Consider the following 72,089-nt stretch of genomic DNA (forward strand, 5'->3'; position numbering starts at 1 on the left):
CCTAACGCAATCGGCCTGTAGTTTTTCAACTCATTGATCTTGATCTTGATACTACAGGCGACTCGGGATCACTCCTGAGCCGGGCCTTTGGATCGGCAGCTCCTGTAGACGACAAAAAAAGGCACACAGAAAAAAAAAAAGGAGAGAAAAAGAAGAAGAAAAAGGAAACAGGGTCCTTTGCTCTAACCGTCTGTACATCTGGCATGCCACATTCTCTCCAGAAACTCCTTCACCGCCTCAATCATCCTTTCATTCGTTTCTCTACTCAGTCCCAGCAGCACCACCATCCACTGCCTCCCCGTCTTTTCTTACTCTATGTTGGTCTTGATCTTGATCTTGATTCTACATGTGTCCCAGGATTTCTCCTGAGGCAAGCCTTAGTATCGGCAGCTCCTGCAGGGGATGTTACGTTCACCGGTTAAACGGATAAGATTGGCATCGGGGAGCCGGTGAACAATAACAATAAAAAAAAAAAAAAACTGCAGGTTCAACTGGTGAGGAAATACAAAGGGGGCACTTTAAAAGCTATTTTAATAACCCATAATGAAACTGACACACATAGATATAACATGAAACATATGAAACTGACATACACATATACATATAACACAGAAATATATACAACAATAAAGAACCCAACTTAATACCTAACAATAATCCTAATCCTATATGGAGGCAATGTGGTAAACACGGGACGAGGAGAAGTGATACTTATGAGGTGTCGCAGTGGTGAAGTGCTGGATGATGGTTGATCCCACGGTAGTCCCAAGAGGCGTTGTGTTCACTGATTGAGGCCTGGACCTCGACTTCACTTTCCAGAAAGCCGAGCTTGCTTTAACACTTCCGCTGGAGTCGAATGGGGCCGCGTGAATCCAACTTCGGGACAGTAGCGGGCTTCATGAGACGGTGACATGGAGGGTTCATGAGACGGTGGCGTGGAAGGTTCACGAGACGGTGACGTGGAAGGGGAGGTGGAGAGGTGGCGAACGAGGTAACAAGCGGAGGAGGTGATGGTAGTGGAGTATGTTACGGGCGGGCCGTAACATTTCCTCCCCCCGTCGGCGATGATGTTGTCCACCCCTTGATATGGTGGACTTCCAAGTTGAAGGGTTGAGTTAACAAAGCCCACCTAAGAATGCGTTGGTTTCGGTTCTTCATGGCGTGAAGGAAGGCCAAAGGATTGCGATCGGTGAAGACCTTCGTAGTTTGAGGACCAAGATGAAGGTAGCACTCAAAACGTTGGAGCGCCAGGACGAGTGCCAGAGCCTCCTTCTCGATGGTGGAGTAGTTGAGTTGATGTTTCTTCAGCTTGGCGGAGTGATAGGCGATGGGATGGAGGATGCCGCTTGTGGGGTCCGTTTGTAGTAGGACAGCACCCACTCCAACTCCACTCACGTCCACTTGTATATGGAAGGGGCGGGAGTGATCTGGCGTCCAGACCACTGGCTCCGAGGAGAGGAACGCCTTGAGATGTTGGAAGGCTTGGTCACAGGTCGGGGTCCAGTGGAAGGGAACGGAAGTGCTGATAAGGTCCGTCAGGGAGGCGGCCAGGTTGGAGAAGTTCCTACAGAAGCGTCTGTAGAAACCAACCATCCCCAAGAACCTCATGAGAGCTTTCCTGGTGGTAGGGACAGGGAAGCCAAGGATGGCCTCCACGTTGGCTCTCTTGGGGCGAACCTTGCCGTTCTCCACCACATGTCCCAGGTAGACCACCGTAGACTTCCCGAAGGTGGACTTAGCCAGGTTAGCCTGGCTTCCTGCAACCGACCCATCAGCCTCCGAAGACGGGTCAGATGTGTCACCCAGTCGTCCGAAGTCACCACCAGGTCGTCCAGATAGGCAGATGTTCCTTCCAAGTCCTGGGTGATGTAATTTATAGCCCTCTGGAAGGTGGCGGGAGCATTAGACAAGCCGAAGGGCATCACTGTGTATTGGTATAGTCCGAAGGGGGTGATGAAGGCGGATATTATTCGGGCCTCGTCCGAGAGGGGAATCTGGTAGTAACCTTTAAGTAAGTCTATAGTGGTTACAAATTTGGCTACTCCTATACTATCTATAAGGTCCTCTATCAAGGGTAATGGGTAGGAGTCTGGCACCGTCACTTTATTTAATTTCCTGTAGTCGGTGCAAAATCGACTACTACCATCTGGCTTAGATGTTAACAGGCAGGGAGAAGCCCAGGGGAGATATACTAGGTTCTGCAAGGTGATGACAGAGCAGATAGTCTACCTCTTTTTTCATCAAGTCTCTTTTAATGGGTGAAATGCGATAGGTTGGTTGTCTTATAGGCTTGATGTCATTAGATATTAAAGTTATATCATGTTGGATAGTAGTACAAAGTCCTGGAAGGTCACCAGTGATTTCTGAAAAGTCTAGAAATAACTTTTTTAAGATCAGACTGTTGTGAAGGTGTTAAGGAAAGAAAAACCTCAAGGTTGGACATGATTTGGCTGTTTGAGGGGCGTCCTTTAGGTGGCGAGAAGAGGAATTCGATGTCGGACTCTTCCTCCAGGGGCATAGAACCAGACTCCTTCCCTACCAGACATACAGGTACAGTGCGAGACAAGTCGTCCTCTGGTTCTCTGGAGTGGTAAGGTTTCATTAGATTAATATGAACTAGTTGGGAATCCTTACGACGGTCAGGAGTGTGGACCACATAATTTAATGGACTTAGTTTTTGAGCCACAACATAAGATCCCATGAACTTACTGTGAAGAGCATTGCCTGGAGTGGGGAGAAAAAGTAAAACCTTGTCTCCTGGTTTGAAACTTCTCATGACAGATTTGGGTAGAGAATTCTGTTGCATTTTAGTTTGAGATTTGAGGAAGTTTGATTTAGCAAAGATCTGACTTCACTGATTTTATTCTTAAAGTTACTGATGTAGTCAGACACACTGGGGCTTGAAGGAGTATTTTGAGTAAACCATTGATCCTTTAATATTTTGAGAGGCCCCTGATCTGTCTACCATAGAGTAATTCAAAGGGAGTAACCTAAAGAATCTTGAGGAGATTCTCTTAAAGCGAAGAGAAGGAAAGAGGTACTTTCATCCCAGTCTCCTTGATGTTCCAAGCAATACTTCTTCATCATGGATTTTAATGTTTGGTGAAACCGCTCCAGACAGCCTTGGGATTGGGAGTGGTAAGCAGAGGAGGTTACATGGTCGATGTTTAGCTCATTCACTATCTGTTGGAAAAAATTGCTAGTGAAATTGCTTCCTTGTCAGACTGAATTTGTTTTGGAATTCCTACCGAGGTGAAAAAATGTATTAGATGTTTTACAATGGTCTTTGATGTGATGTTCTTAAGAGGGAATGCTTCAGGGTACCTGGTAGTGGGATCCATGAGGGTTAACAAATACTGATTCCCTCATTTGGTTTTGGGTAAGGGCCCTACGCAGTCTAGAACGATCTTTTCGAAGGGCTCCGTCTGAACTGGAATAGGCGTCAGAGGAGCTGGCACAAGGCGTTCGTTAGGCTTACCCACAATTTGACATATATGACATGTTTTTACATAGTGTGACACATCCTTTTTCATTCCTGGCCAAAAAAATGTTGAAGAGCCTTCTTGTAGGTTTTTTGGATGCCTAGATGACCTGACAATCCATCATGAGCTAGTTCTATAATGGCTGGTCTTACAGACAAGGGGATGACAACTTGATGTGTTTCTGACCAGGTGTCTAGTTGTTTCAGTTCAGGAGGTCTGTAGGCACGCATCAGGACTCCTTCCTGATAATAAAAACAAGGCAATTTAGACATATCCTTTGTCTCACTGGCAACATGTCTGATCTTAGCCAAAGTGAGATCCTGTTCCTGAGCATTAATCAAATTCTCCTTTGAAATGATGTTATTGTACAAGTTGTCAGTAGAGGCAATCATTGGTGGAGGAGGTGGTGAAAGGCAGGGGACTTGGACTGAGACCTGGTGACTGCACACACTGGGAAGAAGTGAGGGATGTTTCGTCCAGGGTCTTAGTGGGACTTTCTGTTAAGGGAGAATCAAGAACAATTAAGTTTGGAACAGCCAAGTTACCCGCAAGATCATTACCCAGTACAAGATGTACCCCGGTACTGGCAGTTCACCAGGTTTAATGGCTACCTCAACCTCTCCTGAAATGAAGGGCACTGTAAGCTAATTTTAGCCAAGGGATAGGAGAGCTGTGATTCGAGACCTGTAAGGATCACCTTCTCCCAGTGAAAGCCTGTTTGATGTTAGGGATGACATCCTCCCTTAAGATGGATTGGGCAGCACCTGTATCACGCAGAACTTTGACATTTATTGCCTTGTCTTTACCATCAGTCAGGGACACTTTACCTTGAGACATGTACGAGTCATAAAGTTCTAGAGGAGAGTTGACAGGGTTAGCTAGGGCCACTGGTTTCTTGTTCTCAAATGTTTTAGGTTTAGGGGCCACAAAAGAAAGTTGACGTTGAGAGGCCTTGCAATTTGGGCGTCTACATTTCTGGATCGTGTGTCCTGGTTTCTTACAGTATGTACACCAGGGGGAATTATATGCATTTGGCGAGAATCCGGTCGACTTACCACCTGCGCCCCAAAAATCTTCACCAAAGGAGGACCTAACATTAGATAGTGAACCACGACCTCTACTACCCAGGGATCCCATCAACAAAGCAAACGCATCAGCCACTTTAGCGGCAGACATAAGATCACTCTCTCCCCGTTCTTCCACATGCCTCAGAATATTAAAGGGTAACTTGTTCTTCCATTCTTCCAGGACCATTAGATTGAGCAACTCCGAAAAGGTGGTAATGTTAAGGGCGGCTAACCATTTCTTAAATTGTCTTAGTTTCTCACTCGCAAATTCAACATAGGTGTGAGAGTCTGGTTTCACATACTTTCGGAACTGTTGTCTGTATCCGTCAGAAGTGATAGAGCAAGCGTCTAGAATGTTACCTTTGATCTCTTCATATTTTACCTCATCACTAAGGCCGTTGTATACCCTATAAGCTTTTCCTACTAGCTTAGGGACAAGGAGAGACACCCACTGATCCTTGGGCTATTTATTCTTATTAGCAATGCTCTCAAAAGCGCGAAATGACCCGTCAACATCAGATTCATCAAAAGGGGGAACTAGCGGAGCAGCTGTAGCGGGATTAAAGCTTGTTAACTTTTTCTTTATATCTATTTCTTCCCCTCTAAACTTAGCGTCATTTCGTAAGGCTAACTCCTGAATTTCTAACTCTTTCTCCTGCCTTTGAAGTTGTAACTGAAATTCTCTCTCTTCCTTTTCTGCCTGTAGTTGCATTTTTCTTTCCTGTAATTCTCTCGCTTCTCTTTCTGCCTGTAGTTGCATTTCTTTCGCTTCTTTTTCTGCCTGTAATTGCATTTCTTTCGCTTCTTTTTCTGCCTGTAATTGCATTTGTTTTTCATGCATCCTGTATTCTAGTCTAAGCTTCTCAATTTCCCACTGACTTATCCTTCTCTTATCCTGTTCTTCCTGGGGACTGTGTATTATAGACCTCGTAGAGGCTGACATGGGAGTTAACTCTTCCATGGCATTTCCTAGCAACTGACCTTCTTGTACTAGATGTTCAACAACTACATTCTTATTGACCTTTTTAATCATCTGAGACGTGATGGGAACATCAAAATGTTTAGCGATGGCTTTCCATTGGACCTTCTTTATATTAGCATCTTTAAGTTGTTCCAGAGAAGGGTCAGCACAAAAATCTTCAACGTTAAACTGAGCGGAAGCCATATTAAATAGATGTTAAACAACAACAACAAAAATGATAAGCGAATTACTTAAGTGAGGAACTTGGCAGAGTGATAATAAAGGCAACCTTGGGAAATTACCTAGATTATACTTAAGTAAACACTTATGAGTACAATCACTAATGAGGGGGGGGTAAACTAGAGAATTACGACATTAAGAGGGATCCGGATTACTCTAGTTACGAGACTTGAGAGTGAGGAGCGAATTGTACTGAGACTTGTTATTGATAAGGAGGCGGATTAGTCTGAGAGACTAGTTAAAATGGCCGATTCTAACTAGCGAGAAAAATGATTCGCGAAGTGAAGGGATTGAGGGTTCGCATGAACATATGATGATCCCAACACTTGGATAACACTTATTACACACCTGCCTATGTGCAAAAAATAGAGATAAGTGCTATCGGTGAACACGCTTTTCTACCTGGTTTCCTGCTCTACCACTGCTATGCGGTACCAATGAAGGTCACGAAGCACTTTTAACCCAGAAGGAGCCACTTGATCGCACAAGGGTAAATTTAAACCACACGCAGAGTAAGTCACAGAAATAAAAACACATCAGTCACAACACCACAGAAACACATAAAAAAAATAATGTAATCACAGAAAAAAAGTCACTAGAAAAATGGAACACTGAACAAGGGTTATAATGGTCCTGTCACGGTCGACTTCACTTTCCAAAAAGCCGAGCTTGCTTTAACACTTCCGCTGGAGTCGAATGGGGCCACGTGAATCCAACTTCGGGACAGTAGCGGGCTTCATGAGACGGTGACGTGGAAGGTTCATGAGACGGTGGCGTGGAAGGTTCACGAGACGGTGACGTGGAAGGGGAGGTGGAGAGGTGGCGAACGAGGTAACAAGCGGAGGAGGTGATGGTAGTAGAGTATGTTACGGGCGGGCCGTAACAGGGATAAAAAGAAAAAAAGACGGCAAGAATCTAAACCAGACACCATCCTTAATACTACTAATCCCTGCATGTGGCACTCCACATTCTCTCCAGGAACTCCTTGACAGCTTCTATCATCCTTTCACTCGTGTCTCCACACAGTCCCAGCAGCAACACCATCCATTCCCCTCCAGTCTTCTTCACCTTGGCATACCCCAGTTCCCTCAGCACCACTTGCATCATCTCATTTCTGTCTCTGGCATACTTCACATACTCCAGCATCACATGCTCCACCGTCTGGTCCTCTCCCATGTCACACATCTGGCACACTTTGCTGCGGGACTATGACCATCTGTAACTACTTGCATTCACATTCATGCACTGTTCCCTAGCTCGGAAGAGGAGGTCATCCCCCAGGCTGCCACCATACCACTTTTCATACATTGGGGCCTCTTTTTCCCTATACAACTCCAGAGTACTCTTTTGTTCCATCCTAGTCCTCCATTCGCTCAGTCCAATACACTTTACCCATCTGTCTATCTCTCTCATCCACTTCCTTACATCCCAGTGTGGGCTCTCTCCATTTCCAACAATCATGCTCCAGTCACTTTCAACATGCTTCGCCTCAACTCGCTGGAACGCCCAACTAGACCACTCTTCACTACCATCCTGACACACTTCTTCACCCACCTGCTATTCCTAACATTCCATAGAAACGCCTTCCTAACTATTTTTGCATCATTCATTCGTTCTGGCCTAGCCTTGAATCTCAGTGTTGCCTTCACATGCCTCTTTCTGAAGGTACTCCATCCCATGTCTCCCCTTAATGCCTCTATTGCTGCATACCCTGGTGCATTTAGAGCCATTCTTGCTACTCTGTTCTGTCCTATTTCTAGCTTCTCTAATTCACTTTCATTCATTCATGGTGAGGGAGAAAGAACATTCGAAGGCTTTGACACGGCGTATACTTCACTATTTGATATAGTGTTGACTATCGAACGTAAATTAGATAAATTGATAAAGGAGAGTATGGGAATGAAAGAGAATGAAGAACAGGATAAAGAGCTCCAGAAATTGAAAGAAAGGATAAAAAGAGTGGAAGAAAACGAAACTAGGCTAAGAACCGAAAATGAAGAATTAAAAGTTGAAGTAGCTAACTACAAGAAATTGATGGAAGAAGGACTCGGTAAAGCCGAGAAAGAAAAAGAGAAGCTGAAAGATCTAGTTAACAAAGAAGAAGAAAGAGTACATACAAGACGTGATTAAAAAGAAGTACAGGCATGGAGAATCCAAGATAAGAAAGACAAAGAATCATTTCAGGAAGTATTTCAAGAAGTTAAAAGAAAGAGATGAAATATGACAAACAAAATTATAGGAGTCCTGAAGAAAAAAAAAATTTAGTAAGAGAAATTGCGGAAAAAAAAGAGTGTAATTATTTTTGGACTGAAAGAAAAAAATGTTAAATATAGACCAAGAAGGGAAAAGGACGAAATGAAATCAGTAAAAGACCTACTAAAACATCTAAATGACGAGGATAGACAGAACTTAGAAGAGGAAGTAGAAGAAATCCATAGAATGGGACCATATCAAGAAGGAACAGTGAGACCAATTAAGATATTACTAAAATCACAAGCAGCAACAGAAGAAGTACTATATAGAAAAACAAAACTCAGAGAAACAGAAGGTTGCAAAGATATATATATATATATATATATATATATATATATATATATATATATATATATATATATATATATATATATATATATATATATATAAAGAAAAATAGAAACGAAGAGGAAAGGAAGAGACACAACGAACTGGTGGCAGAAGCAGGAGAAAAAAATAATGAAAGGTCAGAGGAGGAGAAGGCATTTTTTTGGAGAATTATAGGATAAGGAAATGGTATATAAAAGAGAAGGAAGAGAAAAAAATGGAACAAGTTTAACTAAAAATTATAAGAACAAGAGATTAAAAATGATGTATACAAACATAGATGGCATTTTATCTAGTAAATTAGAATTAAGAGATTACATAAAGAAAGATATTGTATGCCTGGTGGAAACAAAGTTAAATGAGGCAATACAAATAGACATAGATAAAAGGTATAATATATAGAGGAGAGAGAGTGGGTAAAGGAGGAGGAGGAGTCATGATGATGTTAAGAATCGAGATAGTGGTAAATCAAGTGGAGTTTGGGGAAGAAAAATCAGAAATACTGTACAATAAGATACATATTAATAAAAAGGAGTTAACAATCAATGGAACATATGTGCCACCAAAAACAAATTCATGGACTAATCAAGAATATAAAGACATGATAAATGACACAATAAAGAGTCTTACAAGAATCATTAAAGAAAGGAGAAAAGTGATATTAGTAGGAGATTTCAACTGTAAGGAGGTAGACTGGGAAAATTATGAAAGTGGTATGGGGAAAGAAGCCTGGGGAGATAGATTTCTGAACCTAATGATAGATAATTTGATGGTCCAAAGAGTAAAGGAAAACACAAGATTCAGAGGAAACGATGAGCCGGCGAGATTTTTATAAGGGGTATACAAATGAACGATGATATAAGATATAAGTGCCCATTGGGAAAGAGTGACCATATAATATTAGAAATGGATATAGAAGAAGGAAAGGAAGATAGAGATGAATCATACAAAGGAGACCAACTAAATTACAGAAAGGCTGATACTGAGAACCTCAAGAGCTATTTAAAAACGTAAACTGGGAGGAGATGGAAAACTCAGAAACGGTTCAAGAGAAATATAACTTATTTTTGGAAATATACAAAACAAGAGTCAGGGAATATGTCCCGAAATATAGACCTAAGAAGAAGGAAAGAAAGATTGGTTTAATGCTAGATGTGCTAGGGCAAAGGAGAAACGAGATGGAGCATGGAAACAAAAAAAACAAAAAAAAAGAAAAACTGAAAATAAGGAAAACTTCAAAACAGCAAGAAAGGAATATGCTAAGGTGAAAAAGGAAGAAGAAAGGAACTATGAAAAGGACGTTGTCGAAAAATGTAAGGAACAACCAAAATTGTTCTATAGATTCATAAATGGAAAAATAAGACAAAAAGAAACAATAGAAAGGTTAAAAGGAGAGAACGGAATGGTAGAAGACACAAAAAGTATGGCAGAACTGTTAGATAGTAAATTTCATGAGGTCTTTACTAAGGAATCCAAATTTGAAAGACCACAGGGTAATAGAGAGACTGTCCATATGAAAGAGATTAAAGTAACCAAGCTTGAAATAAAAAAGTTGATGACAGAACTAGATGAGGAAAAGGCAATGGGATCGGATGAAGTCTCAGGCAGAGTACTGAAAGAATGTAGGGAAGAACTAGCAAGTCCTATATACAACATCATAAAATGCTCAATAGAAAATGGAACAGTACCAGTGGAGTGGAAAAGAGCTGAGGTGGTTCCCATATATAAGAGTGGAAAGAAGGAAGAACCTTTAAATTACAGACCGGTATCACTAACTAGTGTAATATGCAAAATGTGTGAAAGAGTAATAAAGAAGCAATGGATTGAGTTTCTTGAAGACAACAAAATATTATCAAATAGCCAATTTGGTTTTAAAAAAGATCGGTCATGTGTAACAAATTTATTGAGTTTCTACTTTAGAATAGTTGATAAAGTACAAGAGAGAGAGAGGGATGGATTGACTGTATTTATTTAGATTTAAAAAAGGCCTTTGATAAAGTGCGACATGAAAGATTACTATGGAAATTAGAGGAGAAGGGTGGCTTAAAAGGAAGCACACTGAGATGGATTAAAAATTACTTGAAGGGGAGAGAAATAAGGACGATAGTTAAAAATATGAAGTCCAAGTGGAGAACAGTAGAAAGCGGAGTGCCACAGGGGTCAGTATTGGCGCCAATACTTTTTCTTGTATATATAAACGACATGCCAGAGGGAGTGAACAGCTACATAAATCTGTTTGCGGACGATGCGAAACTGTGCAGAGTCATTAAACAAAAAGAGGATTGTGAAATACTACAGGAAAACTTAAACAAGATCTGGAAATGGAGTAAAAAATGGGAGATGGAATTCAATGTGGACAAAAGCCATGTCATGGAAATGGGAAAAAGTGAAAGACGACCAGTGGGAATCTATAAGATGGGAGATGGAGTAGAACTAGAAAAGTAAAGAAGGAAAAGGACTTGGGAGTGACGATGGAAGAAAACAATCAACCGGTAAGCCATATTGATAGAATTTTCAGAGAGACATATAATTTGCTAAGGAATATTGGATTAGCATTTCACTATATGGACAAAGAGATGATGAAGAAATTGATAAGTACTAAAATAAGACCTAGATTGGAATATGCAGGAGTTGTGTGGACCCCCCATAAAAAGAAACACATAAGGAAATTGGAGAGACTGCAAAAAATGGCTACAAGAATGGTTCCAGAATTTGAAGGGATGACGTATGAGGGGAGATTAAAAGCTATGGATCTACCAACCCTGGAACAGAGAAGAGAGAGAGGGGATCTGATACAAGTTTATAAATTGATTAACGGAATGGATCAAGTGGATAATGAGAAACTAATCCTGAGAAAAGAATATGACATTAGAAGCACAAGATCGCATAGTAAGAAACTGAGCAAGGGAAGATGTCTGAGAGATGTTAAAAAATATAGTTTCCCGCAAAGATGTGTTGAGACTTGGAACAGTTTGAGTGAGGAAATGGTGTCAGTAAAGAGTGTACATAGTTTTAAAGAAAAATTGGATAAGTGTAGATATGGAGACGGGGCCACACGAGCATAAAGCCCAGGCCCTGTAAAACTACAACTAGGTAAATACAACTAGGTAAATACACACACACACTCTTATCTCCCCGTGACCTCCGGGGTCACATCTCCATCATGGAGGCCTAGCTCAGCGTCCCTTCCATTAAGGTCTGACAGTTTCATAAACACGAGCAACCAACACCTCGCTCACGCTTTAGCTAAAGTCTGCACATATGTACTCATATGTACTACATCATCTATTTATATATTTTATATATTTTTGATGCTGATTGATTGATTGATTGATACATTTATTGTTGAATTAATAAATAATTACAACAAAGGAGGAGGATTTAACCTTAAGCCCAGGGGGAGGGTGACAAAGTCCATCCTCCTCCTATGTTGTATTTCAGTATTAATGCAACAATAAATGTATCAATCAATCACCTCCTTGGAAAAAAAAAACCCTAGTGGCAACACTGAAACACTCGTCTTTTCCCAGATAATGAAGAACACATCACTAAAAAAACATGTTTTTTTTTATCTTATCTAATATAGAAGAAAATAAAGAAATAATATGTAATTATTGGAAAATAAGAGAACATAAAGTAAAAAAAATAATAATAATTACAGTTACAGACCCACACAAAACCGAAACCAAAACACATCAGGAAGTGCCGATAATCAACTGAACTGAAACTGTTTAGTATTTTGAAAAAAAAACATTAATGAAATTTGAATAATAAAAATTTTTGCACCTGTATAAGAATCGTATTTAATTTGAATAAAATATATAAATCATATTTAAGTAGATACTTATTTACCAGCGCATGTTCCTCGGTATGAGGCTCCATGTTGCCTCTTCCCCGCGTGGCCGAGCTGTGGTGACTGGCCGGCTGTGCACGCCCCGATACCACCAAAATGGTAAGTCTCTAAGGGTAGCTTGCTCCTTGTGATGATCTTTAAGAGACAGTGAAGGTATGTGCGAGGTATTGAGACGTTAATGTAACCGTAAGGTGACCACACTCGCGGGTGAAACGAGTAAATATGAGTTACGGTCACCATGTGTTGATCTGATCGTTCAGGTATAGCCAACTGTATTCCAATTATTTCTTGAAGAAACCGGATTGGTATATTGGTATATTTTGATTAGTTTGATCATCGTTTTCCAATTTGTTGACATATAGGTTGATAGGTTCCGTAATTCACATAACAGGCATTGTGGAGATTGACTTTTTTTTTTTCGTTTACTAGGTACATATGGTGTTTTTTACTTTTTTTTTTTTTTTCTCTAACAATTTTTAGGTACTTATGGTGGTGGGTTTTCCCTTTCGAAATATTGGGTAGAAAATGCAGAAGGGCTTCCTTTCTTTCCGTACCACCTTTCGCCTAATTTTGTTTGGATGGGAAAAGCCAAAATAGACCAAATTTTGCAGTTCGAATCAAGCCCGAGGCCATAATTGGATAAATGGAAAAAAAAAAGAACACAATAAACATAAAAAAATGCTGATAACCCCTAATCTAACTTACTCTACCCTTACCTAACCTAGCGGGGTGAGGCGTGAGCTCTGCCCCTTGCCGAGCCGTTCGCCCTGTCAGTTTCGCATCCATACAGACCGATAAAATCTACTAGAATATTATTCCTGTATATTTACACTATCAGAGAGGGTATAAGGTGGAGTAGTGCAGTGCTACGGGTGGTTACTGTTACAGTGGTTACAGTGTGTGTGTGTGTGTAACACATAACATAACATATAACATAAATAATAGGATAACAAAGGGCCACCAGGGCCCATCTAGGTTATCCTGTATCAGTCCCACAGCGACCTCGTCATCAGTACTTAAAGATACACTTACAAGTACACAATACATTATATACTAATTCTAAATATTTGGCCCATTAACAGGGCTAAGACCTGCAGCGAAATCCTCTACAATTTGTGGTCACCATACATGGGGATCATGTCTTGTTTAACTATAGTTATAAAAACTATCATGCAGTGCTATACATAATTATAAATCTAATAAATTTAAGTGCTTATCTAATCTGTTTTTAAACATTGTCAAACTAGTGCTATTTACAACCGTCTCTGGCAATGCATTCCAGAAGTCTACCACCCTATGACTAAAGAAATATTTTCGTATATCTAACCTGCAGCCTTGCTTTCTAATCTTCCTGCCATGATTTCTAGTCCTACTTCCCTCCTCTAAGGTAAAGAAAGATCTCACATCTATGTAGTTTGTATCTGAGAACATTTTAAATAACTCTTATCATATCCCCTCTTATACATCTCAAATGAAAACATATTTAATTCCTTTAATCTATCTCTATACTCCAGGCACTTTAATGCTGGTATCATCCTAGTTGCTCTTCTCTGAACTGCTTCTAACATGTTGATATCCTGCCTATAGTGGGGTGACCAGGCCTGTATGCAATACTCTAAATGGGGTCTAACAGGAATTATATAAGCTACGCACCACTTCCTTACTTTTATAACTAACATTTCTATTTATAAAACCCAGGATCCTATTTGCCCTATTTCTTGGTTCTAAACATTGCTTTGAAAATTTCATAGTCCTTTCTATCACTACTCCTAAATCCTTTCCTTCCTCTACTGCCTCTAGCCAACATCCCTCCATCTCATAGTTAAAGTTTGTGTTGTCTTTACCTAAATGCATAACCTGACATTTTTTAGAATTAAACTCCATCTGCCACCTGTCTGCACATGCTATCAGCCTGTCCAGGTCTCGTTGTATTCTGTAATTGTCCTTTTCACCCTGTACTGCACATGCTATCTTGGTATCATCTGCAAACTTTGATACTTTGCTACTAATTCCTATATATAAATCGTTAATGTACACCAAGAAAAGAAGAGGTCCTAGCACTGATCCTTGGGGTACCCCACTAACCACTTCCTTCCACTCAGACATTGCCCCATTTAATGCTACTCTCTGTTTCCTATCAGAAAGCCATTCACTAATCCAATCAACTAACCTACCCCCTATCCCATGTAGTCTCAATTTGTACACTAGCCTCCTATGCGGTACCTTATCAAACGCCTTGCTAAAATCTAGATATATAACATCTATGCTATTTCCATCATCTAACTCCTTGGTAATATATTCTAAGATATCGAGCAAATTTGTAAGACAGGACCTCCCTGATCTAAAGCCATGTTGGGTATCTCTAATTAATCTATTCTCATTTAAATGCTCCCAAATACTACCCTTAATGATTTTCTCTAGTATCTTACATACTATATTAGTTAAACTAACACTAACAAGACGAGATTGTAATCAGAGCAGCGACCTTCCGTTATAGGTGCAGAGTAGAAACTAAGGCACATGCATGCAAATGAATGGACAAAGAAACTTTGTCTCAACACAAAGAAACTATTTAACTTTAGAGGAACCATAAATATTAGTCCAAGCAAGATGTAGGTATATATAATAGTGTCACATCGGAATGGATGAAGTGGATAATGAGAAACTGATCCTGAGAGAAGAATATGACTTTAGAAGCACAAGATCGCATAGTAAGAAACTAAGGAAGGGACGATGTCTGAGAGATGTTAAAAAATTTAGTTTTCCTCAAAGATGTGTTGAGACTTGGAACAGTTTGAGTGAGGAAGTGGTATCAGCAAAGAGTGTACATAGTTTTAAAGAAAAATTGGATAAGTGTAGATATGGAGACGGGACCACACGAGCATAAAGCCCAGGCCCTGTAAAACTACAACTAGGTAAATACAACTAGGTAAATACACACACACACACACTAATTTATTGAGCTTCTATTCTAGAATAGTTGATAGAGTACAAGAGAGAGAGGGATGGGTTGACTGCATCTACTTGGATTTAAAAAAGGCGTTTGACAAAGTGCCACACGCAAGATTACTGTGGAAGTTAGAGGAGAAGGGTGGCTTAAAAGGAAGCACATTGAGATGGATAGAAAATTATTTGAGGGGGAGAGAAATAAGGACGGTAGTTAAAGATATGAAGTGCCACAGGGGTCAGTATTGGCACCAATACTTTTCCTCATTTATATTAACGACATGCCAGAAGGAGTGAACAGCTACATAAATTTGTTTGCGGATGATACGAAACTGTGCAGAGTTATAAAGCAAAAGGAGGATTGTGAAATACTGCAAGAAGACCTAAATAAGATCTGGGAATGGAGAAAGAAGTGGGAAATGGAATTCAATGTGAACAAAAGCCATGTCATGGAAATGGGAAAGAGGGAAAGACGACCCGTGGGAATCTATAAGATGGGAGATGGAGTAGAACTGGAGAAAGTCAAAAAGGAAAAGGACTTAGGAGTGACGATGGAAGAAAACAATCAACCAGTAAGCCATATTGATAGAATTTTTAGAGAAACATAATTTGCTGAGGAATATTGGAGTAGCATTTCACTACATGGACAAAGAAATGATGAAGAAATTGATAAATACTCTAATAAGACCTAGATTGGAATATGCAGGAGTAGTGTGGACCCTCATAAAAGAAACACATAAGAAAATTGGAGAGGCTACAAAAAATGGCTATAAGAATGGTCCCAGAACTTGAAGGGATGACATATGAGGAGAGACTAAAGGCTATGGATGTACCAACCTTGGAACAAAGAAGGGAGAGAGGAGACCTGATACAAGTCTATAAATTGATCAACGGAATGGACCAAGTGGATAATGAGAAACTGATCTTGAGAGAAGAATATGACATCCGAAGCACAAGATCGCATAGTAAAAAGCTGAGAAAGGGAAGATGTTTGAGAGATATTAAAAAGTATAGTTTCCCGCAGAGATATATTGAGACGTGGAACAGTTTAGATGAAGAAGTAGTGTCTGCAACGGGTGTGCACACTTTTAAAGTAAGATTGGATAAGTGCAGATATGGAGACGGGGCCACACGAGCATAAAGCCCAGGCCCTGTAAAACTACAACTAGGTAAATACACACACACACACACACACATATATATATATATATATATATATAAATATATATATATATATATATATATATATATATATATATATATATATATATATATATATAAATATATTTACAGTAAAGTCCCGAGTTACGTCAAAGTCGTAGTTACGTCAGTCCACTATAAGGCAATTTAAGATTAAAGAAATAAAAAATTTATAAATCGTAATTTATTGTTATTGTTGGTGGTTGCCTGCCACACCGCCCGCCTCACGCTTGAATACAATAACACCCTGCCTCAGTTCCACCACACCATCGCCCCTGGCAAGAGTGTTATCCTACTTCTGCGTTTACTGACTCAAGTTCTTAGTATCTTGCTCAATGGCACCAAAGAGAAAACTTCTTAGTGACAGCATTGATGCTAAGAAAAGGAAAACCATTATGCTACAAGAAAAAGAGGACATATTAAAAGACATGAGAAGGGAGGCAGCAGCTGTGTGTGAGGGAGTGAAGAAGAAAATGGGAAGCCGGTTACCATAACAACGGGGAGGTTGACGACCTTGAGGGCTCGCACACCCATCACAACAATAACAACTCCGGAGCCTTCACCTGGGCCACACGACACTCGCAGCTGACTTGCACCGTCTGCGCCTGTCTGCTGATCCCTATTGCCTTTTCCTATTGCATTTCCTGCCCCGCTGCCCACGCTTCTACTCCCACTGCACTGCACTACGCTCCCAGCTGTCCGCGTCACAACGTTCGACCTGCCTGCCCTCCTGGCGGCCTCAGGCGTCCACCCCTCTAGGCAACCTGCAGTCCTTCGCGTTCGTGGCCCTAATCAACAACAAAAACAAGCTTGTGTTTCATATTCCTACATAGTTGTAAATAATATAACAATATAACCTGTAACTTACCTTAATGACCATAAACAATGATTGGTTGAAAACTCGATAATATGCTTTGAAATGTACGGAAACTCGAGTTACGTACAAAATCGACTTACATCATGTTTCAGGAACGTAACTGACGTAAACCGAGACCTTACTGTATGTATATATATATATAAACATTTAAATTTCTATTGAAATTGAACAGCCATTTGGCACTAATACATTCAAGTATTGAGTCTCCACTGTGTGTGTGTGTGTGTGTGTGTATTTACCTAGTTGTATTTACCTAGTTGTAGTTTACAGAGCCTGGGCTTTATGGTCGTTTGGCCCCGTCTCCATATCTACACTTATCCAATATTTCTTTAAAACTCTGCACACTCGTTGCTGACACCACTTCCTCACTCAAACTGTTCCAAGTCTCAACACATCTTTGCGGGAAACTATATTTTTTAACATCTCTCGGACATCTTCCCTTGCTCAGTTTCTTACTATGCGATCTTGTGCTTCTAATGTCATATTCTTCTCTCCGGATTAGTTTCTCATTATCCACTTGATCTATTCCATTAATCAATTTATAAACTTGTATCAAATCCTCTCTCTCTCTCCTCTGTTCCAGGGTTGGTAAATCCATAGCTTTTAGTCTCCCCTCATATGTCATCCCTTTAAATTCTGGAATAATTCTTGTAGCCATTTTTTGTAGTCTCCAATTTCCTTGTGTGTTTCTTTATATGGAGGGTCCACACAACTCCTGCATATTCCAATCTAGGTCTTATTTTAGTACTTATCAATTTCTTCATCATTTCTTTGTCCATATAGTGAAATGCTAGTCCAATATTCCTTAGCAAATTATATGACTGAAAATTCTATCAATATGGCTTACCGGTTGATTGTTTTCTTCCATCGTCACTCCCAAGTCCTTTTCCTTTTTTCCTTTTTCTAGTTGTACTCCATCTCCCATCTTATAGATTCCCACAGGTCATCTCTCACTCTTTCCCATTTCCGTGACATAGCTTTTGTCCACATTGAATTCCATTTCCCACTATTTACTCCATTCCCAGATCTTATTTAGGTCTTCTTGCAGTATGTATTTCACAATCCTCTTTTTGCCTTATAACCTTGCACAGTTTCTTATCATCTGCAAACAGATTTAAGTAGCTGTTCACTCCTTCTGGCATGTCGTTAATATAAATGAGGAAAAGTATTGGTGCCAATAGTGATCCCTGCGGCACTCCGCTTTCTATTGCTCTCCACTTGGATTTCATATCTTTAACTACCGTCCTTATTTCTCTCCCCCTCAAATAATTTTCTATCCATCTCAATTTGCTTCCTTTTAAGCCACCCTTCTCTAACTTCCATAGTAATCTTGCATGTGGCACTTTGTCAAATGCCTTTTTTAAATCCAAATAAATATAGTCAACCCATCCCTCTCTCTTGTGTACTCTATCAACTATTCTATAATAGAAACTCAATAAATTAATTACACACGACTGTCTTTTTCTAAAACCAAATTGGCTATTTGATATTGATTTGTTGTCTTCAATGAACTCGATCCATTGTTTCTTTATTCTTTCACACATCGTACATATTACACTAGTTAGTGATACCGGTCTGTAATTTAAAGGTTCTTCCTTCCATTTATCAATGGAATGGACCAAGTGGACAATGAGTATCTGGTCCTGAGAGAAGAATATGCCAGTCGAAGCACAAGATCGCATAGTAAGAAGCTGAGGAAGGGAAAATGTGTAAGAGATATTAAAAAGTATAGTTTCACGCAAAGATGTATTGAGACGTGGAACAGTTTGAATGAAGAAGTAGTGTCTGCAACGAGTCTGCATACTTTTAAAGTAAGATTGGATAAGTGTAGATATGGAGACATGGCCACACGAGCATAAAGCCCAGGCCCTGTAAAACTACAACTAGGTAAATACACACACACACACACACACACACACACACACACACACACACACACACACACACACACACACACACACACACTGGATCAAATTCTTTGGAAGACAACAAATTAATATCAAATAACCAATTTGGTTTTAGGAAAAGACGGTCTTGTGTAATTAATTTATTGAGTTTCTATTCTCTAATAGTTGATAGAGTACAAGAGAGAGGGATGGGTTGACTATTTATTTGGATTTAAAAAGGCGTTTGACAAAGTGCCACATGCAAGATTACTATGGAAGTTAGAGAAGGGTGGCTTAAAAGGAAGCACATTGAGATGGATAGAAAATTATTTGAGGGGGAGAGAAATAAGGACAGTAGTTAAAGATATGAAGTCCAAATGGAGAGCAGTAGAAAGCGGAGTGCCACAGGGGTCAGTATTGGCACCAATACTTTTCCTCATTTATATTAACGACATGCCAGAAAGAGTGAACAGCTACATAAATCTGTTTGCAGATGATACGAAACTGTGCAGTTATAAAGCAAAAAGAGGATTGTGAAATACTGCAAGAAGACCTAAATAAGATCTGGGAATGGAGTAAAAAGTGGGAAATGGAATTCAATGTGAACAAAAGTCATGGAAATGGGAAAGAGTGAAAGATGACCTGTGGGAATCTATAAGATGGGAGATGGAGTAGAACTGGAGAAAGTTAAAAAGGAAAAGGACTTGGGAGTGACGATGGAAAAAAACAATCAACCAGTAAGCCATATTGATAGAATTTTTAGAGAAACATAATTTGCTAAGGAATATTGGAGTAGCATTTCACTACATGAACAAAGAAATGGTGAAAAAATTGATAAGTACTATAATAAGACCCAGATTGGAATATGGAGGAGTAGTGTGGACCCCTCACAAAAAAGAAACACATAAGGAAATTGGAGAGGCTACAAAAAATGGCTACAAGAATGGTTCCAGAATTTGAAGGGATGACATATGAGGAGAGACTAAAGGCTATGGATCTACCAACCCTGGAACAAAGAAGGGAGAGAGGAGACCTGATACAAGTTTATAAATTGATCAACGGAATGGACCAAGTGGATAATGAGAAACTGATCCTGAGAGAAGAATATGACATCCGAAGCACAAGATCGCATAGTAAAAAGCTGAGAAAAGGAAGATGTCTGAGAGATATTAAAAAATATAGTTTCCCGTATTGAGACGTGGAACAGTTTAAATGAAGAAGTAGTGTCTGCAACGAGTGTGCAAACTTTTAAAGTAAGATTGGATAAGTGTAGATATGGAAACGGGGTCAGACGAGCATAAAGCCCAGGCCCTGTAAAACTATAACTAGGTAAACTACAACTAGGTTAATACACAGTAGAGACTGAATACTTGAAAGTATTAGTTCCAAATGGCTGTTCAATTTCAATAGAAATTTAAATGTTTATATATATATATATATATATATATATATATATATATATATATATATATATATATATATATATATATATATATATATATATATATATATATATATATATATATATATATATATATATATATATATATATATATATATATATATATATGTGTGTGTGTGTGTGTGTGTGTGTGTGTGTGTGTGTGTGTGTGTGTGTGTGTGTGTGTGTTTACCTAGTTGTATTTACCTAGTTGTAGTTTTACAGGGCCTGGGCTTTATGCTCGTGTGGCCCCATCTCCATATCTACACTTATCCAATCTTACTTTAAAAGTATGCACACTCGTTGCAGACACTACTTCTTCATTTAAACTGTTCCACGTCTCAATACATCTTTGGGAAACTATATTTTTAACATCTCTCAGACATCTTCCTTTTCTCAGCTTTTTACTATGCAATCTTGTGCTTCGAATGTCATATTCTTCTCTCAGGATCAGTTTCTCATTATCCACTTGGTCCATTCTGTTGATCAATTTAAAAACTTGTATCAGGTCTCCTGTGTGTGTGTGTGTGTGTGTGTGTGTGTGTGTGTGTGTGTGTGTGTGTGTGTGTGTGTGTGTGTTCACCTAGTTGTAATTTTACAGGGCCTGGGTATCATACTCGTGTGGCCCCGTCTCCATATCTACACACATCCAACTTTCCTTTAAAACTATGCACACTCCTCGCTGACACCACCTCCTCACTCAAACCATTCCACACCTCCACACATCTTTGTGGGAAACTATATTTCTTCACATCCTTCAAGCATATTCCCTTGGCTATCTTTTTACTATGCGATCTTGTAGTTCTATTTAAGTTTTCCTCTCTCAACATCATTTGCTCATTATCCACTTCATCCAGTCCGTTCAACAGTTTATAAACCTGTATTAAATCTCCTCTTTCTCTTCTTTGTTCCAAGGTAAGCAAATTCATTTCTTTTAATCTCTCCTCATAGGTCATTTCTGCCAATTCTGGAACCATTTTTGTTGCCATTCTCTGCAATCTCTCCAACTTCCTTATATGCTTCTTTTTATAAGGGGACCAAACCACTCCAGCATATTCCAATCTTGGTCTAATTACCGTACTAATTAATTTCTTCATCATATCTTTATCCATATAATGGAAGGCTAATCCAATATTTTTATCAAATTATACGTTTCTCCAAACATCTTATCAATATGAGCCTCAAACTGCCCATGGTCTTGTATTATCACTCCCAAATCCTTTTCCTTTTCCACCTTTTTCAACACTACTTCTTCACCCATCTTATATGACCCTCTTGGCCGTCTTCCACTCTTCCCCATCTCCATCACATGACTTTTGCTCAGATTAAATTCCATTTGCCACCTCTTGCTCCACTCCCAAATCTTATCCAGATCTGCCTGTAAAATTTCACAATCTTCACTCTTCACACACCTACACAACTTCGCATCATCCGCAAACAAATTAATATAACTGTTTACTCCCTCTGGCATGTCATTAATATATACAAGGAAAAGTATTGGTGCCAGCACTGAGCCTTGTGGGACTCCACTCTCCACCACCAACCAGTCCGACTTTGCATCCCTTATTACCGTTCTCATCTCCCTCCATCTCAAGTAGTTTTCCATCCACTTTAACACTTTTCCTTCAGTCCTCCATAAATCTCTAATTTCCATAACAGTCTCATGTGAGGTACCTTGTCAAAAGCTTTCTTTAAATCCAAATATACACAGTCCATCCATCCTCTCTCTCTTGTATTTTGTCAACCACTCTTGAATAAAAGCTCAGTAGATTTGTTACACATGACCTCCCTTTCCTAAAGCCAAATTGATGATCCGATAATAACTTATGATCCTCCAGGAACCGTATCCAATATTTCTTTATCACCCTCTCACAAATCTTACCGACCACACTTGTTAGAGACAGGTCTATAGTTAAGAGGCTCTTCCTTACTGCCTCCCTTATAAATGGGCACCACTTCAGCTCTCTTCCACTCTACTGGTACTTCCCCTGTTTCTAATGAACACCTTATAATATCATATAATGGATCAATCAATTCTTCTCTACACTCCTTCAATAATTTTCCTGAAACTTCATCTGGTCCCATCGCTTTATCATCTTTAAGTTCCTCCAACATTTTAGGTATCTTAATGTCATCCATGTGCACATTTCCTTGTACATTCTGAGGCTTTACAAACATTGTTTCTTCAGTAAATACTTGCTGAAACCTATTATTTAGCAATTCCGCTATATTCTTAAGGTCATCTACTATCCCTTGCTCTCCTTTTAATCTTTCAATGGACTCTCTCTTTTTAAGTTTACCATTTATGAACCTGTAAAACAATTTTGGATGTTCCTTACTCTTGTCTACAATATCTTTTTCAAATTTTTTTTTTCCTCTCTCCTTACCCTCACATACTCATTTCTCGCCACTCTATAAATCTCCTTATTTAGTATATTCCTGCTCTTTTCCATCTTTTCCAAGCCACATCTCTCTTTTCCTTAGCCTTAACACAAGTTCCATTAAACCAATCCTTTCTTCCTTCCTCTCTTGGTTTATACTTTGGTACAAATTTCATAACTCCTTCTTTATAATATTTCATAAAAATCTCATATTTCTTTTGCACTTCTCTGAAAACTTTCTGTGTCCATCTTTCTATAATTCAATCTACCACTTCTGTATGTCTCGTCCTTCCTTCGCTGTGTTGTTGCTATCTGCATTTCCATAACCACATGATCACTCTTTCCCAAAGGACACCTGTATTGTATATCTCCACATAGGTACACTTCTCTTGTTAACACCAAATCCAGTCTAGCTGGTTCATCATCTCCTCTATATCTAGTATTTTCCTTCACCCTCTGTTCCATCATATTTTCCATCATTAGATCAAGAAATCTCTCTCCCCATGCTTCCTCTCCAACACCACTTACTAGATTTTCCCAATCCACCTCCTTACAATTAAAATCTCCTACTAGTATCACCTTTCTTTTTCCAGATAATACACTTTCCAAACTCTGTAAAGTATCCTTGATCATATTGTCGTATTCCTTAATGTCCAAGAATTTGTTTTAGGAGGTACATAGGTCACCATGATTATTAATTCTTTTCCATCACTTTTTATCCTTATGCTTATCACTTCTGCATTGTTCTTCCCATACCAAACCTTATCCACATTTATTTATTTCTTCGTCATAATCATAACTCCTCCTCCACCTTTACTCTCTCTATCCTTTCTCCATATATTATATTTATTATCCAAATTTATCTTTGTTTTTTCATGCAATTTTGTCTCAGTCAAACACACTATATCAGGCTTCTCCACCATCATATAGTCTTGCAATTCCAATCTACTTGACAGTATCCCATCTATATTAGTATACATTACGGTCCACCCACTGCTCCCTCTAGGGGTTCCTCCGCATTCCTTCTTTCCACATACCACTTTCTGACTCTCCTATAACTCTCCAAAAAAACTTTTCTTTTTCCTCCTCAGACCGCTCATCATTTTTCCTTCTCGCCTCTTCCACCAATTCCTTATATCTTCTCTCTTTCTCATTTCTATTTTTTCTCACAAACACCTCTTTACAACCTTCTATCTCTCTTAACTTTGATGTTCTATATAGGATATCCTCCAGATTGTTGTGACTTCAGTACTACTTTAATCGGTCTGCTCACTCCTCCTTATACGGACCCAGTCTATGGATCTCTTCCACTTCTTCTTGTAGGTCTTTTTTCATCATCATTTAGATTTTTGAACAGATCTCTTACCGTTTTAATTCTTCCTTAATTCTCTTAGGTTTATATGTTATATTTTGTTCTTTCATCCTAAATATTAACACACACTTCTTCTTTTCTGCTATTTCCTTATCAATGTTTCCTTATTCTTCATTACATTAACCAGTTCCTTGGACCTTTCTTTTTGTCTTCCTTCAACTGATCTTTAATTATTTCTTGTAATCCAACCATCTCTGCTTCCTCGACTCAGTCCATTGTGTTTTCTTCAGTTCCCACTCCATTTCAAACCTTTCATTCTGCTCACTAATCATTTCCTTAAAGTCATCTTTCTCCTTTACTACTCTCCATTTTCTCCTCCAACCGTCTCTTGTATTTTTCAACCTCCACTCTCAAGTGTGCATTCTCATCCACCAATCGTTTTTCATTTTCCTCCAGTCTCTTAACTCTTTCCTTCAAAGCCTTGTGGAATTCTCTATCCTGCTCCTCCTCTCCTCTGAACTTTTAATTCCTTCACCAACTCCTCAAATCTCTTCTCCAACATTACCAATCTACCTTGCATTGTTGCCCCTGTTGAAGATGGACTCATGCTTTGACTGGCCACTTTCGGCTTTGCTCCCTGGGCCTCATCGACATATTTTGAATTTGGTAATTTATTTCTTACCGGTCTATCCATTTTTTTTTTTACTCTTCCTGGGAGCATGTGGGTGTGTGGTCACTGGGGGCCAGGCCTGGTAGCTATGTGTGTGTGGTGGGATGCGTTGGCGGCTGCTATGGCTGGCCTTTGTGTGGTTCCCGCTCTGTCGTTTGGTGTGTGTGTGTGTGTGTGTGTGTAATTTTGATTTGTACATCCCATAAGTGAAGGCTGGTGATAAATAATGTAGGAGGAGGAGAGAGGTCGAAAGATGAGTCACCATCCATGAATGCGTCTGGAGTGATTCCTTTGATCCTACTATTGGAGGAATGTGGCTCACAAACACTTGCACTTTCACTAGATTCCTTATTTTCACCACCTTTTTGGTGTAATTGTAAGTTGCTAAATAAAAGACTAGCAACTGAATGCAGAAGAATGTGGTTTTTCTCAAGACTGTGGCAGGACTAGTACTCATCCTGATACAAGTTAGTTATACACCTTTTGTAATAATGATGAAAGACAAGTATGCCATCGTATCATAATTACACGACCTACATTCTGAGAGATCTCATACAGTATCTGGGAAAGAAAACATACCATCTTAACAGAAAGCAGCCATGATGCAATGTGTGTGTTGCAAAATATGCATCATCATGTTGAAAGGGTTAAGCTCATTATGTTCTGGTATAAATGATAGACAAACATACAGATAACTGGTAATGAGCATGAATGAAAAACAATTTATCCATGTATGGACTTGAAAGCCTGAATTATTACAAGAATGGGGAGCCAACAACTCATGCTTCACACTATAGTGACCAAAGTGTGGGACTGATGTGATTGATGTTCTCCATTAGTGATTGTGACAGTTAGTATGTTTATTGTCAGCACTGTATTCACGTAGAAACACTTTAAAAGACAAATGAATGATCAGTTAGGAAATAGATTGCTGTTTTAATTTTTTTTATTGTGAACAGAAAATAATGGAAATTGAATTGCATAAGTATAAATTAATTTTTGATAGTCAAAATGGTACATATTGTGTTAAGATTTGATGGTGGTTTTGTCACCATTGCAAAATTGTATTACTAATTACGAACTAACTTGATATTTGTGCATTTACCTTTCTCGCCAGAGTGTGATAATTTCCAACCTTCTTTCTATGGCACCAACACTTGCACATAAATCTTGGTGATATGCTAATATGAACACATGGGTAGTTATATAATATTTTTTCAATGATAAGATTTACAAAGATATGATGTTCACAGTTACTAAGACCACTTTTTTGTCATCTGGAGAGGAGTTACTGTGATATTAATGATAGAGATTGTTTTCTCTCTCTCTCTCTCTCTCTCTCTCTCTCTCTCTCTCTCTCTCTCTCTCTCTCTCTCTCTCTCTCTCTCTCTCTCTCTCTCTCTTTAAGACAGCAGAAACCTGAGTTAAATTTAATTGAGGTTATTTCCTTGTTTGCCACAAACATTTAATAAATGGAGATTTGTGATTTATTTTTCTTAACAAGTCATTCTCCTCAGGGGTACGTCAAGGTAGTCAAGAATAAAGCTTACTTCAAGCGATTCCAAGTGAAGTTCAAGAGGCGCCGTGAAGGCAAGACTGATTACTATGCTCGTAAACGCCTAGTTGTTCAGGCCAAGAACAAGTACAACACCCCTAAACATCGGTAAGTACCTATTAACTCTTTCACATGTGTTGTGTGTAATGGATAGCTGGAATATAGGTTGGAAGTTGCTACCTTGTGGGTTTAAACATATCAAGAAATATCAGATACTGAACAAGTAATAATACACTTTGTTTGAACTTTCACTACTATTTCATGTGTTACTGGTCTCTTTCCGTCATGGCATTTTGCCAGGTACGAGCCATTAGCATGGCGTGACTGCCTCCCAACACACCAAAGTACTGTTTTAGTGTCTGCGTGGCTGTCATAGTGAGAGGGAGTGTTGCACTGATGTTCTGATTTGCACCATCTTTTGTCTGTATTTCTCTTGGTTTCTGGGCTATATCTTGGTGACTATTGGTAAAAGGAATTTATTAATTAATGCCTGTAACTATAGCTCAGCTCATAGGGCTTTATAAAGCTGAGCTTCAGACAAGAGAAATAGTGGGGAATGTTGGTGTTAGTAAGCGATCTGAGAAACTGGGTGAAGTGTTTCAATGGCGACAGTGGTGTTGAGTTACCGTTTGTTAAACCTCAGCATGGCCCCTCAAAGAAGACATCTGGATGTACTTTAACTGTGCTCATAAAGCAGCTATTGAATACATCTATTGTAACTGCCAGATAATTGAAAGGAAATAAACCAATATCTGTTTTCTGCTGCAAGCCAGTTTGAGGTTTAGCAGATGGTAACTTGACATTACCATTGTCCTTGAAACGTTTCACTCAGTTTCTCACGGATTGCTCATTCACATCAACATTCACCTCCATTTCTCTTGTGTCTGGAGTCCAGCTTTGTTAAGCCCTATGATCCAAGCTATAGTTACAGGCATTAATGACTTCATTTTACCCATAGTCAACAAAGTATAGCCCAAAAACTAGGGATGTACCAATACCAGAATTTTGACTGATACTGATACCAATACTACTATGGATACTGATAACTGCACTGGAAACCAGTGTATAGTATAAGATTGTTGCCCACAGTCATATGTGTTTTTTTAAGTTTGACATTATTATTATTATTGTTCAGTTAGGTTATAGAATAGTTGTGATGTTAGATTAGATTAGGTTATAATTGATCAGTTTACATCAGTTAGATCAGTAATGTTAGGAGAAATTAAAAGTTCTGAAAAGTAACAAGGGTGATCACTAAGAAATATTTACCCTGCAATCTAGATAGCATACTGTCCATCGGACAAATAGTTAATTCCTGCTGTAATGTCCATGAGGAGGAGAAAAGCTTCACATATTTATCTTTCTTCATTTTACACCTGTCCAGTGATATGCTTATTCTTTGCTCGATTATTTTGCCGCTTCTTTATCTTGATGAAAGCGATGCTCTCCAAGAAAATAACTATACCCATATATCACGATATTACTAAGTTAGGTCATGCTTTATAGTACAGTCAAAGTTTTTACCTTTTTCGTTGTCAAAATCAATAGATTTTAGACTTGTAGTATGCTGTATTTAAGGTATTGATGTCAGTATTACAAAATAATCACAAAAAAATACTTTTGACAAACTTCTCCCAAAATTATCCATACAGGATATTTAAAAGTAGATACAATGTCAACAGTATCATGGTAATCAATGTTGTATGCATCTGTGTGCATCTGGGATTTAATACAACAATAATTTAGCTCATGTCAGCAAGAGACACGTAGCAGCAGTGACATCTGGTGGACTAGTTCTGAAAACTCCCCTTTGGCAATTTTGTTCTTGACACAGGCAAGCTTCACTGCGTTCTTTATAGGGTGATGCCGTTACACCTTGAGGTAAGACACACTTTCATACAATTAAAATTGCACCTATCTTTCAACATTCTTATTTTGCATACATATAAAAAAAAATGATTAGCCCTGTAGTCTCTCAGTCACTGCCAACGTCATATGCCAGGTACATGATTATATCTCACAAGAGGATTGGTACATAGGCCACTAGCAAATATTGGAATCTAATAATGATCTAAAGGATGTGAGAGTCTTCAAATGTTTGTGAAATCCTTCACCTCATATTCAGAGCTTTACATCGCACTTTTTCAAATGTCTACAAAAACTGGATGCATCTTATGAGCCATCAAATACAGTATTTTATATTTTTTCTGTATTGTGTGCATAGCTTCAGATATTCCCACTTATTCTGCTTGATTTGCATTCTCACTTAAAATGTTTATTGATTCTGTCGACACATTCTTTGGTTTGGCTGATAAAGACTGTGTAGGGTGAAAAAGTGTCGGTGTTCTTCCATTGTGGTGACCTGACTCATCCCCTTTTCCCACAGAAAATCCCTCTGATGTGATATATATATATATATATATATATATATATATATATATATATATATATATATATATATATATATACAGTCCTCGACAAGGAAGTACGAACGGGGCCGCCACCGTTCGTACTTTCTTGTCCAAAATGAAAAGGCCCTAGCAGAGGGGTAAGTACGAAGTACGAACGGACAAGTGGAAGGAGCTAAGGGTAATGTTTATGATACGTGCTACCAATCATCTCTCAGTTGCCTCTTAGCCTTTGTGGGGAGAATTTTTTTTCGCAAGTTTTCCGACAACGCCACCAGGGCGGCCAGTGTTTTTTGCAGACAGAGGTGCTTTCTAGCCTTAATATGGGCAAGAATAAGTATTTATCACAAGAGACAATAGCCCAGATCATAGCTTTACATAAAGCCGGTCACCAGCTGTGACACACCGGGTTACAAACCAAGGAAAAAATACCCCAAAAGACATCCCATCGTGCTACTAATGTTATCAAGAGACAGTTGGAGCATAATCCACGCGTTACTGCCAGAAAAATAAAAGAAAGTAACCCGGGACTCTTTGGGGAGGTTAGTGTATGAACCCTTAGCTGCCACATACACGACCTTGGGTACACAAGCCACCACCCAGTGAAGAAGCCTCTTCTCACCCTTAACCAGAGGTGCCATAGGGTCAAGGTTTGCAAGAAATATCTTCAGTGGGATGCTGACAAGTGGCTAGATGTTTTCTGGACCGATGAGTCCACCTTTACTTTGACTGGCAATAGAGGTGGAAACATGTATCGGTGTGCGGATAGCAAACAGTGAAATACCCTGATTCTTTCATGGTATGGGGAAGTTTTAGGGGAAGGGGACTTGGGAGCCTTGTTGTACTACCGAAAAATGTAAAAATGAACCAATACTTTTATTATAAACTCTTAAATGACCACCTGGAGGATTCTTTTAATAGTTCAGGTGCTACCATCTTTCAGCAAGATCACGCCCCAGCCCACACTGCTCGTAGTGTTACTCAGTGGCTTAAAGATTGTCATATACCTTACATAGCAGACTGGCCAGGCAATGGTCCTGTTATTAATGCAATTGAAAACCTGTGGAACCACATTAAACGAGATCTGCAGGGTAAAGATACCAGCTCTGTGCCCAAGCTCGAGGCAGCCATTTGCCAATCCAAACCATCTTCGTGAGATCATTGCACATAAAGGCCACCCATCAAAATATTAGATGTAAGGAGTGAGCTTTTGTTCATTGATTTATGACTCATTCATTCTCCTCATCACTCATTCTCGCTAACCGTTTGTACTTCCTTGTCGAGCACTGTATATATATATATATATATATATATATATATATATATATATATATATATATATATATATATATATATATATGTTGGGTGTCACTGTGCCAGGTAATGGCACTGGAGGTGGAGCTGGCTCATAACGAGTTTTGGCTCTGAAGTCAAAGAAAATAATAGACAGTGACAGTTCATTCTCTCTCTCTCTCTCTCTCTCTCTCTCTCTCTCTCTCTCTCTCTCTCTCTCTCTCTCTCTCTCTCTCTCTCTCTCTCTCTCTCTCTCTCTCTCTGGAAATAATGATAAAAGTGATTTTTCATACTAAGTACATACATTATGAAATGAACCCATGCAAATTTTAGAAAAAAAAAATAGTGGTTTGCCTGCTCTTGGCCATTTTCTGAAGATGACAAAGGACAGAAAACATTCATTTTTAGAGTAAACTAATATATTAGTTTCACAAAAGAAGTAAGATTATTTCCAGGAGGGTGCACCAATACTTATCCCAGTATAAGTGAATCATGCACCTTTGTAATAATGACAAAAGTCAAGTAAGTCATATACGACCTACATTCTGAAAGATCTCATACAATGCCCAGGAAAAATATCATATCTAAGCGGAATGCAGCCATGATGCAGTATGCGTGTTCTTGGATATGTCATGAGCTCTGAGAATGCAAAATACATGTCCTCTTGTTGAAGGGGTTAAGGATGAAATTTCCTTTTTGGTCAAGTCCCTTCGTTAGGCCACAAAATACGAAGGCAACTGGGTGCGCACTGTAAATACCATTCATGTGAAAATCCTGGGTAATTTTGATATAAGGTGAAACGTTTTTCGTGCTGACTAGACATGCTAAATGCAATAACCAGAATAGTTATTACAATACATATACATTAAGTGAAAGATGTTCCAGGGATCACGGCATTGAAAATATTCCTCATCATAGTGGCTATGAGGTTTGAGCAGTGTAGAATGAGTGGTGTGAAAAGTATTTGAAAATTGAATAGGTTAACTATTAATTAATTCAACGTCTTTTAACTATTACTGATGATGTGCTGTATAGACAATAGACATCGGTTTACTAATGATCTGCTGTATAGACAATAGACAACGGTTTTGGTAAATCTATTGTTTCTTTTCAGGCTGATTGTACGCCTCACCAACACTGATGTCATTGCCCAGATTGCTTATGCAAGGATTGAGGGAGATATGATAATTGCATCTGCATACTCCCATGAGCTTCCCAACTATGGTATCAAGACAGGCCTTACCAACTATGCAGCTTGCTACTGCACTGGACTGCTGCTGGCCAGGAGGGTGGGTGTTGACAAATATCTAATATTAGTGATCTTTAGGAGTTTTGAGTTAGTAAACATTCTTCTCCATAGCCTGTCCTGAGGCTTTATTTTATTTTATTTTTTAAATTTAATTAATTAATTTAATTAATTGATTTATTTATTCATTTATTTGTTATATACTATTATTATTATTTTATTTTTTATTTATTTATTTATTATTTATTTATTTATTTATTTATTTATTTATTTATTTTTTTTGTGTGTGTTTCACTGTTTGATCTGCTGCAGTCTCTGATGAGACAGCCAGACGTTACCCTACAGAACGAGCTCACAGCTCATTATTTCCGATCTTCGGATAGGCCTGAGACCAGGCACACACCACACACTGGGACAACAAGGTCACAACTCCTCAATTTACATCCCGTACCTTCTCACTGCTAGGTGAACAGGGGCTACATGTGAAAAGAGACACACCCAAATATCTCCATCCGGCCGGGGAATTGAATCCCGGTCCTCTGGCTTGTGAAGTCAGCGCTCTAACCACTGAGCTACTGTGTGTGTGTGTGTGTGTGTGTGTGTGTGTGTGTGTGTGTGTGTGTGTGTGTGTGTGTGTGTGTGTGTGTGTGTGTGTATTTACCTATTTGTGTATTACAGGGCCCGAGCTAAGTTCTCTGTGTCCTGTCTCCTTGTCCAATCCTGTCATATCTCTCTTTCATCTGGTAGACACACACCGCATCAACGACATCACTGCTCAGTTTATTCCACTTATCAATGCTACGATGCGGGAAACTGTATTTTCTCACGTCATTTAGACAGATGTCCTTTATTAGCTTTTTTCCGTCCTCGGAGATGATTACTTGTGGTCACCTTTATCAACTCTATCCAGTATGTCAATCTTGTTCACCAATTAATACATAGTTATCATGTCTCCTTGTTCTTCTCTCTTCTAATGTGGTCAGCCCCAGCTTCCTCAGTCTTTCCTCATAGTCTAACTCCTGAGTCCTGGTACCATCCTTGTTGCCAGCCTCTGTACCCTTTCCACCTTCTTCACATTTTTCTTCATATGCGGTGACCAGACACATGCTGCATATTCTAACTGGGGTCTTATTAAGGTACATAATATCTTCTTCATCATTCCTTCATCTAGGTAGTGGAATGCAAGGCCAATATTTTGAAGCATGTTGTATGTTTTCCAAAAATCTTGTTAATGTGTTTCTCCGGTGACAAAGTGTTTTGCAGTTACTCCTAAGTCTTTCTCCTCATTGGTCTCTTTAATTTTCTCATCACCCAGCCTGTAATCCCTGTTTGGTCTGTATCTACTTCTTCCCATTTTCATAACATGGGTCTTGTCTATATTAAATTCCATCTGCCACTCCTTACTCCACTCATATATTTTATCAAGATCTTCCTGTAACTTGTTACAATCTTCCACATTCTTTACTCTCCTCATAATTTTAGTATCGTCCGCAAACATGTTCATGTAACTGTCAATTCCTACTGGCATATCATTAACATAAATCAAAAACATGATGGGACCCAGCACTGACCCTTGTGGAACTCCACTGGTTACCTTCTTCCACTCGGACTTCCTTCCTCTCACCACTGTTCTCATTTCTCTTCCCATTAAGTAATTTTCCATCCATTTTGCTAGTTTATCATTTACTCCTCCAATCATCTTTAGTTTCCACATCAGTCTATTGTGTGGTACTTTATCAAAGGCCTTTCTCAAGTCCAGGTAGATAGCATCCACCCATCCCTCTCTATGTTGTAGTATGTCAGTCACTCTTGAATAAAAACATAATAAATTGGATACACACGATCTTCCTTTTCTGAAACCAAACTGCCTTTCACTCAGAATGTTTTCACTTTCTAGATACTCACTCCACTTAGCTTTAATTACTTCTTCACATACCTTGCACAATATACTAGTCAACGATACTGGTCTATAATTTAGCGGTTCCATTCTACTACCATTCTTATATATAGGCACAATGTCAGCTCTTTTCCACTCTTTCGGGACTAATCCTGTTCGTATGGAGGTTTCCACAATATCAAATACGGGGTTCAACAATTGATCCTTACATTCATTTAGCAACCTCCCAGATATGCCATCAGGCCCCATTGATTTATTAATATCCAGATTGCTTATAATTTTCCTTACATCTTCCTTAGTAACCATGATGTCCTGCATTTGCTTTATTTCCGTAGGCCTTCCTCCCATAAAATGCTCCTCCTTTGTAAACACTTTGCAAGAGTTGTCGTTCAAAATTTCAGCTATATCTCCAGCATCTTCATATACTTCCTCCCTTTTTTACCTTTTCTATTGCCTCCCTTTTATTTAGTTTTCCATTTATGAATTTGTAAAACATTTTTGGGTCACTATCACAGTTTTCCACCACCCTCTGTTCATATTCCTTCTGTGCAGTTCTCCTTACTTCAACATATCTATTCCTTGCTGTTTTGTAGACTTCCCTTGATAATACATCACTGTTTTTCTTAAGTTTCTTCCATGCCTTTTCTTTGTTCTTTTTTGCTTCTTCACAATTTCTATTAAACCACTGTTTATTATTTAAAGTCCTCTTTCTGTGATATGGCACAAACTTTTCACAGCAGAGTTATACAAATCCATAAATTTATCGTATTTCAATTGCATATCCCTTTCCTGGTATACCACGGACCAGTCAATTTCATTAAAGAACTCCCTTATATGGTTATAATTTGCCCTAGTATAATTTAATTTTTCCTCCCTGTGTTCCACAATCTTATTCGTGCTTAATTCCATATCCAGCTCAAAGCTTAGGACATCATGATCGCTTTTCCCCAAGGGACTTTCATGTTCAATTTCCTCTTTTAGAGAGATTCCCCTGGTAAATACCAAATCCAACCTTGCTGCAACATCTTGTCCCCTGCACCTTGTTGGTGATCTCACCCACTGTGTCATCAAGTTATTTGTTGCTACCTTTAACAATTCTTCTGCCCACTCACCACCGTTCACCACTTCGTAGTCTTCCCACACTATTTCTTTGCAATTAAAGTCTCCAACTATCATCACTCTATCCTTTCTGATGAGTTCTTGCTTCATTCTGTCTAGAGTATTTCTCATCACCATTTGGTACTGTTCATATTCCCAAGCACTGGTTCTGGGTGGTATGTATACTGTTATAATATTAATGTCCCTCTTGCCATCTGTTATAAGCATACTTATCACTTCCTCATTTCTCTTACTATAGTTCACCTCCTTCACTATCAGATCTTCCTTAGTAAGAACCATTATACCACCACCTCCTTTATTTTTCTATCATTTCTCCATACTTTGTAGTGTTTTACAACAAACCAGTCTAGCTTTATTTCGGCCTTAGCTTTGTTTCCACTACACACATTATGTCCGGTTCGTTATTTCTTAGGTAATCCATACATTCTAGCCTCTTAGACAGAAATCCATCTATGTTCGTGTAAGTCACTTTTATTCCATTCCTAGTCTCATTCTTCCATGTAATGCCTATTCCATCTGTTTTATCCACCACTTCTTTAGCCTCCCATTTCTCATCCTCCAAAAACTTGGTCTTTTCCTCCTCTGTTCTTTCGTCATTCCTCTCTTTCACTTCAGTTACAAGCTCCTTCATTTTCATTCGCTCATCTTGTGACATATTTCTTCTTATGTAAATTGTTTTGGTTTCCTCAGAGTCCTTAAGTTTCCAAGCCCTCCTCAACAAGGCCTCCGCTGCCACCTGAGACTTTAATTTCAATTTTAATGGTCTATTCTTGCCTTCCTCAAAAGCTCCCAATCTCACACTTTCTTCTACCTCAGCATATAGGTCCTCTTCTTCCACAGAGATCTTGTTCAGTAAAGACTTAATCTTGTCATTTTCCTTATCCCTCCTGTCCTGCCAGTTCCTGTTAGTTTCCTCCCAATCCTATTATGATCACACATTTTTTCTTTTCAGCAATATCTCTCACCACATACTCATTTTCCTTTAGTGCCTTTACCATTTCCCTCTGTGTAATCCCTTTATTTTCCTCTTCCTGCTTTTTTACTATCTCCCTAAACGACCTTTGTACCTCCAGATGTTCATGGTTCACTTCTTTCATCCTGGTATCAATTAGATTAAGGCATTCCTCCTTCCTCAAGTCCCCTTCGGATATTTTTATCTCCATTTCCATGAGTTTAGCCTTCATCTCTTCACATTGTTTCCTTAGTTGTTGGTTTTCTTTCTCCATCTCTATTTTTTCCTTCAAAAGTTTTTTATTCGCTACCGTTAACAAATAGATCTCTTTTTTGAACGAATCATTCTCGGCTAGAACTCTATCCAGTTTTTCTTCTATTGACAAAATGTTTAGGAACTTACTTTCCAGTGCCTGGATTCTTGCATCCATATCAAGTTTCTCCAGTCCTTTTGGCGTAGTAATAAAACCTTCAAAGTCTCTTGTTTGTGTAGACGCCATTTTTGCTATCATCAGCTGATTACGGCCAAAACAATCACCGCCCACACTCTCCTCTCAGGGATCACTCTCCATATCCCTCACTTTCAACACTAAGCGACAGTAGGACATTAACAGGACACTAACTTAGAGTTATCCGGGCCCTGCAACACCATAGGTATTTTCCTTCTTCCCGTCCGCAGTCGGAGACGAGCCGTCCTCTCTCAGCGACGGTGACGCTGTGTGTGTGTGTGTTTGTGTGTGTATGTATATGTATGTATATGTATATATATATATATATATATATATATATATATATATATATATATATATATATATATATATATATATATATATATATATATATATATATATATATATATATATATATATATATATATATATATATATATATATATATATATATATATATATATATATATATATATATATATATATATATATATATATATATATATATATATATATATATATATATATATATATATATATATATATATATATATATATATATATATATATATATATATATATATATATATATATATATATATATATATATATATATATATATATATATATATATATATATATATATATATATATATATATATATATATATATATATATATATATATATATATATATATATATATATATATATATATATATTCTTCTTCTTCTTCTTCTTCTTCTTCTTCTTCTTCTTCTTCTTCTTCTTCTTCTTCTTCTTCTTCTTCTTCTTCTTCTTCTTCTTCTTCTTCTTCTTCACAGTGGTACCTTGCAGTACGAATGCTTGAGTATAAACAGTTTGGTTTCTGAATAGTTAATTTTTTTATTATTTTTTTATTTATTTGTTTATTTATTTATATATTTATTTATTTATATATTTATTTTATTTTATTTTATTTATTTATTTATTTATTTACTTTGGAGTGCGAACAAAAAACAAACGTGGTTAACAGATTGTGCGCAGCACTGCGCCGTCAGCTGACTGCATGCTTGGGCACCGCGCTGCTTCAGTGCCTCAGGAGTGTTGTTTGCAGTTGTTAGGTTGTTGTTTTGTTGTGCTGAGGATAATAATATTAAGTTTTTTTTTGTTTTTAGTTAAAAGCCTTAACCCTTATTGCCAGTCAGGCACGATCGTCACTCTTATGTTAAAGCCCGTCAGGCATGATCTGGGTACTTTTCAGAAGCTGCGCTCCTTTATACCACACAGTTTGTGTATGCTTGAGGCTACCTGTCATATATCGAGGCCTGTCATTGGCCCATTGTTTTCAATATGGTGGACACTTAGCCAGTCATGTATCAGCTTTTACAAGGATATGTTTGTGTAGGTGTGAGGGTGCCAAGTATGAGGATGGTGAGAGCACTTATGTCAGTATGCTGTATTTTATCATTTTTTATGTATTTCTGGGTGAGATATAAGATATACATGTATTTCCATGGACAAGTAAGCAGTTCAGAAACATATTATGATGCATGACAATATTGGAATCTTTATTTTTATTATTTTATTATTTTATTATTATTTTATTATTGGTTTAGATAAGAGTGCGTAATGTAATGCTGGCTTAATGGAGTCGGTTGAGGAGGATGTGTTGACACTTGTTTCTGCCCGCGAAGAAGTTGAATTTTCATATTACAATTTGCTTACTTTCCTGCTTTATTTTCCTATCTTTTATATTTATAGCATAATAGCAGTAGTAGTATATATAGTAATAGTATGGAAAAAGTAAGAAATTAGGTGAAAAATATAATTTTTTTGGTCTTGGGAGGTGGTTTGGAATGAATTATAATTTCTTCCATAAGAATACATGTATTTTGATGCTTTGCAGTAAGAACAAAATTTTGAATGGATTAAGTTCGTATTCTACGGCACCACTGTGCGTGTGTGTGTGTGTATATAAATATATATATATATATATATATATATATATATATATATATATATATATATATATATATATATATATATATATATATATATATATATATATATATATATATATATATATATATATATATATATATATATATATATATATATATATATATATATATATATATATATATATATATATATATATATATATATATATATATATATATATATATATATATATATATATATATATATATATATATATATATATATATATATATATATATATATATATATATATATATATATATATATATATATACACACACACACACACACACACACACACACACACACACACACACACACACACACACACACCCCAGCTTAACGAAGGGGTTACGTTCCTAAAAAACACTTCGTTAAGCGAACCGATTATAACAAGTTTAACCCGATTTGAACTTCCATTGAGAGTAAGCAAAGCGAGAGTGCATCATAGTACAGTGAAAGGTTTAATGAAAGTAAAAAATATGAAGTTAAACATTTAGGTAGTTTAATTTAAGTCATTATAATGTACACTAATGTATGTATGTACGTAACTTTATAATGATGATCTTAACTTTATGAAGGGAGGGAGAGTGAAACGGGAAAGACGCTAACCGGCAACCTGTGGAATGTAAACAAAGTGCGCATCATGGTACTGCATACAAAATTTATGTACCACATTTCCACAAGGCTTTACATTTTATCCATTGTAGAGTCACGAGTTCAGGTGGTTCTTTTAGCTTGCAAGGAAGATGTGGTCTCACCAGCCTTCTTAATAGACAGTAGATGGAGTCAAGATGGTGGCGAGTAATGTTATTAGTTTTCTGGCCTCGTGTCTGTGAATAATATCCAGCTTCACTTTGAGAGTAAGAGACTTCCTGGTCTTCTTAGGAATGCTAGGCAACATTGCAGGGCGTTTTGGTGGTAAGTTGAGCTAGGGAAGACGAGCTGCTGCTGACGCTGTTATGTTTTGACTGGGCACACTAGTGGTGTGCGTGTTGTCCACTAGAGGCTTGATCTTGATCTTGATCTTTATTCTACAGGTGTCAGGATTTCTCCTGAGGCAGGCCTTAGTACCAGCAGCTCCTGGTGTATTCAAAAGCCTGTCAGCTTGCGTGATACAGTGGAGCTTTCAAATTTGGAAAAAAAATACCTGGATAAAAATTCGTTAAAGCGAGTTTGGTGTTTGTTAAACGACCAGATGGTAGTAAAATGAAACCTTCGTTGTAGAGAAATTTCGTTGTTTGAACCTTCGTTAAATGGGGGTTGCCTGTATATATATATATATATATGTATGTTTGTATGTATGTATGTATGTATGTATGTATGTATGTATGTATGTAAGCGTGGGGTTTATTGTTATTGTTGGCCGCCAGGCGTCACTAGTGGTTATCCACCACACCGCCCACCTCATGCTTGAATGCAATAACACTCTACGTACCTCAGTTCCACCACACCGTCACCCCTGGCAAGAGTGTTCCTACATCTGCGTTTGCTGACTATCTTAGTATCTTGCTCAATGGCACCAAAAAAAAAAAAAAACTCCTGAGTGATAGCAGTGATGCTAAGAAGAGGAAAACCATTACGCTACAAGAAAAAGTGGACATAATTAAAAGACATGAGAAGGGAGGCAGCAGCTGTGTGTAAGGGAGTGAAGAAGAAAATGGGAAGCCCGTTACCATGACAACGGGGAGATTGACGACCTTGAGGGCTCACGCACCTATCACAACAATAACAACTCTGGAGCCTTCGCTTGGGCCACACAACACTCGCAGCTCACTTGCACCGTCTGTGCTTGTCTGCTGATCCCTATTGCCCTTTCCTATTGCATTTCCTGTCCCGCTACCCACGCTTCTACTCCCACCGCACTGCACTACGCTCCCAGCTGTCCACCCTGGACGTCACAACATTCGACCTGCCCACCCTCCTGGTGACCTCAGGCGTTCACCCCTCTGGCAACATGCAGTCCTTCGCGTTCGCGGCCCTAATCAACAACAAAAACAAGCTTGTGTTTCATATTCCTACATACTTGTAAATAATATAACAATATAACCTTTTACTTATATAACACTTCTACTCCTACTGCACTCCACAAAGCTCCCAGCTGTCCGCCCTGGGCGTCACAACATTTGACCTGCCCACCCTCCTGGCGGCCTCAGGCTGCCCCTCTTGGCAACCTGCAGTCCTTCGTGTTCGCGGCCCTAATCAATATATTCCTACATAGTTGTAAATAATATACCAATATAACAATATAACCTTTTACTTACCTGAATAACCGTAAAAAATTATTGGTTGAAAACTCAATAATATGCTTTGAAAGTTCAAAAACTTGAGCTACGTACAAAATCGACTTACGTCATGTTTCAGGAACGTAACTCTGACGTAACTCGGGACCTTACTGTGTGTATATATATATATATATATATATATATATATATATATATATATATATATATATATATATATATATATATATATATAAAATAAGGTTTAAATTAGGCTAGATTACAGGTCACTACATGTTTCAACCCAGATGAGAGGTGAAACTGAAAATTGATCATTGCTTTTAACATCTTACAAAATATTTCTTAACACAGTTCAAGCTTTTTGCACCACAAATATGCTTAACAAAGCTCTGACAAATAATTGAACACACTTCCCATGAATGATCATTGGCACCAATACATTCCACCACTAACAGTAAACAACAATGCGATCCCTCACACACATGCACTAATGATGAGTTTATCTATGTTCTCCAGGTTTTGAAGAAGTTCAATTTGGATGGCATTTATGAGGGCCAGAAGGAGGTGGATGGAGAGATGTACTCAGTGGAGGATGTGGACAGTGGACCAGGAGCTTTCCGGGCCAACCTTGATATTGGCCTGGCACGCACTACCACTGGGGCTCGCATCTTTGGTGTAATGAAAGGTGCTGTGGATGGAGGCATTGAGGTGCCTCACAGGTAAGCTAAAATTAGATAATTCTTTGTGTGCAGTTTCTCTATAGATCAATACACAACATATGATAAATCTACTAATCTTGATAAACACAATGTGGGTGCTAAACTTGTAAGACTGTAAAGAGCTGTATCTCAAAACATAATTTTTGAGATATATAAAAAGACTATTAAAATCAACTGTTATGCATGCTGCCTTGAAACTTGGTTTGGTGTACTTATTGACAGTGAGCGATTGTGGTAACATTTTGTCAGACCAGTTTCTCCCTAAAGTGATTAGAAAGTTTTTAACCCCTAAAACTCGGGGAGTTTTCGCTCGCACTAACTATTAGTAAAGTGTAATTAATATAGCAAAGAAAGCATGCATGCATAGGAAAGCATGCACACATAACGTAGCTTTATTATGTATTATCGAACATCGGGCACATCGACCACTACTGACAAGTACTAGACGCGTTAGGATGGGTAGTGGGAGGAAGAGAATGAGTAGGGAGGAGGATGCGTTGCATTATCTCGATCGTGATCCCCATAAATTATTTCGTGACCTCCCTGGGGGTCGGGACCCGGACTTTGAGAACCCCTGGTGTAGAGGACAAACAAAAGACAAGCAGAAAAAAAAAGCAGTATCCTATTCACTAATTATTCCTACTATAGCAAAAATGAGTTTTGATGGGTGGCGATGCATTTGTGGATGCTGTGCACTTAGTTTGTTTACATTCTGGTGATCGGTTAAAAATCTGATAAATGAGCCTGCACAATGGAAAATGAACGAGTAGACATTATTAATAATGATCAGAAAATCAAAATATCAAATAATGATTATGAGGACACGAAGAGGAAATGGTCTCAGTTGGCAATCAGAATGTATTTCACAAGGAAGCCTGCTGCTACCCCTATTGTCCCACCTGAACCTCAAACCAAGTACTAGACTCCTCATACCATGCATTTACACTCAATCATCTTGTCCAGTTATTCATCATCAGTAACTGCATGGCTAACTGTCATCATCATCACAAGTAATTGTGCGCTGAAACTTACTTGGGTGATGAGTGTTGTTTTTTCTACATGTATATATTATGTTATTAAACCATAGTATGTGCAATTTTTCATACTATTTTTAGGGTTTTATGGGTTAAAGTGGTACTTTGAGATACAAGCTGCCTGAGATATGAATTTTTAAAATTTTGAGATGCAAGTCATACTTGTGGATGTTGCCGTTATAGTCAGTGGTTCAGTGCATCAGTCCAGCCTCAGCTTTTATTTTCCCATCTGGCCTATAGCACCTGTATGTAACATGAAGAGTATTGGAAGTGTTGTTAAACTTCCAGTGATTAGTGGCGCAGGCAATTTTATTCATAGTGGTGCCCATATTAGGGTGTATATCACCACCCAAGTGCATCTATGGTGTAACTACCTAGAGCCTGGGTATCATGGTGACATTCAGGTAACTTCAAACCACTCAACAAATGGCAAAGTTTCAAGGTGGTATGTGGTGGGATTCGAACCTTTCTGTGGATGTCTGCCTGATCCCATGCTTGCCACCTCATCCACTATGCCGCTGCCTTGTAGATACTAGCTGAGCTTGTATCTATGTGTTTCCTGTGGATCTCATGGACTGTGATTGTTGGGATGGAATATCACTATTGTGATATCATACTTGTTCAGTAAACCTAGAGCTGAAGTCTATAACTGTGGGTTTACTGAACAAACTGTTATTATTCTTTCATCATTTTCACAACATTTACAGACTTCTCTAAAGAAAGGGCAGTTTTAATTTGTTTAATGTTTACATGTGAATGGTGCCTGTATCCCATCTTCCCCCCCTACCTCCCTCCACCACCATTTACTACCATTAGCTGAAAATGCATGTCACTAAGGGAAAAGCACTAAATAAACTTTTGCTGATATTTTATATTTTCATGCATTGATAAAGTATGCATATATACGTAACAGAAAAGGCAAAACAAATTCTTCTATCTCCACTTACTTCCTCCACTGACACTTATCATAGAGGCATAGAGGAAGGGGAACAGTGTAAACAAACCTCTACAGCTACAACATTGCAGTTTCTCTCTCTCTCTCTCTCTCTCTCTCTCTCTCTCTCTCTCTCTCTCTCTCTCTCTCTCTCTCTCTCTCTCTCTCTCTCTCTCTCTCTCTCTCTCTCTCTCTCTCTCTCTCTCTCTCTCTCTCTTAAAACTTCATTTATTCAATGAAAAATGTTTACATGATTGTCAACGAGCTCTTCTGTGATTATTAGAGCACTCAGTCTTCTGTGGGTGGCTATATTTGTACACTCCAGCTGATTGACTGTCCCAAGTGAGGGTTGGGAATGCAGTAGGGTAATGTCCCATAGAATGCACCCTCTTAGATAAATATACTTTATAAGAGTAGTTTATCTATTTATATGATCTTTTGTTGTGTTTTATTTTATTTCTGTGCATTAGTTATTATTTATAAATACCTTTTTCTTACCTGAAAACACATAGAAAAAAAAATAAATAAGGGTGCTCTTTTTGTGGAGGCTGGAACGGATTCATGGTATTTCAGTGGGAAAACTTGTTTTGAGATAGAGCTCCATCACAGAATGAATTAAACTCATATCTCAAGGTACCACTGTATTAGGGTATTTGATGAAGGATACATTATTGTTAGGTAAAGAAAACCCTGATAGTAAGTTAAAGGAAACCCTATTAAGTAAACATTATTGTTACATATGTTTACATGTAATCTGCACACCAAACAATTGCGAATTTTCAACTTTCACAAAGTTCACGATCCCTTAACCCTCGCAGATGTTGAGGGCCTACTGTAAGGACTTTGTTGTATTTGAAATAATAATGTTTTATATTTTAGGAATGATTGATTGGGGGGGTTACGGAAGGGTGGGTCCCCCATCCCAGTCTTATAACAGGATTTTATTATTTGATTAGTGCATTTTCGATATATGTGCACATTTTCTCAGACACTTTCCCATGCATTAAGGGAGGAAGTTTGTAGATGGAAGTCAATTTAGTTTGTTTAGATTTAAAACAGTTAATTACAAGTTTATTGGTATTCTGATAATTGTGTCTTCTGCATTCCATTGTAGGTATTTCTTGATAACTAATTGGTTTTTCTCCATTCATTGTAGCGAGAAGAGGTTCCCTGGCTATGATAAGGAGGCTAAGGAATTCAATGCCTCTGTCCTGCGTGACCACATCATGGGAAAGCATGTAGCCAATTACATGCGTGAACTCATGGAAGAAGATGAAGATGCATACAAGAGGCAGTTCTCTCGCTTCATTAAGTGTGGAATCACTCCTGATGAGGTGAAACAATTGTTGGCCAATTATTTATATAATTTTTTTTTATTTGATTGTTAATTTTTTTAATTAAAGATTAAATCTATTGTGAATTTTTGTAATTTAATGAATTTCAAGGAAATTGATTTCCTTTTAAATACTGAATTTCTTTTATCTACTCAGCTTGAGGACATATACAAGAAGGCGCATGCCATCATCCGGGCAGACCCGATCCCCAAGCCCCGCCCGGAGAAGAAGGTAAGAGATATTTATTTGTTTATTGCTTTGCTTTTAAAAATGTTATAAATGCAGTGCTAGACAAAAGTATGCAACTAAATAGGTACATGAACGTGAATTTATGGCAAAAAAAGAATCGTGTTTATTAGTGTCAAGTAAAATTAGACAAAAATTTGTGACCATTTTATGACGTGGAATTCTTCCCTCTCAAGACCTAACACAAAGTCAACTTTCAATTGGCCTCTGGTACTATAAAAGTAAGGCTTTTTGTGCTGTCCTATTCTGTGACAGGCCCCTGGATTTACATGACTTGGTTGGTTAGTGCTTTATTTGCCACATTGTCAAAATCTAAGATTTTAATGAGTGAGACAATTGCTGATATGATAGATTTGAAGAAAAGAGGCCATACAATTACCAAAATTTGGTGCAAACGAGTGTGAAGTACATGTGCAAATTTTGTTAAGAAGGAAGTGATCAAATACCACAGAAGAAACCTTTGCTTTGGCAGACCACACTAGATCTCAAATCATGCTACAGTATTTGTAGCTGCTGACTCTACTGTTCATTTCAGTATGTTTGTAGCACAATTTGAGATCTTATGTGGTCTGCCAGAGTGAGGTTTCTTCTGTGGTATTTGATTGCTTTTTCCTTCACGAAATTTGCATATCTGTTTCTTCACATTCATTTGTGCCATGCCAATCAAATTGCAAATTTTTGTAATTATATGGCCTTCTTTCTTGAAACCAGTCATCTGAGTAATTGTCTCACTCATTAAATCTTTAGACTTCAACATAGTGTGGCAAATAAAGCACTATTATAACCATGTAAATGTCATGTAAATACAGAGGCCTGTCATGGAAGAGGACAGTGCAGAAAACCTCACTCTACTAATGCCAGAGTCAGACTGAGAGTTGACTTTGTGTTTGGCCTTGAGCGGGAAGGATTCCATGTTACAGAATGGTCACAAATTTTTGTCTAATTTTTTACTTCACACAAATAAACTTTTTTTTTTTTTTTGCCATAAATACGCAACCACATACCCATGTGACTGCATATTTTTGTCTAGTACTGTATACACACTGTAGGTAAAATTAATGTTATATTTTTATAATTACTTAATTTAGCTTATATTTATACATGGTATATTAAGGCTAAATGAAGAATTTGTATGGTCAGTATTTACATGGAGTAGTATTCACTCTTTCACCACACTACACTTAGTGTCATGTCATGAGGAGTGTCAGCAAGGTTGGTAGTGTCTGTCTCCACTTATGTGTTATCATTTTGACACTGGGAGTGTTCATCTTCTGGACGTGAGGCACACAGCCATGAGCAAGTTCCACATCCTGGAGATGTGTCCTATAAAGGTGCATTGGAGCTGACAGCCAGTGGAATGTGGCACCTCTACAGCATCACTACCATTGAGCACTGTTCTCTTTCTTTGTGTGGAGACTCTTTGAGGACATTGTAGCCCTGCCAGATATGGCTCTTTTTGCACCTGTGCCTTTTGTAACACTACGATTGCTGCTACGTCTGCGGTAAGAGGGACAGCCAGTTCCTGGGACCATCACTTCAGCAGGTGCGGGCTGACATCATCATGGCCAGTGGCTTTCTTAGTGTCCAGCCCTTGCAATAATTGCATCACCTGCTGATGTGTTACCTCCACCCTGGTGACAGTTTTCTCACATTGCTGGACCAGCTGAGGCAGTGGTTGCTGCGGGTCCCCCAACTTAATTTTTCCAGCAAACAAGGAATCCAGCAGCTGGGCCCTCTCATTACTGCTGGTGGTTCCAGCACTGTCCTGCTTGCTGAGGGGAAGGATGGATTCTTGGTGGCCGGTTCCCTGTTTTTCCTTAACCTTTAGGTTGCAGACAAGGATGCAGGGTCGTTAGAAGAAAAAAAAAAAAAATACTTAAAACTGTGAGCAACATACGTTATGCATCAGCAAATTAAAATATTCATAGAATATTCCTAATGTGTTACTGTGTGCTCAAATTTTGACAGTCATCCGGGAAGGCTCCCCGTGCTTCATGTAAGTGTCTTGCCTTATGACCTGCACCTTACACATGGGTGGTGGGCATAGAAAAGGCTTGGCTTAGGCACGTGTGGGCTGATAGTGCAAAACTTTACATATACAACAGGTACTTAAAACCCATTTTTTTTCTTTGGTTTTGGGCCACAAGGATTCCATTTCCACAATGAAAAGAATGAGCTCAAACCCAGCTGTAGTGGCGATACATGTAATTAAAAATGGGGCTGCAGGTGACAGGTTAACAAAGGACCTCCAAGTTTTGTTCCCTACACTGAAGGCCACAATTTCCGGTGAAGGTTTTACTTCCCACTTTCTTATGGCCTTTTAGCAGCTTACCACCATCCTCTTGCATGCCATCCTGTGAAGTCCTTATTGCGCCGAGTCAGATTCCTCTTATAGTGGAGCCAGGCAGCGTACTTTGCCTCAGCAGCAACACGGAAATGTTAGCCAAACTGGGTGATCCATCGGTTTGGTGGTGTACTTCCTGTGGGAGACATGGCATATCTGGAAGACGAGGAGGCAAGAAGTGAGTGCAAGTGCTTCAATCTCTGCCCTGCCCTGTAGCAGAGTGGCCCACTGGGTGTTGCTCTGGTCTCAGTGCTGTCTGCTTTATTCCACAGCCAGATGTTGCGGGTGGTGGCCTCGTCTTGAGCCACGCCCATGTCTGGTTTTGTTAGTACAATGAGCTGGTCAGATCTGCCCATGTTCCCAGCTGATGAGAGTCTCTCTCTCTCTCTCTCTCTCTCTCTCTCTCTCTCTCTCTCTCTCTCTCTCTCTCTCTCTCTCTCTCTCTCTCTCTCTCTCTCTCTCTCTCTCTCTCTCTCTCTCTCTCTCTCTCTCTCTCTCTCTCTCTCTCTCTCTCTCTCTCTCTCTCTCTCTCTCTCTCTCTCTCTCTCATGTGATAAACAGTTGGGAAGGGGGTTGGGGCAGGGATTACAGGCCAGAGTTTGTGTAACAATGTCTAGAGTACAAGCTTATCACCATGCTCTTGGTTGGAAGTTGGACAAAAGATGTGTAAATATATGATACTATTGCCTAAACATGTGAAACAGTGATGTAGATAATATGACATGAATACAGTATAAATTAAGAACATTGAATGTAAACACCTGTTGGCTTATTGTTGACTGATTTTCTGTAATGAATGTAACCTGTGAATAAATCCTCGCAGGTGACAAAGAAGAGATGGAATGCTAAGAGGCTCACCCGTGAAGAACGCATGGCTGGAGTCCAGGTCCGAAAGGATGCCTGGTTGGCCAAGATTGAGAAGGGAGAAGCCACCCTCCAAGAAATTCATAGAAAGCATTAATAAACTTGTCACTTGAAGAGAACATTTCTTTCAGTTACCTGGTAATGGAGAAGGGAAAAATTTTGTGGTTGTAGATCTTCAACTTCACTTTATAAGTTCACTTTGATTTGTGTGTGTGTGTGTGTGTGTGTGTGTGTGTGTGTGTGTGTGTGTGTGTGTGTGTGTGTTTACCTAGTTTTATGTTACAGGGTTTAAGCATGGCGGATAGTGACCTGTCTCTGTCTACATTTATCTATCTTTTCCTTAAATTTGTGTACACTTTCTGCCTTTACAATCTCATCACAATCCATTCCAAATGTCCACCATCCTATGTGAAAAACTGAACTTCTTAATGTTCCTCAGACACTAACTTTTCATGATTGTCTAAGAATGTCCTCCTGTTTGTCTATCCCCATTCTCTGTCAGTGTTACAAGGTCTTGTCTATCTATCTTTTCCATATGGTTTACTAACTTATACATCGTTATTAGGTCCCCAATTCTGGTCTATCCTTCAAGGTTGGTCATTCAATTTCCTTCAATCTTTCTTCATAGGGAAAATCCCTTATTTCAGGGATCATCTTTATAGCAGCCCATTTGATTCTTTCAAGCTTCTTGATGTTTTTCTACCTGTATGGTGACCATACTACTGCTGCATGTTCCAGAGTAGTTCTTATCATAATGGTTAGTATCTTTTTCATCATACTCTTAATATCCATGTAATTGAACACCACCCTGATGTTAGTTAGTGTCTTGTATGTTGATGCAAATTGCCCATTGATGTGTATTTCTGGAGTAAGGATGTCTTGTATAATAACTCTCAGGTCTTTCTCTTCACTCCTTTTCATTATAATCTCTTCTCTTATTTTATATTCCATTGTAGATCTATTACCTCTACCCATTTCCATTACATGGCATTTCCTGGTATTAAATTCTTATTTCCACTTTTGGCCCCAATTCCAAGTCTTGTCAATGTCTTTCTTTAATTCCACACAGTCATAGATGTTCCTTAGTACTCTCAAAAGCTTTGCATCATCTGCAAACAAATTTATTGAGCTACTCAAACCCTCACAATTGGTGCCAGCTCTGAACCCTCTCGTAGTCCACTGGTAACTGTTCCAGCCTGGTGGGATATCTCATCGTTGTCCACATTTCCCTATCTTATGTATAGTCCGACTCAAATATGAAGGCCGCTGAGGGGGGAGACCTAACGGGGATTCCCCGGCTGCGGCGTCGCCAAGCATCGTAGCACTTGTTTCGATCTCATTATTAACCTACATCTTAATGAACCGTCATAAAAGTGTATTCCTCTAAATTTCTACTAAGGATGTATAGAGAGCTTTGAATATTGTTTGTGTAATGAAGACATTGATTTTGTATAGATACCACAAAATGTAGCACCACTGCTCTCCAGCGTTGCTACTTTTCAAGGTTGGACATGGGTGAGGTCAACCTCCCTGACCGCTGATAATCCCCAGGTCAAATCAAGTCACTCCTTCCCTCCCTGTCGCTCAGGATGGAAGGTGAATATCTCGTCCGCGCTACTCGCCATCGCAATCTTCATAGTCAAGAGAAATGAATTATTTACAGCGTCAACAAGTTCTGCTTAGAGGATTCTTTTATTATCAATATGGAGGACACTTCTGATGAAGAACTGTCTGATTAATTAACTGAGAGAGGATTATGCCTACAGGGTAAAACCTCCATAAAAAAAAACACCTTAACTCTTTCCTCATGGGTGGTGTGGAAAAAGAGTAAAGTAAAACAACAAAAAAGATGCATGCCTACTTGTCTATTTTAGAGAGAGAGAGAGAGTGTGTGTGTGTGTGTGTGTGTGTGTGTGCCGCGTCACAGGAGAACCAATACGTTAACTGTTGAAAGACTCGCGCAAGCAGAATTATACACACACACACACACACACAAACACACGTGCATGAGAGAACTATATAGTAATAAGAAACAGGAGGAAGTGGTAACAAACGAGAGAGAGAGAGCGGGAGAGATGGGCGTTTCTCCACACTTCAGTGTTAATCCTGTAATTGGGGCTGCGACGTTTGGCGACGCCGCAGCCGGGGAATCCCCAATAGGTCTCCCCCCTCAGCGGCCTTCATATTTGAGTCGGACTATAGTCTGTCATCCATCTTAAGATATTTTCCTGTATTTCACCCATGCCTTCTATTTTCATCAGAGTCGTTTATGTGGTACTCTGCTGACAGCCTGCATAATATCTAGATACACTGTGTCAACCCATCCATCTCTCGTACTTCGCCTATTACTCTTGTATAAAAGCTTCGTAAATTTGTTATGCATTATCTTCCTTTCCTGAAACCAAATTAAGAGTTACTTATTTCCTTTCCCTCCAGATATTCTAACCATTTTTCTCTGATAGCAATTTCACAGATATTTCCCTCAACACTAGTTAGTGACACTGGTCTATAATTTAGAAGCTCAGTCTTTTCCTCCTTTGTATATTGGGACTATATTTGATCTTTCCCACTCCTTTGGTACCCTCCCTTCCAATACAGAGTTATTGATTACATCCCAAATTAGTTTCACCAGTTGTTCTCAACATTCAGTGTCCATTCTGACACTTCATCTGGCCCCATTGCCTTTCTTACATCCATTTTTCTAGTAATTCTAATTTTCTGTTTTTCTACCACAACATCTCTGATTCCTTCCCATTTCCAAGTTTCTAAATGAAAGACTACCAACAGGATGCAGAAGAATGTTGTTTTTTTCAAGACTGTGGCAGGACTAAGGATGTGCACTGGCATTGATATTATTGGTATTACCAGTAATATGGTATCCAAACATTACAGTGGTGGCTACAAGAAGGGAGATGACAGAGCTTTGTATATGACCAAATGCACAGCCGTTTGATTATCAGGTATTTTCACAACTAATAAGCCTTTGGTGTTAATGTAAGTTTATAAATAAAAAACTACAGATAGAATGCAGGAGAATGTTGTTTTGATGACCGCGGCAGCACAAGTCACAACTGGTGGATGGGAAACGGGGACGCCAGGGAGCCTTTGTTTACAACCAGGGGTAAGGACATTTGAGTATAAGGTATTTTTTCGAGTATTAAATCAAAATTTTGCGTTCGAGTATTGAAATGTTCAAGTACTTAGACGTTGTGAGCATTGAGTCTCCATTGTATATATATAATGTACACACATGCGTGTGGCTGCTTGATGAATTTCAAGGTACAGTTGCCCTTAATGTTCATAATGACCATAATGAGTTTGTTATTGGAAGATGTATTTCATATTCCTTGATAATGACTGCTACTTTAATCTCCATATTGCTAACCCAGAATAATGAAATTCTTGCATTATTATTATTATTTATTGGAAAAAAGATGTTAAGGAAAGATGAAGCTATTCATGAGATAGTTGATTGAGTACTCTCCTTTTTTCTTAATATTATTATTATTTATTTTTATGTAGAGGGGAAATCTGGCCAAAAGTATCAAAACCACTTAAAAAGATCCACTTACATGCCAATCCCCGAGCAGTTTGTATGTGGCAGTCAGGTCTATAGTAAGAAATTACAGAAAGTTACAGCAGCTTATGAAAGAAAAGCACAACCTAAGTTTATCTTCAACATTAAACCATTTGCTAATCTTCTTGTTCTACACACTGGAGAAGAGTACAGTAATACCTTGAGATACGAGCAGCTTGACATGCAAATTTTTGAGAATGAGCCACGATTTAGTTCATTTATAAGCCATGCTTCAGGATGCTGCTGCTAGTCAACGCATCAGTGCAGCCTCAGCTTAGCCAGTATCCACATGTTTTCCATGGATCTTATATTATACACTGTGATCATTGATTCATCATTTTCATACTATTTACTTACCTTTTATTTTTTTGTTGAAAGAAAGTGCTGTTTTTAGTTTGTTTAATGTTTGTGTGAATGATGCCAGCATCCCTTCCTCCCTCCCTCCTCTGTCAACCATCTCTGCTAGCTGCAAATATCTGCCTCCAAGATATGAACACTAAGTATTTTTTTTTTTCTTTTATATAATTTTTGTATGCATTGGTAAATTTACATATGTATGTAACTGAAAAGGTGAAACAAACTTCTCACATCTCTGCCTACCACCTCCACCCATGCTTAAACTTCCCAGGGGGTAACAATGTGAATCTCTCTCTCTCTCTTTGCCTACATAAAACCTAATTTATTCTATGAATGAGATTTACAGGGTCATCAATGAGGTCTTCTGCAGTTAATAGAAATTATGCCTGTTCTTCGACTTACTGAAAAGTCAATAGGAAAATTAGGAAAATTAGTTGATTTTCATGGTCTTAAAAGTTTCAAAACCTATTAAACCTAGTTATTGTATTTCATCATCAATATGACTGATACTAAGTGATCCACTGTGAGGTTGAGCTACTTGGCTAAAAGCATATATATGTATGTGTTCAGTACCAAAGTACTTTGCTATTAAAAACAAGTCCAAATTAAATATTAGAAATTTTCAAGTTTTAGGAAACTCCTAATACCATTATTGGTGTAAATCAACTGACTCTTAAAAGTGCCCACAACTTGCAAGAAAGTAACCAGCTTACTTATACTTGAGATCTTTGTGAGCATTTTACTTTATTTCCTAGTGAATGCAACTAACTTTGAATTTTAGCACAACATTCCTGAGCAAGTAGCTCATGTGACTACCTTTTATAATTTGATAGAAGTTTGATAAAACCTCTTTTCCTATAGATTATTGTTACAGCTATGCTTTGTTAACAGTTATGTTCTTTCACCTGGTACAAGTCATGCCACCAAGGGGAAAAATAGATGGCAACCAGTGAGATGACTCCGTATCAACAGTCAAAAGGAATACATGCAAGTCTCATTTTCAAGTGGCTGAACTTAGAGAGTAAGTGTGAAATTTTGTCAACATTGAGAGCAGATTTTCTTTAAAAAATATTCAATAGATAAGTCTACTCTGTTATGATAACGTTAGAGCAATATGCATATCCTGAAGTTTTTATTTGTTGTATGCATCTATGATATGAGATTAACAGCCATATGCTTAAAAATAAAAACTGTCACACCACAGTATTGTTACTGTGAAGAATCACTTGTGACACGCTTAATTTTTTTGTATGCTTAAAGCTGAAAATTCTGTTGTGTGATGCTTCCATAATTGTGTGAGCACAGTTGTGAAACCAAAAACATCTCTACTTCTTCATTTTTCTCTCCTGTATTTCATCCTCATGACACCACTGCCATCTCATATTTATATAAAGATGAACTCTTCTCTCAAACCTTTACTAATATCTTGGATGATCCTGGGCTTGTTCCTCCCTCTTCTTCCTCTGACTATTTTATGCCTTCAATTAGAACTCTTGAAAATGTTTTCTATGCCCTTGCTGGCCTAATTCCTCTGAAGGCTTATGGATCTGATGGGATCCCTCTTACTGTTCTCAAAAATTGTGCCTCTGAGCTTGCACTCTCCTGGCCAAACTCTTCCAATTCCATCTATCGACTTGACTATCTTTCCTTCATGCAGGAAGTCTACCTACATCCAGCCTGTTCTTAAAAAGGGTAACTTCTAATCCTTCAATCTATCCCCTCCATAGCTTTAATTTCTTACTTATCTAGAGTTTTTAAAACTATCCTCAAAAGGAATAGTCTTAAATGGCTGTCACTTTTTATCATTTATTTGATTGCCAATATAGCATCCATCAAGGCTGTCCTACAGGTGATTTGGTTTTTCGTTACCGAGTCTTTGTCATCCTCCTAGAGATTTTGATAGAACTTTTGATAATGCTTTAGACATATCAAAAGCTTTTGATACAGTCTAGCATAGCTTTGATCTCCAAACTACCATCCTATAGTTTCTTCTATCCTCTCTGGAACTTCATCTTAAGTTTCCTCTCTGAGTATTATATTGCTACTGTTCTCTAAAATCATTAACAGTGTTGTTCTTCAATGCTCTGTCCTGTCACCCACATTTTTTTCATACATCAATGATCTAAACTAAACTTGTCGTCTTCACATCTATGCTAATGATATCACCCTACAATTTGCCATGTCTTTTCAGAGATGACCAACCTTTCAGGAAGTAAACAAATTGTGCAGAAATGACACAGAATGCTTGACTTCTGATCTCACTAAAATTTCTGATTGGGCCTCAAAAAATCAATTCTTCCACTTATCAACTTGGCACAACCTTCCAGACAACTATCACTTCTTCAGTGACACTCTACTGTCCCTGTATTCTACAATGAATATAATCAGCCTGTCCTTTACTTATAATCTTAATTAACTTGAAACAGCTTCTATGAAGTTAGGTGTTCTGAGGCGTATCTGCCGGTTTTTCTCATCCCCCCTCCCCATCTGCTGCAACTGATAACTGTACAGGGCCCTTATCTACACTTGTATGGAGTATTCCTTAAATGTATGGGTGGGGGAGAAGTTTTTCATCTATCAATTCCTGTCTTCTGACTGTGTTCAGCCTTTTTCTCCCTGCTGTAATGTTGTTTGTCTTGCTATCTTTTACTGCTATTTTCATGCCAACTCCTTTTTTGATCTTGCTAACTGGATGCCTCCCCTCCTTTGCAGCTTTGCTGCACAAGACTCTTCTTCTCACTCCTATTGTGTCCATTTCTCAAATGCAAGAGTCAACCACTACTCTGTCATTTATCTCTTTTTCTAGTAAAATGTAGAACTCCCTACTTGCTTCTGTATTTCCATCTTCATTTGATTTGGACTCATTTAAGGGGACCGTTGGGTTTTCAAAATATCGAAAATAGAGGTATGTGGGTAATGTTTTTTTCACTGATAGATGACTATTACATGATGTTACATTGGTAGTTACAAGCGAATCGAAGCATAAATAACTGCATGAAAAAAAAACAAATCTTTTTTTAAAAGAACATTTTCCCTATAAACTTTGTCACTGGAGGGCAGATTTCAATTTTGTTGGTATACATATGAAGTATGTGGTATAACAAAACTTTCCATCTCGTAGAATTTAGAATTTTTTATTTTGATAGCCATTATGAATTTTTTTTTATTGAAGCCATTATGAATTTTTTTTTATTGAATTTTTAAAATTTTATTTATCTAATTTTTTTTTTTTTTTTTTATAAAATTACATTGGCACAGAAAATAAATTTTTCCAAAGTCCATGAGATGGAAATGTAGCAGCTTCATTGAGCTTTAAAATAATACCTCAAAATTGAAAATCCGTTGAGAAATGTGAGAGAAGATACGATTTGAATGATAAAAGGTGAAAACTGAGAAAAGGCAAAAAACCCCAGAGATGTCATTTTCATCCTCAATGACCCTGTACATTTATTTTGGTTGGATATTTCATGCTCATACACCACTATGTGCATCATATATGTTTTTTAGGCATGTTTAGAATATTCTGTAAGACTCATATGGCACCTCCCTCCCCCCCCCCTCAATGACTGTAGGTAAAAGTCGCTCGAAGTTGAGGGTGTCTCCCATCTGTGCATGGTCAGCACAACTTGTAATTTCCCCTTGTACCGTCTGTTTAGAAATTGTTAGGGCAAAACAAGCAGGTAAAATAGGCTGGATTGTGGCTTGCAAGGTGTGAAACAACGGGCGAGATATTCAATACATCTTCCTCTCATCGCAGTCACATGGACACTGAAATGGAAGGGAGAGTGTGTGTTCCTGTGTACGCCATAGTACTAAGTTGCCAGCGCCCGCCTTTCCTTACCAAAGAAACCTCTTTTCATGGCTTTTTCCGTGCTTATCATCATTTATGGTACAGCGAGTGGGGGGTGGGGAAGCCCCAGGCTGTGGTGGGTGTGGTAGGGGCCCTTTAAAGTTTAAATACCTCATGTATTTTAGTGTATTTTTCCAAAATACTCCATCACTATTTGGAGATGCTCTGGTGGTGTTTTGGGGATTTTCAATATTTTTCAGATTTTTCGGTACCGTGGCCACCGGACGGTTCCGTAAAGAGGAAGGTTTCGAGACATCCTCTTTTTTTTTTTTGGCTGACTCTCTCGGACCAGCATGGAGACTGGCAAAAAAGTGGAGCTTTTTTTTTTTTTTTTTTTTTTTTTCAACTTGGTCCATTTTCTTCGTCTTACATAAAAAGAGAGGATCCTAGCAGGTAGGTAATGACTTTCATAATGATGAACAACAACCAAGCCAAGCCATTGAGAAATCATGAAATTATTTGTTTACAATCTGAGTACAGGCAACCCCCGTTTAACGAAGGTTCACACAACGAAATTTCGCTACAACGAAGGTTTCATTTTACTACCATCTGCTCGTTTAACAAACACCAAACTCGCTTTAACAAAGTTTTATCCAGGTAATTTTTTTCCAAATTTGAAAGCCCCACCGTATCATGCAAACTGACAGGCTTTTGAATACATCAGGAGCTGCTGGTACTAAGGCCTGCCTTAGGAGAAATCCTGAGACACCTATAGAATAAAGATCAAGATCAAGCCTCTCGTGGACAACACAGGCACTGCCGATATAAAGGCCTGACTCAGAAGAAGTTCTGCGTCACTTGTAGCATCAAGATAAAGATCAAGATCATGCACACCACTCACTCCCCAGTCAAAACATAACAGCGTCACCAGCAGCTCATCTTCCCTTGTTCAACTTACCACCAAAACGCCCTGCAATGTGGCCTAGCGTTCCTAAGAAGACCAGGAAGTGTCTTACTCTCGAAGTGAAGCTGGGTATTATTCACAGACAGAAAACTAATAACATTGCTGGCCACCATCTTGACTCCATCTACTGTCTACTATTTTCAAGTCAGCAGACTCTATTAAAAAGGCTGGTGAGATCGTAGCTTCCTTGAAAGCTAAAAGAACCACCTGAACTCGTGACTCTACAATGGATAAAATGGAAAGCCTTGTGGAAATGTGGTACATAAGTTACTGTACTATGATGAACTTTCGCTTTGCTTACTCTCAATGGAAGTTCAAATCAGGGGTTAAACTTGTTATAATTGGTTCGCTTAACGAAGTTTCGCTTAATGAAGTGTTTTTAGGAACGTAACCCCTTCGTTAAACGGGGGTTGCCTGTATTTATTAACTTTGAATTACTCCTTGAGATTAGTATTTTCTGAAATCAGACTGCTGTTTCAGATTGGAAATGAATGACAAGAGATATAGACACCATCAAGTAAGAAAGGAAATGATTCTTGGATTCTTATAGGCATTAATGTACATTCCTATCTGTGGGAGTTGTACTCTTGGGATGGTAAGTGAGGACAGTCTATACTGAACAGTTATGCTTAATGATCTCCACCATTTTATTTATCATTGTGAGTATCCTAGCATGTAGATAATAAGCTTCATCATGATGAACAACAGAGCCAATCCATTGAGAAATCATGAAATATTCTGTTTACAATCCGAGTATTTATTAACTGTAAATTACTTCTTGAGATTAGTATTTTTTTTAAATAAGACTGCTGTTTCAGATTAGAAATGAGTGGCAAGAGAAATAGGCACCGTTGAGGAAGAAAGGATTCTCATGTATATTTCTATCCTGTTGGGATTTGCACCCATGAGTAGGTAAGTGAGGACAGTTTGTATTGAACAATTGTGCTAAATGATAATTTATTTTTACATAGTGAGGATCCTAGCAAGTAGATGATAAGTTTTATCATGATGAACAACAACAGAGCCAATCCATTGAGAAATCGTGAAATTATGTGTTTACACTGAGTGTTTATTAACTTTATGAATTGCTACTTGAGATTAGTATTTTCTGAAATGTGGACTACTATTTCAGATTGGAAATGAGTGACAAGAGATATAGGCATCTTCCAAGAAAAAAAGAAAACCTTAAAAGATTTTTGGATTCTCATGAGTGTTGATGCACATTTCTATCCTGTTGGGAGTTGTATCCATGTGATGGTAAGTGAGAACTATAATCTTATTACATTTAGATGCAGTGTCATAAAGTAAGGACAGTCTTTTGAAGTTATGCTAAACGATCACCACTGTCCTCATTTTATATAGTGAGGTGGACAATTACTAAGGATCCTAGCGAGCATATAATAAGTTTCTTCATGATGAGCAACAACAGAGCCAATCCATTGAGAAATCATGAAATTATCTGTTTACAATCTGAGTATTTATTAACTTTGTGAATTACTACTTGAGATTAGTTTGTTCTTCTGAAACCAGTCTGCTGTTTCAGACTGGAAATGAATGACAAGAGAAATAGGCACCCTCAAAGAAAGGAAAAGCTTCCTGGATTCTCATGGCTGTTGATGTATATTTCTATCTTGTTGGGATGGAATGGTAAGTAAGGAACAGTTATTCTAAATGATCTCTACCATTCTGTTTTACATAAAGAGGATCCTAGTCAGTTGGCAATAAGCTTCATCATGACGAACAACAACAGAGCCAATCCATTGAAAAATCATGAAATAATTGGTTTATAATCTGAATATTTTCTAACACTGAATTGTCACTTAAAATTAGTATATTCTGAAATAAGACTGCTGTTTCAGATTAGAAATGAGTGGCAAGAGAAATAGGCACCGTTGAGGAAGAAAGGATTCTCATGTATATTTCTATCCTGTTGGGATTTGCACCCATGAGTAGGTAAGTGAGGACAGTTTGTATTGAACAATTGTGCTAAATGATAATTTATTTTTACAAAGTGAGGATCCTAGCAAGTAGATGATAAGTTTTATCATGATGAACAACAACAGAGCCAATCCATTGAGAAATCGTGAAATTATGTGTTTACACTGAGTGTTTATTAACTTTATGAATTGCTACTTGAGATTAGTATTTTCTGAAATGTGGACTACTATTTCAGATTGGAAATGAGTGACAAGAGATATAGGCATCTTCCAAGAAAAAAAGAAAACCTTAAAAGATTTTTGGATTCTCATGAGTGTTGATGCACATTTCTATCCTGTTGGGAGTTGTATCCATGTGATGGTAAGTGAGAACTATAATCTTATTACATTTAGATGCGGTGTCATAAAGTAAGGACAGTCTTTTGAAGTTATGCTAAACGATCACCACTGTCCTCATTTTATATAGTGAGGTGGACAATTACTAAGGATCCTAGCAAGCATATAATAAGTTTTTTCATGATGAGCAACAACAGAGCCAATCCATTGAGAAATCATGAAATTATCTGTTTACAATCTGAGTATTTATTAACTTTGTGAATTACTACTTGAGATTAGTTTGTTCTTCTGAAACCAGTCTGCTGTTTCAGACTGGAAATGAATGACAAGAGAAATAGGCACCATCAAAGAAAGGAAAAGCTTCCTGGATTCTCATGGCTGTTGATGTATATTATTCTAAATGATCTCCACCATTCTGTTTTACATAAAGAGGATCCTAGTCAGTTGGCAATAAGCTTCATCATGACGAACAACAACAGAGCCAATCCATTGAAAAATCATGAAATAATTGGTTTATAATCTGAATATTTTCTAACACTGAATTGTCACTTAAAATTAGTATATTCTGAAATAAGACTGCTGTTTCAGATTAGAAATGAGTGGCAAGAGAAATAGGCACCATTGAGGAAGAAAGGATTCTCATGTATATTTCTATCCTGTTGGGATTTGCACCCATGAGTAGGTAAGTGAGGACAGTTTGTATTGAACAATTGTGCTAAATGATAATTTATTTTTACATAGTGAGGATCGAGGATCCTAGCAAGTAGATGATAAGTTTTATCATGATGAACAACAACAGAGCCAATCCATTGAGAAATCGTGAAATTATGTGTTTACACTGAGTGTTTATTAACTTTATGAATTGCTACTTGAGATTAGTATTTTCTGAAATGTGGACTACTATTTCAGATTGGAAATGAGTGACAAGAGATATAGGCATCTTCCAAGAAAAAAAGAAAACCTTAAAAGATTTTTGGATTCTCATGAGTGTTGATGCACATTTCTATCCTGTTGGGAGTTGTATCCATGTGATGGTAAGTGAGAACTATAATCTTATTACATTTAGATGCAGTGTCATAAAGTAAGGACAGTCTTTTGAAGTTATGCTAAACGATCACCACTGTCCTCATTTTATATAGTGAGGTGGACAATTACTAAGGATCCTAGCAAGCATATAATAAGTTTTTCATGATGAGCAACAACAGAGCCAATCCATTGAGAAATCATGAAATTATCTGTTTACAATCTGAGTATTTATTAACTTTGTGAATTACTACTTGAGATTAGTTTGTTCTTCTGAAACCAGTCTGCTGTTTCAGACTGGAAATGAATGACAAGAGAAATAGGCACCATCAAAGAAAGGAAAAGCTTCCTGGATTCTCATGGCTGTTGATGTATATTATTCTAAATGATCTCCACCATTCTGTTTTACATAAAGAGGATCCTAGTCAGTTGGCAATAAGCTTCATCATGACGAACAACAACAGAGCCAATCCATTGAAAAATCATGAAATAATTGGTTTATAATCTGAATATTTTCTAACACTGAATTGTCACTTAAAATTAGTATATTCTGAAATAAGACTGCTGTTTCAGATTAGAAATGAGTGGCAAGAGAAATAGGCACCGTTGAGGAAGAAAGGATTCTCATGTATATTTCTATCCTGTTGGGATTTGCACCCATGAGTAGGTAAGTGAGGACAGTTTGTATTGAACAATTGTGCTAAATGATAATTTATTTTTACATAGTGAGGATCGAGGATCCTAGCAAGTAGATGATAAGTTTTATCATGATGAACAACAACAGAGCCAATCCATTGAGAAATCGTGAAATTATGTGTTTACACTGAGTGTTTATTAACTTTATGAATTGCTACTTGAGATTAGTATTTTCTGAAATGTGGACTACTATTTCAGATTGGAAATGAGTGACAAGAGATATAGGCATCTTCCAAGAAAAAAAGAAAACCTTAAAAGATTTTTGGATTCTCATGAGTGTTGATGCACATTTCTATCCTGTTGGGAGTTGTATCCATGTGATGGTAAGTGAGAACTATAATCTTATTACATTTAGATGCAGTGTCATAAAGTAAGGACAGTCTTTTGAAGTTATGCTAAACGATCACCACTGTCCTCATTTTATATAGTGAGGTGGACAATTACTAAGGATCCTAGCAAGCATATAATAAGTTTCTTCATGATGAGCAACAACAGAGCCAATCCATTGAGAAATCATGAAATTATCTGTTTACAATCTGAGTATTTATTAACTTTGTGAATTACTACTTGAGATTAGTTTGTTCTTCTGAAACCAGTCTGCTGTTTCAGACTGGAAATGAATGACAAGAGAAATAGGCACCATCAAAGAAAGGAAAAGCTTCCTGGATTCTCATGGCTGTTGATGTATATTATTCTAAATGATCTCCACCATTCTGTTTTACATAAAGAGGATCCTAGTCAGTTGGCAATAAGCTTCATCATGATGAACAACAACAGAGCCAATCCATTGAAAAATCATGAAATAATTGGTTTATAATCTGAATATTTTCTAACACTGAATTGTCACTTAAAATTAGTATATTGTGAAATAAGACTGCTGTTTCAGATTAGAAATGAGTGGCAAGAGAAATAGGCACCGTTGAGGAAGAAAGGATTCTCATGTATATTTCTATCCTGTTGGGATTTGCACCCATGAGTAGGTAAGTGAGGACAGTTTGTATTGAACAATTGTGCTAAATGATAATTTATTTTTACATAGTGAGGATCCTAGCAAGTAGATGATAAGTTTTATCATGATGAACAACAACAGAGCCAATCCATTGAGAAATCGTGAAATTATGTGTTTACACTGAGTGTTTATTAACTTTATGAATTGCTACTTGAGATTAGTATTTTCTGAAATGTGGACTACTATTTCAGATTGGAAATGAGTGACAAGAGATATAGGCATCTTCCAAGAAGAAAAGAAAACCTTAAAAGATTTTTGGATTCTCATGAGTGTTGATGCACATTTCACTGCTTGAAATTAACATTTTCTGAGATGAGACTGCTGTTTTAGATTGGAAATGAATGGCACCTTCTAAGAAAAAGAAAAGCTTGGATTCTTGAAGGGTGTTGATGTACATTTCAATCCTGTTGGAAGTTGCACCCATATGATGGTAAGTGAGACTATAACCTTATTATATTAGATTCATTATCATTAAGTGAGGACAGTGTATACTGAATATATGTTAAATGATTTCCACCATCCTTATTTACATAGTGAGGTGAACAATAAGCCCATTTACAGTCAGTATCTTGACACTAGACATTGCCAGATTTTGTAATTTTTGCTGGAAAACAAATACTTTTAGGACAAGTTTTACAAGCTTACATAGGTGTATTTTTGCACTTTAATGTGTCTGAAATTTAAGTAAATTAATCTCATAATGTCTTATGGCATATATGACATCATTTGAACATCTATTTATAATTTCAGATGATACTCTTAAAACAGCTTATATTTGTATAAGGCAAGCAATTTGTCATTTTCTACTGACTTCAATGGGCATACATAATTTCATTTGAATGTAGAAAACAATAGGCAAATCCATATAGTGTATAGAAAATATAATTTTGTCGCACTCAATTTTTCCAGTACGGTAACTGTATCTTCGATTCATGGTGGCAACCCACATCACATTGCGATCTGTGGCAGCGGCTGTTGGCCTCATCCCTCATGAAAGACTTTACTGTTGAACCTCAATAACTCAGCTTAAAAAAGAATGAGGCCGCCGTGGTCTGCAGTGTGGGGCGGTCGTGGTAAACATGGGGCCGTCACGGGGGCAGGCCGTCGTGATCAGGGGCCGTCTTGACCATGACCCTTCAAAGTCTAGTGGTGGTGGTGGTGATGGTAGTGGTAGTGGTGCGAGGATTCCCCTGAGCCTTGCCTTAGAGGGCGAGGCTGTTCAACCAAAGGACGAAGTGGATGTGCTGGGAGTCATGCTCATGAGGATCGTGTGGCTGCTTGATGGAAAGGGGCTGGAGGTACTGTACAAAGCTCAGGTCCACTTTTTTATACTAAAAAAAAAAAAAAAAAAGTCTAGGGAGTTGGGTATTCATTCCTTACTTTGTACAATTTTTACTATATACGGTCCCTTCTGGAACGCATCTACCATATAAATCGAGGACTACCTGTATAGAGAGATGGTTTAGAAGTGTGGCTGTAAGGATGGAGGTGAGGGGAGGGTCTTGGAGGGGGAAATAAAATGCATAAAGGGAGGGGAGAGGGGAGGGGAGTATTCAAGGTCAGCTGTCTCCCAATGCTACATTTGTTTGTTTCTTTTGTCTTCTTTTCTTGAAGTTTCTGATTCTAATCCTTGTCAATTTATGCCTGTAAGGACATATTTCTGACTCCTGGCCATGTACTGTGTAGGGCATGAGTCAGGCTATGACTCAACCTGGTGGGACTTTAGGTTAGGTGCCTTAGATTTCAACGTACCAAGATCGCCTACCCACATGGCAAAAAATCTGGCTAACAAATTAAATGTTGAATGAATTAAGGTTAGGTTAGGTGCCTTAAATTTCAACAAATTTCTAGATAAGGAGAAAATTACTCTCAGAATGATACTAACCTTAACACAGAAATAAGTTTGGTTATACTTTATGAGAGTGCTTCCAATTTTCGTCATTCATAATTCATCATCACATTTGTTTTAATTTAATATATATATATATATATATATATATTGTAAGGTCCCGGGTTACGTCGGTCTCGAGTTACGTCAAACTCGAACTTACGTCAGTCCACTATAAAGCAATTTAAGATTTTAAAAATTGAAAAATTATAAATCGTAAAGCGCGGGGTTTATTGTTATTGTTGGCCGCCAGGCGTCACTAGTGGTTATCCACCACACCGCCCACCTCATGCTTGAATACAATAACACTCTACGTACCTCAGTTCCACCACACCGTCGCCCCTGGCAAGAGTGTTCCTACATCTGCGTTTGCTGACTATCTTAGTATCTTGCTCAATGGCACCAATAAGAAAACTCCTGAGTGATAGCAGTGATGCTAAGAAAAGGAAAACCATTACGCTACAAGGAAAAGTGGACTTAATTAAAAGACATGAGAAGGGAGGTAGCAGCTGTGTGTAAGAGAGTGAAGAAGAAAATGGGAAGCCCGTTACCATGACAACGGAGAGGTTGACGACCTTGAGGGCACACGCACCTATCACAACAATAACAACTCCGGAGCCTTCGCTTGGGCCACACGACACTCGCAGCTCACTTGCACCGTCTGCGCTTGTCTGTTGATCCCTATTGCCCTTTCCTATTGCATTTCCTGCCCCGCTGCCCACGCTTCTACTCCCACCGCACTGCATTACACTCCCAGCTGTCCACCCTGGGCATCACTACATTCGACCTGCCCACCCTCCTGGCGGCCTCAGGCGTCCACCCCTGTGGCAGCATGCAGTCCTTCGCGTTCGCGGCCCTAATCAACAACAAAAACAAGCTTGTGTTTCATATTCCTACATACTTGTAAATAATATAACAATATACCCTTTTACTTATATAACGCTTCTACTCCTACCGCACTCCACAAAGCTCCCAGCTGTCCGCCCTGGGCGTCACAACATTCGACCTGCCCACCCTCCTGGCGGCCTCAGGCCGCCCCTCTCGGCAACCTTCAGTCCTTCGTGTTCGCAGCCCTAATCAATATATTCCTACATAGTTGTAAATAATATACCAATATAACAATATAACCTTTTACTTACCTGAATAACCATAAAAAATTATTGGTTGAAAACTCGATAATATGCTTTGAAAGTACGAAAACTCGAGTTACGTACAAAATCGACTTACGTCATGTTTCAGGAACGTAACTCTGACGTAACTCGGGATCTCACTGTATATATATATATATATATATATATATATATATATATATATATATATATATATATATATATATATACACACAGGCAACCCCTGTTTAACGAAGGGGTTACGTTCCTAAAAACACTTCGTTAAGTGAAACTTCATTAAGCGAACCAATTATAACAAGTATAACCCCTGATTTGAACTTCTATTGAGAGTAAGCAAAGTGAGAGTGCATCATAGTACAGTAAAAGGTTTAATGAAAGTAAAAATTATGAAGTTAAACATTTGGGTAGTTTAATTTAAGTCATTATAATGTACACTAATGTATGTATGTACTTAACTTTATAATGTTGATGATCTTAACTTTATGAAGGGAGGGAGTGAAACAGGAAATACACTAACCGGCAACCTGTGGAATGTAAACAAAGTGCGCATCATGGTACTGCATATAAAACTTACGTACCACATTTCCACAAGGCTTTCCATTTTATCCATTGTAGAGTCACGAGTTCTGGTGGTTCTTTTAGCTTGCAAGGAAGATGTTGTGACATAGAAATCGAGAAGAAATGAAATACGTAAGAAAGAAGATAGCAAGAATGAAGAGATGAAGATGGAAGTGAGAAGGAGAATAATAAATGAAGAAACATGAGAGACACGAAAGCAGGTACCAAGATTATAAGATGCTATCACTAATTTGATAGATAAGAAGTCCCGTGACCACCGAGGAGAACAACAAGAGGCGGTGAGTCATGACAAGACAAACACAGCCGGAGACGAGCAGTAGATTACAAGAAGCAGCTTCTGGAACCTTCTCCCCATATCTGGTAGTAATCAAAGGTCGCCGGAAGTAAAATGATATGGACGAGAAGTCAAGTAACGCGTGTATATTAAGAGGTGTAAGAGACAGAGAGTCAGAGAGCTAGAGAGCGGGAGAGAGAACCCGAGAACGCCAAGGAGAAGGCGAGAGACGACAGCGAGAGAGAGAGCTGTCAGACCAGAGGATCAAAATGGGCGCGCCGCTTATCTCAAGACCAGTAAGTGTAGCCAGACAGTTGTAATGCAGTCACAGAAAATGTTGGTGTCATATTTTGATAAAGTAAAAATGGTTATGTGGAGGTTGTGTAGGGTGTTGTTTTTATTGGAAGGTAAATTGTAGGGTGTGTTAGGATGTATCTTATCTTTGAATTTAAATTGCGTGATTTGAGTTGGATAAGGGGAATATTGTGAAGAAATCTGGAACATTAGAAGAAGTTTAAGTGAAGAGAGAAATGTTGTTATCAATGAAGTTATTGTGTGTGTAATGAATTTGAGTTCAAGATATAATGTGGCAGAAATTGAGGCGTTTGAAGGTGGACCTTGTGTGAAGAGAGTGATTCAAATTTCATGGTTTTCGTGGTTTTATTTGTTGTCGTAAGGGTCGTAAAGTGTAAATGTTTGTAAATAATATAATTAAGTAAAGTTTATAAAAAAAACTCAGAGGCGTTCCCTTGAACCCCACAAAGCATTTTTTAAGATTAGGGACGTAACAAGATCGTGCAGCTTGCAGACACGACAACTGGTGGCACCAGTGGGATATCTTTGCAATTGATAATGTTGCAAAGATAAATATTGCATAACTTGATAAATTAGATGTTTTCTGGATTCATTTGCAGAGATTAAAATCGTGAAAATTATTGTGTGGCATATGTTATATGAGTGTACTGAATTGTTGCAATGGATGTGTAATTTCGTATTTTTGAGTCATCCGCAAAATTTTGATGGTATACTGAAATGGTCGTGAGAAATCTTGTCACAGCAGAATATTTTGAAGATCATTTAAGTTACTCGTTCTGCGTCTGTGTTGCTCGCAAGTTGTTGTCGTAACAGATAGTATTGCCATAAAATTCATAGTTACATTATTTGATTGCGTAAACATCTTGCTCTGAATAAAAAGCGCCTTGAAATGTGTTGATTTTATTGTTATTGTGATAAGAAAATTATAGTTTCTTTTCTTGTTTCACCAGCGGCATACAAGCAAGGGGAAGTAGAAACACACAGGGAAACATAATATGAAACACAGGTGTAGTAGCAACTCTTAGATGTTTCATCATAACTGGTTAAAGATAAGAATGTTGTCAGCTTGTAGACGGTAGGATAAATTAGATTGAATCAGAGTAAAGAACACAGGTGCCAGAAAGTTAGGTAGTAGAAAATTGTAAGGAGAGGTTTTCATGAAGCAGAAATATCGGTAAACATGAATATCATATTTATAGAGAGAAAAAGGAAAAATATATGAAGTAGTTGTGATGTAAAATGAGCAAATGGAAGGAATATTGAAATTTTGGGAGGATGAAGCAAGTGTGAGTCACCCTGAGTAAAGATCATACAACAGCGGAGGTAACTACTTTAATGGAGAAAGAATTGTATATTATTTGAACTTTTAACGTGTTGGTATGTACAGAGGAGGTGATATCGGCAATGTTGGTGAGTAAATTGAAGGAAGAAATATGGGAATTGTATGGGTTAATAAATGTTGTGTGGGAACCTGGGAGAGACGCGGAAGCGTAGGAGTGATGTTAGGCCTTGATAAGCCATAGATAAACTCAGTTGATAAGATGACCAGAGGTAGAAGGAAATCCTGGAGGTGAGAACAGAAGAAAATTTTTATTCATGCACCAAGAAAATGATCAGCCATGTATTATGAAACATAGGGATATAAAGGGGAAAGTTAAGATAAAGTACAGGGAAGGCGAGAGTCAGGTAACACTGTTGGAACAGTGCCAGACCATGTGACTGAAGGAATATTGATTGGACCCTGACTCACGAGATTATCTCTGTGACTGATATGAGTTGATGGAAAGGTAGCTATGTGACCACTACAGTCTCTATTATGTTAATAAGTAATACAGAAAATTGCAGAGTGATTGAGTATGTAAATGAAGAACTTAACCATATGAATAACAAAATGAGTATAGAAAGGTAATAATAATAATAATAATATACGGCATTGTAAAATTACACTGAAAATGTACAGGGGTGGGGGGGGACATTAAAATCAATGAACTGAAATGCTTAACCTAACTATGGGTCTAACTTAACCTAGAATTCACTTATTAATTTACTTATTTATTTAAGGCTCGACAATAGTGGGCACCGCTAAGTCGGTACCGATCAGTGCGCGGTGCTCTTAAGGCGCCACGCGATTCTGGTGTCAGGTGGCGCGAGCAGGGGAGGCACGTCGGGGGTAGCAGGTGGCGGAGGCGTGGATGACGCAGCAGTCCTTCCCAAATTTTTCCAAGGCTTCCTGGTGTCTTGTGGCCAGCCTCGGCAGACTCAGGCAGGTCAGGGCGTCCTTGTAGGACCTGTAGGCAGGCCCAAGGATGGCCCTGAACGCCCTCCTCTGAACCCTCTCCAGCTGTTGTCGTGTGAGGTTCAGGGAGGAGGACCACGCTGGGGCGGCGTACATGAGCTTAGGGAGTATAAAGGTGAGGTACACTCCCCTCAGCTCATCTGCCGGTGCTCCCAGGGCCTGAGTCGGCGCAGTAAATAGATTTTGTATGAGGCTGACCTGATGATGTTGGAAACATGCTGCTTCCATGATAATTGATCATCCACCAAGACACCTAGAAGCTTGGTGCTGCAGACCACCTGGAGATAGTGAGGGCCCACAGATAGCTGGGGAGGGAGGACTGCTGCTATGGAGGTACAGATGTGCATCACCACGGTCTTGGTGTGGTTGATGGTCATTTTGTTGTCCTCCGTCCACGTCTGTAGTTGGTTAAGAGTGGACTGAAGTGCTGAGAAGTCTGGGTTGGTGTTGTTGACGGACGCATACGGTGCAGTCATCCACATACTTCCAGCGGTGGGGGGTGTGGACGAGAGCATCGTTGATGAGGATGAGAAAGCACAGTGGACCCATCTTGGTCCCCTGAGGGACCCCGCATGTGAGCTGTTGGAAAGAGGAGACAGAGCCCTGATAACGAACGGCCTGACGCCTTCCCGTGAGGAAGTCTGACAGCCACGCTATCAGGTAGGGAGAGAGACCCAGAGTGATGGCTTTATTTATCACAACAGTTTGATCAACAAGATCAAAGGCCTTTCTGAAGTCCACAAAAGCAATAGGTAGACAAATGTTAATGAAATTATTATATTTTACAAAAGATAATAAACATGTTGATTATACTCGTATTGAAATGTTGATCATTTTTATTGTAAAGAAAGTTTGTATGTGACAGAGAATGTTAAAGGGTAATGTAAGCGGAGGAATAGGTTTTAACAAGTTGAGGTGAAAGAGTTCTTTAAAATCGCCGTAAGCACGGGCATTTAACAGCGAGAAGTGTCTATATTTAAATTAGTTGAGAGCAAGGCATTACAAGAACGTACTGCTTAACAGGCCCACATCCCGCGTATACTTACAATAAACTTGGCCATAATAATTATTGGAGAAGAATTATCGGGTTTGGAAGAGTATCTTGATAAGAACGATGGCTGTCAAAACTAGATAACCTTGAAGATCCTTGTAGTGGTCACAGGCTAAATCTAACATACCCGAATTAGATAAAATTTATATTAATGGCTGAAGCTGACATCGAAATGAAGTATATTCAAAGGCGAGAAATGTGTTATAATGAGGTTATCTTACGTAGATAAACATGAATAATGAAATATGGTGTGTAAAGGATTATTTGAAAATCAGAGAAAGATAGATTGGTGCATGAAAAAGGGTAGTGAAAATATATATTGATGAATGCTGCATGAAAAGTGATTATTGGAAAATAGGGATGATGGAAAAAGAAACAGTGAGATGGCTATAATGAAAATTGTGAGTATAGTGGGTATAAAGATAGTGCATGAAAAAATGGTGAAACAAGTAATTGAGAAGTCGGAAGCATGAAAATATGATGATGTGAGAGTATATAGTGAGATGATTATCTTGAATATATATATGGTGTAGCATGAAAAATAGTGAGATGGAAATATTGAGGATATTTGTGGAAGTAAATCTATTGAGTATACTGAAGCATGCATATATGATGTGGTGAATTTATTATGAGAATGGTGTGGTGACATGACATTGAATATAGTGAGTATATATTGCAGCATGGTATAGTGGAATATTGGAAGTATTTGAATATATTGAGTATATTGAGGCATGCATAATAGTGAGTATATATGACGATAATGAGTACAGTGAGTATATATTACAGCATGATATAGTGAAATATTGAGAATATTTGAATATATTGAATATATTGAAGCATGCATAATAGTGAGTATATATGAGGATAATGAGTACAGTGAGTATATATTGCAGCATGATATAGAGAAATATTGAGAATAATTGGATCTATTGAGTATATTGAAGCATGCCTATATGGTGAAATTATTATATTGAGAATGATATGGTGGCATGAACATTGTTGGTATATATTTGCAGCATGGTTATATAGTGAAAAGGGAATATTGAGAATATTGGTGAAGTAAATATATTGAGTATATAAAATGAGGCATGGATATATGGTGAAATTAATATGTTGAGAGTAATATGGTGACATGAATATAGTGAGTGTATATTGAAGCATGAGGATGTAGTGAAGTGAATATATGCAGAAAATGTGGTAAGGTGAATATTTTGAGTAATTAGAGTGAAGCATGAAGATAATGAGTATAGTGAGGATATATTTAAAGCTGAGGATAATGAATATAGTGAATATATATTTGAAGCATGAGGAAAATGAGTATAGTGAATATATATTGGAGATATAGTGAGGCATATATGTTGTGAATATAAAATGTTGAGAATATAGACTGAGGCCTGCAGTACTAGTGAGATGAGTATCTTGATAACTGTGTGTATTTCATGCATGAAAAATGAGGATAAAGTGAGAATATTGGTAATTGTGAGGACATCAAAGTTGAAGCATGACGGGAGATGAATCTTGAATATAGTGAAATATTGATGTGAAATAGAGATTGATGCATGCAGAAATGAAGGGAGATGAATCTTGAATATTGTGAAATATTGATATGAAATATATATTTGGGCATGCTGAAATGGTGATGATTATGAGTACTGTATGTTGAAATATTGAATGCTGCATGAAGAGATATCAAAATGAGAGTATTAATATTTTTGAGTATAGTGAATGAATATATTGGTGGGGGTGAAGAAATTGTGAAATGAGTATATTGGAAATAGTGAATATATTGAGCGAGTATCGGTTATTATGGGTATATTGAATACAGATCCATGCATGAAGATATGGTGAAACTCAGATGTTGATAGTGGTATTGAAATAGTGAAGAAAGAGAAATAAGTATTTTGGTAGTGGTGAGTATGTTGAAATATATATTGATATGGTGGAAGTATGTTGAAATTTAAGTATGAAAAGGATATCCGTAAAAAATTAGTGTGGAAATTTTATGGTGGAAATGAAATGCATACTAGGAGAAAATGAGATAAAAAGCAGCTGCAGTTGAGTGAAATCATATCATGAAAGGAAGGGAAATTATTGTGCGGTAGAAGAAAAATGGGTAATGTATAATTGAGCCGTATAGAAACAACTTGAGATGGTTAAAAGAAAAATAATGAAGATAAAGAAGGTAAAATATTGGAAAGGTGAGAAAGAAAATCAAAATGGAGTAACCATGAAATAAGAGATGTAAAAGGTGTAAAACATACAGGTGTGACTTCTGAATTGATTAGTTTATGTCGAGCATGCTCAAATTGAATTTGATGAGGTAAGATGTTGCGAGATAAATGTAAATGTGCATTATTTAATTCCCGGGAACTGACGTGTCAGATAATGGTGAATGATCCTTGTATACGCGCTTGCCTAGCTAACTTGCACACTTCCTGCTGACCTAGGGGCATGGCAGTGTACAAGTTACTCTGTCTAGGTGTTGTTAATATTGTTTAAGAAGGAGAGAGGAAAATGCGGAGGATAAATTTGTAATTCCTATCTGGGGATGAGCCGATTCAGAACGATGGGGGACGCCTCAGATGTTCTTTTCGACAAGTACCCAGGTGTGGAAGAGTTTTGAGTGTATACAACACAAGGATTATAATTATGAAGAAGTGGGCCCACAAACACAAATAAAAAATAAAACAATTCAATGATAAATATAGCAAATAAAAAGGAATAAAAAGAACAATACAGAAAATATCAAAGTCACAAAGATACAAAAGAAAATTTATTGCAAGTATAAATAAAAGGGAAATTTATTGTATGTCACTGGAAGTTGATTAGATAAAAAATGTTGAGATATCGTGCGATATGTGTTTGCTAAATTATATCGTTATTAAACTGGAAAAAATTTTGAGGAATGTTATGTGATAAAAAAGGGGAAATGTATTATATGTCACTGGAAGTTGATTAGATAGATAAATGTTGAGTTATCGTGCGATATGTGTTTATTAAATGATATCGTTATTAAGCTGGAAAAAAATGTTGAGGAATGTTATGTGAAAAATGTTATGTAGGGTTGATGAGAACACAAGATGTAAAATTTTGAAGTGTCAAGGGGGTGAAGGTCAAATTGGTCAGGTGAGAATATGGTGATTTGTAAGGAGGGATGGCAGGGATATCAGAAACATCTCAGTAAGGTCTGAAGAGGGAAAACTGAAGAGTTTAGAGTGTGTATATTTGAAACCGAAATTTTTTGTTGTTGTAGAGCTGAAATGTAACAGAGAAACGCGATACATGAATACAAGACACACTTATTATGAAAATGTGGTAGCAGTATAATGGTTAAAAAAAATGTATTTCTGTTTA

The 72,089-nt window shown here is 38.0% G+C and overlaps 1 protein-coding gene and 1 long non-coding RNA gene across 16 annotated transcripts in view; both read left to right on the plus strand.

Moving 5' to 3' along the window:
- The first annotated feature begins 12,149 nt into the window (after window positions 1-12,149).
- LOC123515652 (60S ribosomal protein L5-A-like) lies at window positions 12,150-47,632 on the plus strand. Its single transcript, XM_045274471.1, has 7 exons — window positions 12,150-12,282; window positions 26,414-26,559; window positions 31,267-31,441; window positions 40,555-40,757; window positions 43,882-44,059; window positions 44,216-44,290; window positions 47,473-47,632. Exons 1-7 carry the CDS (start codon window positions 12,280-12,282, stop codon window positions 47,608-47,610), a joined length of 918 nt encoding a protein of 305 aa, XP_045130406.1. The 5' UTR covers window positions 12,150-12,279; the 3' UTR covers window positions 47,611-47,632.
- An 8,924-nt stretch (window positions 47,633-56,556) lies between these two features.
- The window catches only part of LOC123515655, a 17,207-nt gene continuing 1,674 nt past the window's right edge, over window positions 56,557-72,089 (plus strand). Inside the window, exons 1-14 of one of the 15 annotated variants that reach the window (XR_006677935.1) lie at window positions 56,557-56,796; window positions 57,020-57,113; window positions 57,334-57,458; window positions 57,745-57,848; window positions 58,061-58,154; window positions 58,375-58,499; window positions 58,786-58,860; window positions 59,063-59,156; window positions 59,384-59,508; window positions 59,794-60,164; window positions 60,392-60,516; window positions 60,803-61,173; window positions 61,394-61,632; window positions 62,112-62,966. This is a non-coding gene — a long non-coding RNA (uncharacterized LOC123515655). Of the gene's footprint in view, window positions 56,797-57,019; window positions 57,114-57,333; window positions 57,459-57,744; window positions 57,849-58,047; window positions 58,155-58,374; window positions 58,500-58,785; window positions 58,861-59,062; window positions 59,157-59,383; window positions 59,509-59,793; window positions 60,165-60,391; window positions 60,517-60,802; window positions 61,174-61,393; window positions 61,633-62,111; window positions 62,967-72,089 lie in introns of those variants that run through there. The other 14 variants (XR_006677930.1, XR_006677939.1, XR_006677940.1 and 11 more) reach the window with 14 other exon arrangements.

The sequence above is a fragment of the Portunus trituberculatus genome, chromosome 39, assembly GCF_017591435.1.
Source record: "Portunus trituberculatus isolate SZX2019 chromosome 39, ASM1759143v1, whole genome shotgun sequence".
Taxonomy (NCBI): Eukaryota; Metazoa; Arthropoda; class Malacostraca; order Decapoda; family Portunidae; genus Portunus; species Portunus trituberculatus.

Coding starts and splice junctions, on each gene's coding strand:
- LOC123515652 (XM_045274471.1), top strand. Junction 26,560..31,266: donor TACAACACCCCTAAACATCG/GTAAGTACCTAT, acceptor GTTTCTTTTCAG/GCTGATTGTACGCCTCACCA. Junction 44,291..47,472: donor AGCCCCGCCCGGAGAAGAAG/GTAAGAGATATT, acceptor AAATCCTCGCAG/GTGACAAAGAAGAGATGGAA.